Source organism: Marmota monax, unplaced genomic scaffold (genome assembly GCF_021218885.2).
Source record: "Marmota monax isolate L192 unplaced genomic scaffold, Marmota_monax_Labrador192_F-V1.1 WCK01_AAM20220418_F8-fsc00001, whole genome shotgun sequence".
Classification (NCBI taxonomy): domain Eukaryota; kingdom Metazoa; phylum Chordata; class Mammalia; order Rodentia; family Sciuridae; genus Marmota; species Marmota monax.
Window position 1 is genome coordinate 58,236,847 of NW_026693777.1, and position 72,089 is coordinate 58,308,935.

A 72,089-nucleotide genomic window follows, 5' to 3' on the forward strand; every position below is an offset into this window, starting at 1 on the left:
TTTGTGAGAACAAACCATATCCAAACCATAGAAGGGAGAAAATGTGCTTGGATACATAGGAGGTTAAACGAAGTTTAATGGGAATTTGATAATAACCCATGGGACTTTGTCAATGAAGGAAAGACCTAAAGGGAGACCAGAAATATGTTTCTAGAAAGAGACCAGAGGCAAAGAAAAAAGAAGGAGACGGCTTCTAGTTTGGAGTGATTTGTTAGGCAGGAATAACATATTTTTCTTTCTTTTTTATATGGTTATCAGATTGATTTTAGCATCATTTGTTGAAAAATACTGCTCATTTTCCATCGAATTGCCCATGCACAATTGTTGGAACAAAGTCACTTCAGAACATGAGTTTTGGAACTCTCCATTCTGTTAGATTGATCCAGCTGCTGTTGACTAGGGTAAAACAGCATCTTGACTGCAGCAGCTTTATACAGGCTACAGAGTCAGGTAGTTAGGTCTCCAACTTGTTCTTCTTTTTCAAAATCATTTTGGCTCTTTGTCCACTGCATTTTCATGTGAATTTTACAGTCTTGTCAGTTTCTACAAAAAGGTTGCTGGGATTCTGATTGGGTTTGTATTACATGGACAGATCACCAAGGAAAATACATATACCTCGCTGTGAGTGTGGGGTCAGCTCAAAGAAGCCACTGTGGTCTACCTGGGAATGCCAGGTTAGTTCCTGGATGTCAGACAGCTTTTCTCTTCCTTGGTTGGGAAAGTACTAGGTCAAAACTTCCACAGTGTATTTTGATAACAGTATAGTATAATCTTTGTGGAATTCCGAACAAAACATTATAAGAAACATTCATTTGTGCCCAAGGGCCATGAAACTGATGTAATTTGAATGCAATAAAATATAAACAAATGGCAAACAGTTCTTGAGGGTTTTCTCTTAATTTTTCAACACATACTTTAGGGCTTTAATATAGGGCGTTTACAGCATTCACCTTCCTGAATTAGGGGTGGGAGGGGGTTTGAGAAATAATTAGTAGGCAATTTTTTGGCCCTGGGACTTTTCTTGTAAATGTTTTCTTTGGCAGCCATACTCTTGAGAACAGGAAGTTACTCTCTTGTTACAGATTTAAGACTTTTGTGAGCCAAATAAGAGAAAGCTGGATTAGGTCTCAAATGAAAGGGGGAAAAAACAACTCTAGGCTCTTGCTGGAGATTAATAACATCTTGCAAATATTTTAATTCTCCCCTTTCCTCTTAACTTACCACCTCCTAAACAAAACACACTCAGACAGAAAACAACTTAACTGGTCACTTTGTAGCCCAACCCTAAAATAAAATATCTTTATGGTACCCACAAAATTACGTAAACATTTTTGGGAAGAAAGGAAATTAGGACTGTCTCAAGATGACCTTTTTTTGTTACAAAATCTCCAATATGAATTTTTAAGTATAAAATGCAGTTGTAAAGATACTAATGTTTCCAAGGTGATCATAAAGATTCTTAATTTTCTTTGACCTTTTTAAAATGGCTTTTTTTTTTAACAGATAAGAGTGTTTAATGAAACTTTGTAAATAATACCTATAATTAGGTATCATTCTTAAAGAAGTATTTGAGCTATTTGAGCTTGTTGCAAATACTTCTTTAAGAATTATTCAAAATGACAGGATTGACCCAGGGCACTTAAGTATGATTTATAAAACAAAAAAATGGCCCCAGCCCCAAAGTAGACTGAATCCTTATCTATAGGGGGGCCTGATAGAGAAGGAGTGAATTAAAATTCAATTTTTATATTTTTATCCATAAAAAAAAGATTATCATCTTGACAAAGTTTATAACCTGGAAGAACATTAATTCCATGAATTGTCTGAGAACCATTTGTGAGGGTTCCTAGAACAGCCTTACAAAACTAATATTTAGAGGTGAAGACCACCTCTAAATATATAAATCTTGTACTGGTGATCTAGAAGTTTCCATGATATTAATTGTAAGAATTGGGCTAAATTTTTCATTTACACCTGCCTTTCACACCCAGACTCAAATGCCCTGGAATCCAGGAGGTTTGCATAAAGGTGGAAAGGAGGGACTATGGGAGTGAGTGGCTGGGGATAAAAGACTGGCAGAAGCAGGGAGAGTGCTCCCTTGGACTGTAAGTATATGCCCATCCTAAATCACTCAAATTTGTAATTTTGAAAAACACTCTGTTGCCAAACAAATCCATGAAGAGGTTGGATGTGGCCAAAGACTCACAATTCGCACCCGTTGGCTTACATTATCGAATGTTTTTCTTTCTGCGTGTTATCAAGAAATATTTATTTCTTCATACTACCTTTTTCTTGAGGCTGCTTGAAGTGGTGTCCCTCCCACATCATTTATTATAGTTTGCATGTCTTCTGCTATTTTGACAAATTCAGGGTACTTTTTAACCTTATAAACAATCTTAAAGTACTCAGAACTGTCATCTCCTAGATACAAAAATTAAATTAAGCTTGAGAATCCTAGGTGCTGGAAAACATCATCCAGTCCTGTATGACATGGCCAGCTACAGCAGCCTGGGAAGGTTGATAACCTGAAACTTCATCAAGGTTGGATGAGTATTTACTTAAAGGGAGCTACCTGCTTCCTGGTTTTACTGCATACCAAATATTTCTTCTCAACATTTATGAGCTTAAATAGATGCAGATGTGGCCAAGAATGTATTATAACATTAATCATCTTAGAATCATGTAACTTAAGTGTTAAAAGGCCTCTTGGAGTTGGTCTGGTTGAATACCCTCATTTTAAACTGGAGGAAACTGAGGCCCAGAGAAGTTTACTGACTTGACACAAAGTTAATGGTTCACAAACCCTCTGGGAACATAGTTGGACATAAACAAATTTTACCACCATTGCCTTCGTTCTCTCACTTGCATTACCTTTACTGTCCTATATACCAGGCTTGACGGGTCTCTCCTACAAATTTTTGTGAAGAAAATCAAGGAGGATGTTTTTCCCCCTGAGTAATTCTTCTGACTAGGCATTTCATCCATCTCCCTTACTGCTCTCTTCTTTCTCTCTACTGGATGACAATGTTGACAGTTGTGTTCTTTTTTATCAAGACAGAAAATGAAAGGTGACCAGATACTAGACTCTGGCCAGGTCCACTGAGAGGACAGGGGTAGTCAGTTTTCTTCTAGTGACTGTTTTGGATTGCCAGTTTCTTTATTCCGTGGCTTCTGATGTATTTCAGACTGCAAGAGAGATAGCGTCCTGTAAATCTGCTTTTTCTTTTTTTTCCCCTAAAGAGACAACTCCCTTCCCAGTGAAATTTGAAGGGAACGGGTATTGTGAAATCTCATCCTAACGGTGTCTTTGCAATTACCTCCCTCCTTCCTTCTCTTTTTCTCATAAATGTATGTGCAAGCTTTCCTTAGGCACAGAAGAGGTGTAAGCACAGCTTATCTGATCATATTTTACTCTTTAAATAATTTTCATAGCCTGACTTAGGATATTCAATGTATTAGGTATCTTCCGGGGGGAAAAAAAAAATCTGATGGCCCTTTAATATAGGACACCTTGCCTTCCAGGGTGGAATTTGAATCAATTCTAATAATATACTCCTACTTCCCTTTTTTGCCTACCTTACATAGTTTCTGAATCTGGAGTTGACATCAAGAGTTAACTATGGAATATTCCTGCTACCCTAAACTCACTGGTTTGTCCTCAGATTTCTCAAAATTATCTCCATTTTTTCCCATTCCCTCCTATTAAAGCCCACTCTTTTTTAAGTGTACATCATTATCTTAGCTGGGATTTTTATGGGAAAACCATTTGGAATGAATTTATTCTTATATGTAAATGACTGATAGACCAAAACCCTTCTAGAAGTATCTATGGTCTCAAAGGAAAATCTTTGTTAGCCAAATGATCTTTTTATTGATGGAATTTCAGTCAGTATGTCAAGGGGAAGTAAAATAAGTCAAGTGGAGGGGAAGGCACCTTAAATCTTGTTTAAGACCATATCCTCAACTGATAGGAGAGGCTTTAGCTATGAAGTCTATACAGTTTGTACCAAAGATCCATACATGAGTTCTTCAAAGGACTTTTTAATTTCTGATTTATGAGCTTATTCATACAAAGAATCTTACAAAGTTTTATTATTCAGTCACGATTAATCATTTAACCAAGCGTCTTCATTAAATTTGCTAATTAAAAAGTAAAATTACATGACATTTTGGAGAACCATACATTTGGCATTTTTTTCCAAGTTCTCTCTCCTTCTACACCATCAAGATCAGAAAACACAGTGGTAGTCTGAAATAGGAGATTTGTCATTAACAACACTCTAACATGTGAGGGTCTGAAAAGAAAAGGAGGTTTTTTTTTTTTTCCCCTCCAACTCGAAGCTTATTTGGCTGGGATTTTCTCACCAGAGTCTTTGTATTTTTTTTTCATGGGCAACTGCCCCCTTGATTAATCCCATTTCCCTTAGTCCTAGTTTTTCCAAGCAGCTGAGCAAACAATGCAGGCGGCCATTTTAACGTGCTTCCTCTGGCGGCCCCTCTGGGATGGGCCGTCTGTTCATCCTGTTCATAAACCAAGGGCCTGAATGGACTTGGAGAAAGCAGCAAGGATCTTCTGTCAGGATTAATTTTAATAGGCCACAGTCTGTCAGCCGGGACCCATAGCCCTGGCAAATGGCTTTAAATTACTATTTGCTGATAAAAAGGGAGATAGGAGCTGAAAATTTGGTTCCTCATTTCAAACAATTTGGATAACTAATGCAAGAATTTACTTTTAGTGCGGAGTGCATGCACTTTACAACCTAAGCCCTTGGGTAGCTGAGGAAAACCTTTTGCTGCTATGGGATCACAGTGAAATATAAAGGGGAAATGTGACATTTTATAGAAGTATAGGATTTTAGAGCTGGAAGGGAAATGAAGAATCGATCTGTGAATTCCTAAGGACTTATGAAGCTTTGTGTTTCTGATTTCTGTGCAGAGAAACAGTATTCCTCTTACTGCTGCTCCCACAGTTTTCTCTTTCCATGTTTCTCTACCAGTTCTTTTTCTGTTTTTCGCTGTTTTTCTCATACCCCAACTCCAGCTCCCTATTCCTTCCCTGCTTTCCCTTCTCTAACTGGCCCAGGCTCCTGTCTTTTACTTGTGAAGCTCTGTGCTGAGGGGTACACTGGCCAAGGGGTAAGATTGGCCCACAGACAAGGTTGTCAAGAGGTCCTAGCACTTGAGGCCTCTCCCCCTATATACTTGGAGAGAGTGGTTTGGGGGATTCACTGAAAGGGGAGGTTTGCAAAAAGGCTATGCACATGTCAGTCATTATGGTTCATTAATGCCTTAGGTGTACTCTTGTTAATTAATTTTGTGGATTAGATATGGATGTGTTTTGGTGTTTTTGAAAGTTTAGCATGTTCCCTTCCTAAATTGATCCTTTAAAAACAAACAAACAAACATGAAAGAAAGTGGAATTTGCTCCAAATTTGTTTATGACCTTTGGGTACTTTGGTCTCATCCTTTTCCTTCCTGCCCATTTCCCTCTCCACCATCCTGGATCATATCACTTGTTCTCTACCCAGCTTTGCAACAGTTGATACTATAAAAAAAAAATGTTTGGTGCAAGTTCTGTCATTTTTCTTAAATGTCCAAGTCAGGGTACTTGGGCAAGAAGATTGGTGGCTAAATTTTTAAAATAAAACCAAACAAAAACTAAGTGATAATGAGGACATGTAACAATTGGAACTCTCAGACATTGCCTATGGAAAGAAAAAAGGGTGCAGACACTTTGTATGAAATTTGGCAGTTACTTACAAAATTAAACATTCATTTACTGTAGGGCCAAATAACCTCACTCCCAAGACAAATGAAAGCTTATGTTCATACAAAAACCTATACATGAATGTTTATAGGACATGATTTATAATCACTGATAACAGAAAAAAAACTCAAATATCCTTCAGCCACTCAATGCATAGACAAAGCCATGCAATGGAATACTACTTAGCAATAAAAAGGAACAAGATACTGACTGTTGGGGGCTGCCACCAAGTCAAGATGGCGCCTGGCAGTTTGCCAGGAGGAGTGGTTTGTGAGGCAACGCCATGGAGCCATTAAGATGGTGAGGATTCCTTATTGGCTGACTGCTGTATCTAGATGATGCTAATTGAGTCAAGCTGTGTGTAATCAGTTAGGTATATATACCTCTGCTGTTCCGCAATAAAGCAGCTCCTGCTACCTTGGGTGCCCGCTACCTTGGGTTCCTGCTCAGTTCCCGCTGAGTTCTCCCGCAATAAAGCAGTTCCCGCTTCAACCTTCAAGTTGCTTGTCACCTCCCAATTATTTTGCCCAGCCGGACTTCGGCAACTGACACATGCAGTGGCACAGAATCTCAAAACCATTATGCTGAGCATGAACAAAGTCAGACCCAAAGGCTTCTATATGGTTCCATTTACATGGCATTCTGGAAAGGGAAAAATTCTAGAGACAGAAGGCAGACTGGCCATTGCCCAGGGGTTGGGATTGAGTGAAGACATTGACTACTTTTGGAGTCCTGTGTGCCACCACTGTGCAGCAAAGCCATTTGACTGCATTTGGGAGGACAATGGAACTGCCTTGACTAGGTTGGTCATTTCAGGACTATAAATAATTTGTCAAAACCTTGACCTTTAACCTAAAATGTGTGAGTTTTGCTACATGTAAATAACATCTCAATAATATATATCTTTAAAAAGGCAGTAATATAGTATTGTTTTGCATGCTATTCATTTTAAAATAAATGGTGTTAATCTGCAACTTTCTTTTTTCACTGAGTCTTAAGCTTTGAAGAGTCAACCTATAGATCTGTTTCCTTCATTTATAATTAATGCAGTTTTCCATTTTTACTAATGCTATAAACAATGAAGAAATGGCTTTTCTGACACATATCTTTCGTACATTACAGAGGATCTTCAGAAGGCTGCTTACAGAAGGACTGTGTGTTGGGGTAAGGTGGGCCCCTCTTCAAATTTACTAGATTTGGCCAGATTCTTTTCCAGTGTTTTTGCCAATTTGATCTTCCATCTGCAATATATAAGTTCTCATTTCTCCAATGAGAAATATATCAAAAATTTTAAGATACATACACATTACATATAGTATATATAACATATAATGCAAATACATATTATATAATGCAAAGTAAATAAATATATGTATTTATTTATTTCCTGGTTTTTCATTTCCTCTGACCTTTGTGTATTCCTTGCCTTTCTCCTATTAACCGGACTTGCTTATTGATTTGTTAAAAGAATTTTTTTTTTATATTCAGGATACTGTTTTCTACTATGAAATTTTTGCCTTAATGGAGCTGATTATATAAGCTATTTCCCATGGAGCTTATAATGCATGTTTTTAAAAATCTTTCCTCAACTTGTGATCATTAAAATATTTTTCTGTGAATATTTTCCCCCAGTTTCTAACAGTAGTTTGCTACCCAAAATTAATTCTCAAATGTGTTGGAAGTAGGAAACTATTTTTTTCCACATAGATGACTGATTTCTCTAGTATTATTTATTAAAATTCATTCTTTCCTCACTAATTTTAAACCTCATTTTTGATGAATATCAAGTTTTCACATACACATGGGTCTATTTTGGTATTCTCTATTATGTTCCATGATTGTATTTGTTGTAAAAACTATATGAAACTAATAAAACATAATTAAAAGGTCCAGCACCAGAGGGGCAAAGCAAAAGCTAGCTCCCCTCTTCCTCAACCAGCTCTCCAACCCTTAAGTCCAGTCATCAACGAAGTCATGGTTTTCCTAACAGAATGATGCTTTGGGGCTCCCTTGTTGGTGATCATTATCCTCAGTGTCCTCATTGGTCCAAACCTCTGGGAATCCTCTCCTTTCAATTCTCTCATCATACGCATCCCCACTTCAGTATCCCAAGTCATCATTCTGTGGCCCAAGATTCTGCCACTTGTTCCACTGTCGCTAGGGACAAATCTGGGCCCAGGAACTAGGTGTGTTTCTGCATATCCTCCACAGTACCATCACCTCCCTCTGATTCTCCAGTCATCCCTGCATAGGGTCAAGGTCATCCTATGTACAGAGATATGAAATGCTTTCAGTGTTTGCCACATTGACAATTGGTGTTTCCGCATCAATAATTCAAATGAAGGAAGCAAAATTATATTTCTTAAAGAAAAAAAAACAAAACCCACTTGTTAGCAGTCTAGAGGCAAAAAGCAGCTTAGGTAAGAAGACCATTTAGGGGGTTGTTATGATAGCTCACTTAAGGGCTTGGACAAACTGACAGCAATGATGGATATCTGGGGAGATTCTAAAAAGGGTGGAATGAGAAGAAGGAAAAGATTAGGGAGGTATATGAGTTATAGAATTTCATGACCAGCTTCAGTGAGGGTAAAATAATGCTTAGTTTCTGGCTTTGGAAACTAGGTAAATGACTGGCAAAGTCAGAATCTAAGCATTTAAAAACTGGGAATTTTTTTAAAAAGAGAGTAATGCAGAAAAAGCATTTGACAAAACACAGTACTCCTTCATGCTTAAAACACTAGAAAAAAAATGCCGTTGGGATTTTGATTGGCATTGCATTAAACCTATAGAGAACTTTTGGTAATATCGCCATTTTGATGATGTTAGTTCTGCCTATCCATGAACAGGGTATATTTTTCCATCTTCTAAGATCTTCTTCTATTTCTCTCTTTAGGGTTCTGTAGTTTTCATTGTATAAGTCTTTCACCTCTTTCGTTAGGTTGATTCCCAAGTATTTTATTTTTTTTGAGGATATTGTGAATGGAGTGGTTGTCCTCATTTCCATTTCAGAGGATTTGTTGCTGATATACAGGAATGCCTTTGATTTATGCGTGTTGATTTTATATCCTGCCACTTTGCTGAATTCATTTATTAGCTCTAATAGTTTCTTTGTAGAGCCTTTTGGGTCTGCTAGGTATAGAATCATATCATCTGCAACTAGTGATAATTTAAGTACTTCTTTTCCTATTTTTATGCCTTTAATTTCTTTCGTCTGTCTAATTGCTCTGGCCAGTGTTTCGAGAACTATGCTGAAGAGAAGTGGAGAGAGAGGGCATCCCTGTCTTGTTCCAGATTTTAGAGGGAATGCCTTCAGTTTTTCTCCATTCAGAATGATGCTAGCCTGAGGCTTAGCATAGATTGCTTTTACAATATTGAGGTATGTTCCTGTTATCCCTAGTTTTTCTAGAGTTTTGAACATAAAGGGATGCTGTACTTTGTCGAATGCTTTTTCCGCATCTATCGAGATGATCATATGGTTCTTATTTTTAAGTCTATTGATGTGGTGAATAACATTTATTGATTTCCGTATATTGAACCAGCCTTGCATCCCAGGGATGAATCCTACTTGATCATGGTGTACAATTTTTTTGATATGTTTTTGTATCCGATTCGCCAGAATTTTATTGAGGATTTTTGCATCTAGGTTCATTAGAGATATTGGTCTGTAGTTTTCTTTCTTTGAAGTGTCTTTGTCTGGTTTAGGTATCAGGGTGATGTTGGCCTCATAGAATGAATTTGGAAGTTCTCCCTCCTTTTCTATTTCCTGAAGTAGCTTGAAAAGTATTGGTATTAGTTCTTCTTTAAAGGTTTTGTAAAATTCTGCTGTATACCCATCCGGACCTGGGCTTTTCTTAGTTGGTAGTCTTTTTATGGTTTCTTCTATTTCCTCAATTGATATTGGTCTGTTTAGGTTTTCTATATCCTCCTGACTCAATCTGGGCAGATCATATGACTTAAGAAATTTATCTATGCCTTCACTATCTTCTAATTTATTGGAGTATAAGGATTCAAAATAGTTTTTGATTATCTTCTGTATTTCTGAAGTGTCTGTTGTGATATTGCCTTTTTCATCCCGTATGCTAGTAATTTGAGTTCTCTCTCTTCTTCTCTTCGCTAGCATGGCTAAGGGTCTGTCGATTTTGTTTATTTTTTCAAAGAACCAACTTTTAGTTTTGTCAATTTTTTCAATTGTTTCTTTTGTTTCGATTTCATTAATTTCAGCTCTGATTTTAATTATTTCTTGCCTTCTACTTCTTTTGCTGTTGTTTTGCTCTTCTTTTTCAAGGATTTTGAGATGAAGTATGAGATCATTTATTTGTATGGAAAAATAAAAGACCCAGAATAGCAAAAACAATGCTAAGCAAGAAGTGTGAATCAGGCGGTATAGCGATACCAGACTTCAAACTATACTACAGAGCAATAGTAACAAAAACAGCATGGTACTGGTACCAAAACAGGCGGGTGGACCAATGGTACAGAATAGAGGACACAGAAACCAATCCACAAAACTACAACTATCTTATATTAGACAAAGGTGCTAAAAGCATGCAATGGAGGAAGGATAGCATCTTCAACAAATGGTGCTGGGAAAACTGGAAATCCATATGCAACAAAATGAAACTGAATCCCTTTCTCTCGCCATGCACAAAAGTGAATTCAAAATGGATCAAGGAGCTTGATATCAAATCAGAGACACGCCATCTGATAGAAGAAAAAGTTGGCTACGATCTACATTCGGTGGGGTCGGGCTCCAAATTCCTCAATAGGACACCCATAGCACAAAAGTTAATAACTAGAATCAACAAATGGGACTTACTCAAACTAAAAAGTTTTTTCTCAGCAAAAGAAACAATAAGAGAGGTAAATAGGGAGCCTACACCCTGGGAACAAATCTTTACTCCTCACACTTCAGATAGAGCCCTAATATCCAGAGTATACAAAGAACTCAAAAAAATTAGACAATAAGAGAACAAACAACCCAATCAACAAATGGGCCAAGGACCTGAACAGACACTTCTCAGAGGAGGACATACAGTCAATCAACAAGTACATGAAAAAATGCTCAACATCTCTAGCTGTCAGAGAAATGCAAATCAAAACCACTCTAAGATACCATCTCACTCCAGTAAGATTGGCAGCCATTATGAAGTCAAACAACAACAAGTGCTGGCGAGGATGTGGGGAAAAGGGTACACTTGTACATTGCTGGTGGGACTGCAGATTGGTGCAGCCAATTTGGAAAGCAGTATGGAGATTTCTTGGAAAGCTGGGAATGGAGCCACCATTTGACCCAGCTATTCCCCTTCTTGGTCTATTCCCTAAAGACCTAAAAAGAGCATGCTACAGGGACACTGCTACATCGATGTTCATAGCAGCACAGTTCACAATAGCAAGACTGTGGAACCAACCTAGATGCCCTTCAATAGACGAATGGATAAAAAAAATGTGGCATTTATACACAATGGAGTATTACTCTGCATTAAAAAATGACAAAATCATAGAATTTACAGGGAAATGGATGGCATTAGAGCAGATTATGCTAAGTGAAGCTAGCCAATCCCTAAAAAACAAATGCCAAATGTCTTCTTTGATATAAGGAGAGTAACTAAGAACAGAGTAGGGACGAAGAGCAGGAGAAGAAGATTAACATTTAACAGGGATGAGAGGTGGGAGGGAAAGGGAGAGAGAAGGGAAATTGCATGGTAATGGAAGGAGACCCTCAGGGTTATACAGTGGAGGAGGTAGAGAGAGAGGAGGGGAGGGGAGGGGAGAGGTGGGGAGGGGGGAGGGTGGAGGATGGGAAAGGCAGTGGAGCACAACAGACACTAGTATGGCAATTTGTAAATCAATGGATGTGTAACTGATGTGATTCTGCAATCTGTGTATGGGGTGAAGGTGGGAGTTCATAACCCACTTGAATCAAAGTGTGGAATATGATATGTCAAGAAATTTGTAGTGTTTTGAACAACCCACAATAAAAAATTAAAAAAAAAACACTAGAAAAACTAGAGAAAGTAGGAACATACCTCAATATCGTAAAAGCTATATTTGCTAAACCCAAGGCCAACATCATTCTAAAATGGAGAAAAATCAAAAGAATTCCCTCTAAGAACTAGAATAAGACAAGGATATCCCTTTTACCACTTCTATTCAACATAGTCCTTGAAACTCTAGCCAGAGCAAGGAAATTAAAGGGATACAAATAGGAAAAGAAGAACTCCAACTATCACAATTTGCAGATGACATGATTTTGTATCTAGAATATCCAAAAAATTCCACCAGAAAACTTCTAATAAATGTAATAAATGAATTCAGCAAGATATATATATATATATATATATATATATATATATATATATATATATATATATTGTTGGGGATTGAATCCAGGGCCTTGTGCATGTGAGGCAAGCACTTTACCAACTGAGTTATATCCCCAGCCCCAAGGATATAAAATTAACACCCATAAATCAAAGGAATTTCTATATATCAGTAATGAATCACTGAAAGAGAAATTAGGAAAACTAGCCCATTCACAAAAGCCTCAAAAAATAAAATATTTGGGACTCAATCTAACAAAAGAGGTGAAAGACTTCCACAATGAAAACCACAGAACATTAAAGAAAGAAATTGAAGAAGACCTTAGAAGATAAAAAGATATCCCATGCTCTTGGATAGGCAGATTTAATATTGTCAAAATGCCATACTATCAAGAGCATTACACAGATTCAATGAAAATCCTATTAAAATCCCAATGACATTCTTCATAGAAATAGAAAAAGCAGTCATAAAGTTCATTTGGGAAAATAAGAGGCACAGAATAGCCAAAGCAATCTTTACAAGAAAAGTGAAGCAGGAGACATCACAATACCAGACCTTAAATTATACTACGAAGCTACAGTAACAAAAATGGCATGGTATTGGCACCAAAACAGACATATAGACCAATGGTACAGAATATAAGACACAGAGACAAACCTACATAAATACAGTTATCTCATACTAGACAAAGGTACCAAAAACATTCATTGGAGAAAAGATAGCCTCTTCAACAAATGGTGCTGGGAAAACTGGAAATCCATATGTAGCAAAATGATATTAAACCCCTATCTTTCAACCTGCACAAAACTCAACTCAAAGTGGATCAAGGACGTAGGCACTAGAACAGTGATTCCATGCCTAATAGAAGAAAAAGTAGGCCCAAATCTCCCAGCATGTCGGCTTAGGAACTGACTTCCTTAACAAGACTCCTAAAGTGCAAGAAGTAAAATCAAGAATAAATAAGTGGGAATTTACAAACTAAAAAGCTTTTTCATAGCAAAAGAAACAACAATCTGAAGAGAGAGCCTACAGAATGGGAGAAAATCTTTGCCACCTGCACCTCAGATAGAGCATTAATCTCCAAGATATATAAAGAACTCAAAAAACTTAACACCAAACAAAACAAAACAAACAAATTTAAAAACACCAAATAACCCAATCAATAAATGGGCTAAGGAACTGGACAGACACTTGACTGAAGAAGAAATACAATCGATTAACAAATATATTAAAAAATGCTCGACATCTCTAGCAATTAGAGAAATGCAAATTACTACACTGACATTTCATCTCACTTCAGTCAAAATTCCATCTCACTCCAGTCCAGTAAATTATCAAGAATACAAGCGTAAGTGTTGGTGAGGATGTGGAGGAAAAGGTACAGTCATACATTGCTGGTGGGGCTGCAAATTGGTACAATCACTATGGAAAGCAATATGGAGATTCCTCCTAAAACTTGGAATGGAACCACCATTTGACCCAGTTATCCCACTCCTCAGTTTATACCCAAAGGACTTAAAAGCAGCATACTACAGGGACACAGCCACATCAATGTTTATAGCAGCTCAATTCACAATAGCTAAACTATGGAACCAACCTAGATGGTTTTCAATAGAAAATTTAATAAAGAAAATGTGGTATATATACACAATGGAATATTGTTGAGCCTTAAAGAAGAATGAAATTATGGCATTTGCCAGTAAATGGATGGATCTGTAGAATATCATGCTAAGTGAAATAAGTCAATCCCAAAGAACCAAAGGCCAAATGTTTTCTCTGATATATGAATGTTAATTGACAAAAGGCAAGGGGCTAGGGAAGAATAGGGGTACTTTGGATTAGACAGATTAGAGTGAAGGGAAGGGAGAGGGCATGGAAGTGGGAAGGATTAGACATCATTACCCTATGTGTATATATTACATGACTGGTGTAATTCCACATCGTGTACCACCCCAAAAATGAGAAGTTATACTCCATTTATGTATGATATGTCAAAATGCATTCTAGAGTCATTAATACCTAATTAAAAGAAATTAAAATAAAAGGAGAGTGAATTGTGAGAGGGAAATATAAGTTCTGTTTGTGACAGGTTGGACTAGAGAAACTGTTTAGAAATTCAGATGGTGAGGTCTTTACCCTGTCTCTAGTTCTAGCCCCAGAGTAAAAACCCAAAAGACTCAGACTGAAAATCCTGGAGAGATTGTACCTTGAAATTTACAGTAGGAGAGACTTCTACAAAGGAGGAAGTGATCAGTAGGGTCAGATGCAGTCAGAAGGAAGAGACTAGAATGTGCTCCTTGAATTTCATAGCCAAGAGGGGGTTTAAAGCACTGTCAAGAATGGTGAAAAAATGAAGTCAGAAAGTAGAAAAAAATTCTTTTAGGAAACTTATGGATGAAAGAAGGGAGGAGAAAGATAGAGGTAAATTTTATCAGCTTTATTCAGGGTGTAAGTGATGTGTTATACACTGAATGTGTTTAAAATGTTGGGACTGGGGATATAGCTCAGTTGGTAGAGTGCCTGCCTCATATACACAAACCCTGGATTCAATCCCCAGAACCACCAAAAACCAAAACAAAAAAAAACCCCACATAAAGTGGAAAATGTTAAAAAAATAAGTTAAAAAATAATTTTTAAGTTATCAAGGAATACACCCAAATAACATCACCACAATCAGGGTAATAAGGACATATCTATGACTCAATGTGTTTCATCCTGCTTCTTCATCATCCTTCCTCCCAGCCTCTTCTGGTCACCTATATTATCAGGTAATCACTGATCTACTTTCTTCACTATATGTTAGTTTTTTTACAATTTTATTTCACTTTTTGAGGATTGAACTCAACAGTGCTTTACCACTGAACTTTTTTTTTAATTTTGAAATAGGGTCTCAATAAGTTGCTTAAGGCCTCATTAAGTTGCTGAGGTTGGCCTCACACTTGCAATCCTCCTGCCTCCTGAGTTAGTGGAACTACAGGCATATATCACTGTACCTGGCAATTTTTATAATTTTATATAAATGAATCATATATTATATACTGTTTCTCTGGCTTCCTTCTCAATATAAGGGAAATTCACAGAGATGGTACATGGGGCATGTACCATGGTATTCAACTCTAGAGATATCACAATTTGTTAATCCATTCACCCTTTTATGGTCATAGCATTGTTCCCAGTTTGGGGCTATTTCAAATTTATACACACACACACACACACACACTTTGATTTCTATTGGGCAAATACATAGCAAAGGAATTGCTGGGTTATATGGGAGATTTTAGGAAATTGCAATTTTTTTCCAAAGTGTTTTACTATTTTTGCATCCCTATTAGCAGTTCAAATTGCTCCTCTCACACTTTTTAACACTTCACATGGTCAATCTTTTTAGTTTCAGACATTTTGATAGGTATGTAATCGTATCTCATTGTTTTCAGTGTGCATTTTTTCATGACTAATAACATTAGTCACTCTTAATGTGCTTATTTTTCATCTATATATCTTTTGTGAAATGTCTGTTCAAATATTTTATAACCTAATATAAGAATTCCAACACTTTTGTCAGATTCTGTTTATTAGAAGTGAGTCAGAATGTCCAGTCCACATTCAACCGGAGGGGCCTGCACTGGGGGCCATCCTACAGGCTGCCCATCATGAATGACTTCTCATTCCTTTCAGAATAAAATGTGAACTCCATTTCCTGATCTTCAAAGCCCTGTAAGATTTACTTAATATTCTACACTGGACTTTTTGTTATCTGAACCTGCTGATCTCCTTTTTTTAGGGTCTTATTATTTTTCTATTCCTTCCAGTGAGATGTTTTTCCATCAGATTGTACAATAGTTGATTGCTTCTTGTCACTTAGGTCTCAGCTTGTAAATTATCTCCTGAGAAAAACCAGCCTCAATCACCAATCAATCAAATACATATCACCCTGTATTAATTCTCTGTATGGTAGGTACTTAGAACAGTCTGACAGGATATAAGTTTAAACATGGAAGGAAACTTGTTTGTCTCATTCATTGCTATATCTTCTAAAGCCTGTAATACTGTTTTGCATGTGATAGACACTCAGTAAATATTTACTGAATGAATGAATAAAATGAGATCTCCAAAAAGGCAAGAACATATTGGACCCAGAGCATGGCTGGGCAGATTAACACTGGACAATGTTCCTGTTACAGCTGTTTAATAAACCACCTCAAACCTAAACATATAAGACAAAAAAATTATATTATGCCTCAAATTCTGTAGGTCAGGAATTCAGTAAAGGCATAGTGAAGATGTCTTTGCAACATAATATCTGGGGCCTCACTTGGAAATCTTGAAGGCTGGAAGTGACACTGGGGTTGGAGACTGGAATTATTCAAAGGGCTGCTTACTCCAATGTCTGGTGGTGAATGTTTGTTCAGCTTGGGCTGATAGTCAAAATACCTACACAAAGTTAAGCTTCTTTGTGGCTTAATGGCTAGATTAAGCACATGTTCCCCTTAAAAATTCAGCAGAAGTTCTATCACCATTTATCATCTAGACTGGAGAAATCATTTTTTCTCTAATCATAAGTATGCCCAGATAGAAGAACTACTCTATTTCTTGGTAGGAGGAGTGCTAAACTCAAATAATAGGAAGATGTATTGGTCCATTTTCTGTTACTTTAACAAAATGCCTGTGTCTGTACAATAATGAGAAAAGAAAAGAGATTCATTTAGCTCATCGTTATGGAGATTCAAGGGCATGGTGCTGGCATCAGCTGGACTCTAGTGAAGATGGCATCATAATGTTGTGAGTGCATGTGAGAAAGAGAAGTCATATAGTGAGACAGGAAGCCAGAGAGAGATTCAGGAGACAGGCTCCATCTTTGACAGCAACCACTGATGAAAACTAACCATAGTCCCACAAGATCTACATCAATTCCTTCTAAGGGCAGTGCCCTCAGTGACCTATTTACTTCTCCTTAGGTTCTATACTGCTTAAAGGTTCTATACTGCTCACAACACTAGCATACTGGGGATCAAGCTCCCAACACATGACCCTGGGGGTATATTCAATTCATATCTTAACTATAGCAGATGGGAAACATGGCTGCCGTTTTTTGCTGCCTCCACATGTATCATGGCCAGTCTTGTGGCCATTCATGCCCAATTCTGACAACCAATGTGAGAAAACAGAAGAAACCTGGAAAGAATTCTAAATATTCATGTTTATCAATTTCAGGATTGATTTCCAACTTTTATCTTCAACTTTGTAGGGACAAATAATCCCAGCTTATTTATTTATTTATATTGATTTTAAAAAATAAATGACAGCAGAATGCATAATAATTCTTATTACACATATATACTACAATTTTTCATATCTCTGTTGGTATATAAAGTATTTTGACACCCAATTCATGAATTCATACATGTACTTTGGATAATGATATCTATCACATTCCACCATCCTTGCTAATCCCCTGTCTCCACCCTTTCCCTCCCACTCCACTCCCTATCTAGAGTTCATCTATTCCTCCCATGTTCCCCCTCCCTACCCCACTATGAGTCAGCCTCCTTATATCAGAGAAAACATTAGGCATTGTTCTTTTGGGATTGGCTAATTTCACTTAGCATTATCTTCTCCAATGCCATCCATTTTACCTGCAAATGCCATGATTTTATTCTCTTTTATTGCTGAGTAAAATTCCATTGTGTATATATGCCACATTTTTTTTATCCATTCCTCCACTGAAGGGCATCTAGGTTGGCTCCACTGTTATGAAGACAAACAGCAATAAGTGTTGGCGAGGATGTGGGGAAAAAGGCACACTCATACACTGCTGGTGGGACTGCAAATTGGTGCAGCCAATATGGAAAGCAGTATGGAGATTCCTTGGAAATCTGGGAATGGAACCACCATTTGACCCAGCTATCCCTCTCCTCTGACTATACCCAAAGGACTTAAAAACAGCATACTACAGGGACACAGTCACATCAATGCTTATAGTAGTACAATTCACAATAGCTAAACTGTAGAGCCAACCTTGTTTTTATTTTTAATAATGTTCAAACAATGTTCTTGCACAGTTTGGTGGCAATGGGATGGCCACCAAATACTATCATCCTGATAGTATTTCACATGACTGATGAGATCCATCCTTCCCTTCCTTTCCCTCTCGCTTTCCCTTTCTTTCTTTCCCTGGGAATGAGCTCAGGGGAACTTAACAGCTAAGCCACATCCCAGCCCCTTTTAAAAAATATTTTATTTAATGACAGGGTCTTTCCAAGTTGCTTAGGGCCTTGCTAAATTGCTGAGGCTGGCTTTGAATTTGTGATCCTTCTGCCTTAGCCTCTGGAGCTGCTGGGATTACAGGCATGTGCCACCATGCTTGACAAATTCTTCCTTCCTGTAAATTTTTGTTTAGAACTTTTTCTTACTTTATAATACAGTTAAGTTCATTAGTTTACACTGAAGGTAACACTCAGGATATTATCCAAGTACTATTGAAAATGGGATTTATATTTCTATTTTTTTGAAATGGTGTCCTGTGGCCCAGGCAGGTCTCTACAATATGAGCTCAAGCGATCCTCCCACTTGTGCATCCCAAGTAGCTGGGACTACAGGCATGCCAGAATGCCCAGCCTAGATTATTTTTAAAATGAGCATTATAGAGCAAGAACAAACAAACCCCAAAACACTTGCCCAGATTCATTTTTATAACAAATGTGTTAATATGCACTAGAATTCTTTAGCAGAGATCAGCTGCCTGTGGTTTGTGGGCTTTACTTCTTTTCAAGGGGTTGCTGGTTCAGCTGCAAGTGGAAAAACCCGTGGCCTTCATTGTTTCTTGCTTTGCTCTTTCTCCATTTCTAATTTTCTCTATTTTATAAAATTTTCCATAGAAATTGCTGTGAAAATTTTTGTTCCACATCTGATCTTCTGTTTGATAGGTTATTAGTGAAAACTTTGCCTACTTTCATTTTGAATTGCAAGCGCTTCAGATAAATTTTATTGCAGATAGATTTTTCTCTTCTCAAACCTCTTGGTTACTGACTAAGGAACTAAATGTTTGCACATGGGTATTCGTAAGAGCTCAGATTTGTATTATGACATTTCAAATACCTGAGCTATGTTGTATAAAGCACTCTAGCCTACACCACTGAAAATATTTTCACAGTAATTATAGTTACTATTACTGCAAAAGCTTAGGATTTGTATATACAAAAGAAATGTTTTATTTATAGATAGAAAACTGGGGGACCAGTGAAGAGAAAAATTATGAAAGGAGATTCTACCAGTTAGTACTTGCTATATGTGTTTGGGGAGACAGAAAAGCATAATCATAGCTCTTTGACGGAAAAGACTTTACAATTTTATTACAAAATATATATATATATATATATATATATATATATATATATATATATATATATATATATCACTATATTTAACACAATTAGATAAGTTTTGTCTTGAGGACTGTGTGCCCAGGATCAAAAGATGGAAGTTCACTACTGAGGAGGAAACAAAAGCCGCCAGCTGAGGCCCAAGGGCAAGATGAGGGAGTCTTAGGGTGGAGGTTGCTAAGGACAACCACTTGTCTTAAGGGTCTTATTTCTTATTCAGTTAGGGTTGGTAAAGTCATTTGCAAAGCTCATACTGAACACATTTATTTTGATATATTAACCTGATTAGAATGAACTAGATTGGGGGTATGTGTAAAGAAATGGCTGCCATTTCACTCTCTGGAGTAGCTTTGGATTTCATCTTTAGTTTCTGTTCCTTGGGAGGAGCATGTTTGCATTTATATAGGATATTACTCAGGATTGAGAAAAACTTCAATTTTCTAAACCAAGAATCTTAGGTGGGAGTTAGAAGTTATGGGCGCAATATATGCTGACTTAGCATGTTTCCTATTCTTTCCTTCAGAGAACAGCTTTCTTAGCTGACCTAAAAGTTGAGTGTTTTACTTACTATAGTCTTCCTCTTTGGGGCCAGAAAATCTTTCTGATTTTGTATATTTGGAAATAGATCTAAAGTGAAGAAGGATTTTCTAATTGGTGCGGTGGCATTATGGTTTGAAATCTGCTGCTTTCATTTTTATTTGTTTTGCTTTGGCAATATTTACTTTAGTTTTTGTGCCAGTTTGTCTACAGATAAAAAGAAATTATGAAAGGTTCTCTGCTGTTTGTACAGCACCTCCCATCCCTTATCATCTCTCTGTGGGCCTTTGGAAAAGGGGGAGACGGAGTGTTTTGGATTTTTAAAATGATTTGGGATTGTCATAGCAACTGGTGGGCAGAAACCAGAGATACTGAAAGTCTTGCCATGCCCCAGGCAGTGCTGCAAAGTCAAGTCCTCTTCCAACAGCTAATGAGCCCCATTAAAGTATGCGGATGATCTCTAAGAAATCTTCCAACTTTTAACATTTCAGGGCTTCACTAAACTGGGCTAGGAGGCACCTGTCACGAGCAGCTTCTCAGCCTTGTCTGGTTACCAGGAGTTCCCTTCCGGATATCTGCACTGGACCCCGGACCGCGACGTACGCGAACACCAAGCACGAACTCGATTGCCTTTTGAAATGCTGGTTTATTCGCACACCACACAAAGCAATACATGAGGTGGCTGGCTCACACTGCACGATCTTACTCTCAGGCGATGAGAGTTGATTGTGAGCAAATACATGGAGTTTCCCTCGCGCTTATATACTCTATATGTTTACAACAAACTTGTTTGTGTCTAACTTATCTAACATAAGCACACTACCTAGTTACATCATCAACTTATCTAACATGGGCATACTATCTAGTCATCCTATAGCCAAAAACATGTTTACAACTAAAAAGTCACTTAGTCACTGCAAAGTCCAAAACAAGTCCAAAACAAGTCCTTTTGCTGATTCATGTTGTTTGTTCATCCTTGATGTTTACTCCTGTCAGCACCACATCGTAGGCTGCGGTCTCCCAAATCCTGTTCTCTCCCCTATCTCACTAAACGCTAGCTCATCATTGGGGTCTCTCTTCTAATCTAATTTCTCATAGATATCTTAACAAGCGCCTATTTCAACTTTACCATTTTATGTTGTTCTCTCTCTACCACTCTAAATTTCATAGCAATGGGGGCCGTGGCTCTTTATTCACTTCCATATACTGCTTAGTAAGGTCACGAAGGTGCTCAATACTTTTTCAATAAACAAATATATAGATGATGAGCAGAGGAAGACACACTGAAGCCCGCCAACCTAGGTGCCTGAGTCGTCTTACGTAACTTCCGCCCCTTCGCGCTCCTCCGGACGCCCCCTTTTCCCGGTCCCTGTTTGTTTCCGGCGTTTCAATAAAGCTCGATTCGGCTCGAAGAAGACCCGTTCTTCCGGGAAAATGGCGACTCCCGCTCGTGCCCCGGAGTCGCCGCCGGCCGCGGACCCAGCGCCAGCTGAGGGGCCCGCTGAGGAAGCCGACTGCCCCGCGCCGCGCCAGCCTCAGCCCCCGCAGAATGTTCTCGTTGCCCCGCGGCTTCGAGCCCCAAGCTCCAGAGGACTTGGGGCAGCGGAGTTCGGCGGAGCTGGGGGAGATGTTGAAGCGCCAGGAGAGACTTTTGCGCAACGAGTAAGCTGGGGTCTCGCGGCGGCACCGCCGTGCTCCTAGGGCTCGGGCTCCTTGGGACGCCCCCATTTTCTTCCCGCGTTCTCTTCGGGGAAAGGTGACCTTGTCTCAGGTCCATTTCAGTTCCAAGGATGAGTGGGTAGCCTGCGGCCGCAAGGCCACGCCATGACTCTTCCTGGCCAAGCACGTACCGCCTGCGAGGATGGCCCGTGTACAGACCGGCTGCTTGGCGTTTCAGCCAGCCAGCAGCTGTGCCTTGGTTTAATGTGCTCAACTACTGTTTTGGCTCCATGAAAGGAGTTCTGTATCCCAAATCCCTTTGCCCTCCTCCCCACACCGTGATCCAAACGTGTTATCAGTTTCATCTCTAGATCTTACTCTTGCAGGATGGGAAGAGAAGGATAAAAGTGGTTTATTAGGGCCGCGAAAGTTGTACTCATTCAGCTGGCAGACGGCGCATTTTAGCAGGGGAGCGATGTGATGGGCTGACTTTTTACAGGCAGCTTTATTTAGTAGCTTGGTGCATGATGGTTTGAAGGATTAAGAGGCAGGGGACATCAGGAGAGTCTTTTCAAAAAGAGGTTTTCAACAAGGGGGTTGTAAGAAAGTGAATGAGGAAGATAGTTAAGCAGGATTGGGAAAACCTCAAGTGTGGAATAATTTAAATATGTAATTGACAGAGATAAATGAAGTTTCTTGTCTGCGTAGGGAGCCACTAGCAAAAACATGAAAATTGAGGGAAAGGAATGGATTCAAGCAAGGTTCATTTTACTCAGGGTGTGCTGAGTTGAGGGGAGAGCATAACAAACATTTGATTAATTAAAAGGTGGAGAAGTGGTTATAACACTTAGGAGAAGGCTGGGAAAGCAGGACTCTCAGTTGCACAAAGGTGTTAATGTATACAGTTGAAATTGTGGGAATGTCATATCAGAGAAGGAGCAGTGAAAGTGTTAAAGATATAACCTTCTGACCACACGACTAAAGACAGAATCAGAAGAGGAATTCAGCAAAAAGGACAAATAATCATTTGGGTTGAGGGCTTACCAGTAGAGACAGATATTTTGCCTTTTTGAGAAGGAGTTTTTAATATATAGCAATGAATTAGCTTTTTGATCCCTTTTGAACTCTTGAAAAAGTTATTTGGCATCATAAAGAGCTCTTGTTTATGTGTATTATATCTACTGATACTTACTGATTTATCAGAAATAATGGGGAACTCCTTATGATGCGTATACATAAAAACAAGTTCAATTAACACCATATAGCCTCTGGAAAACTGCACTGTACTTGTGTGAGAAAGTTAGAGAAAATATTATGAAAATAGTTTTGACCTTCCAGAGCCATTCCCCTGCCCTTTGTTTTGGAAATCACACTTTAAGAACAGCTGATTTTTGGAATATCTTAAATGATTTTTGCACAGGTAGCGAGCGGATCCATTATCCTAAATGGGTGGGACCAGAAGTGTTTTGAATTTCAGATTCAGGTTTTGGAATATTTATATATAAATAATGAGATATCTTTGGAATGGGACCAAGTCTGAACATGAAATCCATGTTTCATACATTGTTTGTACAAATAACCTGAAGGTAATTTTATATAATATTTTTTATGCACCTGTGTTTTCACATGTGCATGAAAACCCATCATAACCCATCACATGTGATCAGGTTTTAGAATTTTCTACTGGTGGCATCATGTTACCAGTGCTCAGAAAGTTTCAGATTTTGGAGCATTTTGGATTTTCAGAATAGGAATGCGTAATGTATATTCTTAAAATGCTTTTGTTGAAATTCTAATGAGATGAGACAAATGAGTCATTTTTATTCTGCCTGCATATCCTTGTTTTTGGGGTTAGTTGTCTTATTTGTTTAATTCCCATTTGGGGCCAGTTAGAAATCAGATTTTTACATAAAAATTCATTTTTTTCCCTTCGAGGTTAATGTTTTGCCTTTTAAATGAAAAATCACAAGTTTAAAAACAATACTCTAACATATACTTTTTTTTTATTTGACAGAAAATTCATTTGCAGATTGCCCGACAAAGGTAAAAAGATCTTAGACACTGTTGCCAAACTGAAAGCTGCCATTGCAGAGCGTGAAGAGGTTAGAGGAAAACGTGAACTGTTTCATTCTGCTAGTTTAGACTGTAAGCTAAGGCAAAAAGTAATTGCAGGAGTTGATGTGGATATAGAAAAGGCCCAGAGTTCTGACCGAATACTTGATACTTCATCACCAGTTCATGCCTGTTCCTTTGTAGATAACATCAAATCATCTAACACAACCTCAGAAAAACAGGGACTTGTACATCCTACTCAAAAAGGTGATGAAGAGATTCCAGAGGCTGAGTACACAGTGAACAAGTGTCCAGCTTCCCATAACAGATTCAGGGGATCTTCCTCACTTGAAGCGAGAGAGCATCTCCCTCAGCATTGTGTTTCAAGTCAAGCAGAAGATACTTCCAGCAGTTTTGACAACCAGTTTATTGATAAGTTCCAAAGGATCACAGTTGCAGACCAAGGTATACATCACTCAGAAGAAAACACAAGTGCTGAAAACTTGATGGGCCTTCGTGATAGGACTCCTAAGAAGCCCCATTACATGGAAGTGTTAGAAATGCGAGCCAAAAATCCAGTGCCCCCACCACATAAATTTAAAACTAATGTGTAAGTATCATTGGAAATAGACCTATCATGGGAATACTGTAATATGTGTGAAATTCAAAAAGTTGGAAGAATGCTTTTAAGTTCAGTGGGCTTTGTGTGAGTGCTCCTTTTAGGTAGGAATGAATATATTTGTGGAAACAGTGAGACCAGCCTGGCTGGAGTGGAGGATTCCTGTTGAACCATACTTTAGTTTTGAAGCCAAATAATTGAAAGGGTTTTAAATAGCAGATGGGGACTATTATGTTTCAGAATTCTTAGCCAATATTTCATAGTAAACAGAATTGAAGAGAGTATTTAGTATGGCTTTTTATTTTCGGTACCATTTTTTAGTGTACAGCTTCCCCTTCAATTGGTCTATAACCTAAGAGAAAAATAGTTGTAGGAGTTGATGGACTTTTTCAGTTATTTATTTGTGTGCTCACGATGCTCCTCAGAGCATTTAGGTTCTAGATGAGGACCTTAGGTTTATACACTTATAAAGAAAATTAAATTATAACACAGTTTCTAGGGAAAGGGAGGCAAGAGGAGTTAAAAATAAAAAATACTTTAAAAAGTTGGGGAGGATGGTTACAAATTCTGCTTCTGAATTCTTTGTTGTAGTTTTGTTTCTGAGAGCTGCAGGAAAATAAAAGCTCTTTGAAGAGAAAAGAATTGTTCTTAAAGCAAATATAATACTTAAATCTCAGTAGTAATTGATACCAACCTAAATTTATGAGGATATAATTTCAGATGCAAAGTCAAGCTACTGTTTGCTACCTTGCATTGAAAAACTGAAAACACCTAGTTGAAAATACCTAAAACATTTTGGTGGTTGTTAAAAAGAGACTTTAAAGGTTAATTCTATCATGTAATTCTTTTTAATTTAACCTCAAAACAGTTTTTTTTTTTTTATGTTGTGTAGAAAACCACAATCATACTGCATTAATTCATACTTACCTTGTATGCAGTGAGGTATCTTTCTTCACTTTTAGGAGGATGTTTGGGAAAACTAGAAGCATAATTAGTCAACAATAAAAAAGAGTAAGTGGGCCTTGTCATTTGAGAACAAGAGGGAGGTAAGGGAATAGCAGTGAGGGCTGCCCAGGATTAGGGAAGTTTAAGAGAGAAGGAGCTTTCTCTGCAATTAGAAGGACTGACATGGAGGGGTTGTTAAGCTCTAGACAGGTGGGCATCAGGCTTCCCTTGAGCAGAGGCTTAGAGGGTAGGCAGTAAGACGAGATCATATTCCTTGGCTTTTCTGCTCTTCTTTTGATTTCTTTAGGTTCTTCTGGATTTGCATATTGCCTGGGGAGGCTGCCACATCTATCTCTAGCCTTACTTCAGATTTGCATGGCCAGTTAGCTATAAAACATGACTACTTTGGTGTTTCATGGCACTTCAAGTTCATGTACAAAGTAGAGCTTGTCTCTCTTCCCAAATTTACTTACTCCCATATCTCTCATGTTAATAATGCCACTGCCACCTTTTCTTCCCAAGGCATCTTTTCCCTCATCACCACTGTCTGCTAATCTTGAAGACCTAAGAGATGTATTTCCTTGTTCTTCATCTCTGATTATTCTTACTTCATCATATCTTCCATCAAAGTGAAGGTTCTCATCTCTCTCTTGGTCTGTAAATGTGGACTGTTCTTCCCTCTAGTCTTATTGACCAGCCCTTCCTCTCCACTGCTGCCAGAGTGAAATTTGTAAAAATACAAATCAGAACCTGTTAAATAGACTGGAACTTTGTTTAGTCTGGACTCAGCTTTCTTCCCATCTATCTCTGCTACCCTTTCTTAAATGTCTGTTTTCTGTGTTTCCTGGATGGTGCACCTCTGTTGCCCCTCATTCACTGTCCTGGGATGCCCTTCTCCCCTTCTTAACATAGTAAGCACTTATTCCAAGACTTTAGATTTCACCTTGAAGCTTTCCTGACAACTTCCCTTTCTCCTCCTGGAACTGGTTGTGTCTTACTGTACCTGTGGTACTATATTTCACTAAAACTATTTGTATGCTTATTCCTCCCTACTGGATAGTAAGCCCCTTTGCAAACGTTCTTATAGGGAATAAATGAAAAAAATAGCTTCAGTTCAATCATGAAATGTGAAGAGGGGAAGGAAAAGGCAAAGAGCCTAGGTCTGTGAGTATACACATACCCTCGCTGGAGCAACGAATATGGGTAAACGTCTTACTGTTACCTTTGTTCAAGAATTGATTATTAGGGTTAAAGACCATTTTGTGTGTGTGTGTGTGTGTTTGATTGATTGAGTTCACAAAAAGGAAATAGTCTGATCATATAACATAAATTCTTCCTTCAGTTTGCCATCACATCAGAATGACTCACCTAGTCATTCTCAGAGGGGAGAGTCTCCTGTTTCCTTGGCAGAGCGGCGGCGCAGGGACAAGCAGCATCTTGATGACATCACAGCAGCGCGGCTCCTGCCACTTCACCATCTGCCTGCACAGCTGCTTTCCATAGAAGACTCTTTGGCACTTCAGAAACAGCAGAAACAGAATTATGAGGTATTTAGGGCATTAGGATTTTTCCCCCCTGCTTACATATGTCAGGATTTACTCTAGGTAGTTCAAGGAGGAAAGAATTTAATAGAAGGGATTAAGTGCTAAAGAAATGGTCAGCTGAGGAGACCATTAGTTCTTAGACATGTGCCATTAGTTTTTAGTTACAAACTTAATAAAACTGCAGGAAACAGCTGGAGATGATCATAACTACCTGCAACCTCAAAGTGATGATTTAACAGGAATTATGGAGAGACTACTGCAAAATTTCACATCCAGCCCATGCTTCTGCCTGTTCCCATTAGGATAGCAGTACTATCAACTCGCTCTTCTGCCTTATAAAATCCATGTGATAGCTTCTCAGTGGTGGAATTTAATCCAGGGAAATATAGCTCCCAGACTTCCATCTCCATCAATACAGAGGCAGCACAGAGTGGGTGGAGGATAGTGTTATATTGCCAAAGTAGGGCACTGAACCATAATCTGAGAAAAGAATTTCCTACTTTGGGCATCTTAAATCAATTTTATATAGCACTTTCTCCAAAGATCTGTGTGTTTTGCATGAAATTTAAGCATGTACCTTTAGAGTTTGTGAATGGGAGTTAATAGAATGGGGGCAAATAGTGTGAGGATCATGGGGTTATAGAAAGGATTTGACATTCTTGGATAATAATTTGAGCCTCCAGGAAGACAGCATCCTTTCCTACTTCCTAGATAACTACTTATCTAGATTTCAGTTAAGTACCATGCACCAATTAATATCTAACTATCTTATTAATCTGTTTTGGCTTTTCATAAAAGCTCACTTGGTTTGGATTAGCATTTTTAAGACATTCCTTTTTACTCTTCCTCTCAGTGTATGAAAATGATTGCTAGTTATAGCAATTGAAGAATTGTTTTATAAATTGTCTCTGGGATCTTGAATGCCTGTCCTAAGACATTTTTATGTTGAGTTAAACCCTTCAGCTTGAAATTGGTTTCTTTGGCAGAAACCTACTCATAATATTCATGGCCCGAGGGGAAGGACATAAAGACATTTAAGGGATCTTGGAGAAAAGGAAGAGCCAAATGAGGAATGAGCATTGTTCCCTTTATCAGTTGGTAGTGAAGTCCTTTGGTGTGTAAGCATTACCAGACTGAAACTTGCTTGGACTTTTGGTTAGGTACTAATTTCTGAAGGACTTATTTAGAAAGGGGTAATAAGCTTTTTAGTATTAATATCTTGGTTTTGCCTATGCCATTGAAATGTAACTCGTGGGCCTCTGTCTGGGGAAGAGGGTTCTGTCAGAGTAATCAACACAGTATTAGTAATTTGTAACATTTGATAAGTCTAATTGTTTCTTGTATCAGTGTGTGTAATCACATACTTAATGTGTCTGTATTTATAACTGTTGGGTGCTGAAGTGATTACTCAGTTCTTATAGAGGTGGGCATTTCAATGCAATGTTTATTTATTTATTTATTTTTAAATTTTTTTGTGTGTTTGAGATTAACCGTGCGATTGGGGTGGGGGTGCTTTACAACTGAGCTGTATCCCCAGCCCTTTTTATTTTTCTGAGACTTGGTCTCACTAAGTTGCTGAGGCTGGTCTTGAAATTGCAATCCTTCTGCCTCAGCCTCCCAAGTCACTGGGATTAAAGGCATGTACCACCAGGCCCTGCTTCAATCCAGTGTTGTTTATTAATGGAAGTTGATAACTACAACTATAGCAGGCTGGTAGTTTTTGCATGCATTGTCCTTTTGTATCTGTAATAGGACACACAGAGTTAGGTTCCTTGTTTTTAGAGAGTATACTAAGTGACTGTTATAACTTCCTAATGAAAAATTGTAAGGAAAAGAACATGAATGTGTGACTTTTTGCTTTGCTCTTTGTTTTAAAGGAGATGCAAGCAAAGCTCGCAGCACAAAAATTAGCTGAAAGACTGAATATTAAAATGCAGAGTTATAATCCAGAAGGGGAGTCTTCAGGGAAGTACCGAGAAGTAAGAGATGAAGATGATGATCAGTCCTCTGATGATGAATTATGAAGATGGGCATTGGAATTATCTCCTAAATCTTCTACTCTTGAGAAGTCATTATCTTCCATCAGACTTTATAACAAGTATCAAGATTGGTGTCAGACACTGTTGAGGGAGAAAACTTTATAAAGTTACAAAAACGTTGCTACAAAAAAAAGCTCAGTTTGTCTTTCAGAAGATGATCTTCATGTGATTGAAAAGTTTAATATTTCAATATTGTGTTTAACCATATTGTATTAAAATTTTGCGGTATGTTGTGCATTGGTCTGATATTTTAGTATGTAGTGGAATATGTTTTTTTCCTCTCAAATGGAAGTAGATAGCTTCACTTTTTTTCTTATTCTTACCTCTATAAAATAGCATTTATTATGTCTTTCAGTGAAACACTTAAGTTGTCCCAGGTACCTAAAATAAATTAGTAAGACTTAGTTCCCTCTTTTTTTGAGCAGTGAAGGGAGTACAGTCCAAAGCATTGGGTGTATGCTTACTTGAAGTAATTGAGATCTGGGATGTGAATTACCTTGAAAGACACTCATAGAAAAATGCTTCACAAATGTTTGTTTTATTCTCTTGTCTTCCCCTAGGAAGATTGTTCTTACTTCTGATTAGGAATAAGGAATATTTTGAGGAGATGCTAGAGGGGCAGAGGGTTTTTCTAGATGACCAGATTTGCCTGGAGTAAGTTGTGGTATAGGAAATGCAAACTGAGAGCTAAGTGAAAGGAGTAGTTGTTCTCATGCTTTACCTGACTGGAGTTCTTTGCTCTCACAGTTGAGGTTCATGTGTAGTACATTCATGTTTTGGTATGAGAACCGGTTATTTTTTCAAAGTTATAACTGAATTGTCAGTTGTCAGTACATTGCTTCCTCCTTCCCATACCCCTCCCCACCGCCAAAAGAGGCATATATAGGCTGCAGAAACCTCAATCTCCTATATATACATGTTCCTGTCATTTTAAATGATTATATGGTTGTCTCCAGAGAAATTATGTTATTAAAAAAAAATTCCTTGTTTAATGTGGAGCCTTTAAAAGTATTGAAAGGAAAAATAAAATATTAATTAGAACAACTCCAAATACTATTGGTGTTATTTTACTGGTATTTAGTTAAATTTAACTTCTTTGAGAGAGACTGTCCAAATTTAAAGTTTTGACAAAACACATTTAAGTCATATGCATGTGTGATAGGAAGGGCTTAGTTCTATGTCATGTGCTATCCATTTTCCCTCTCCTTGACAAAAAGCAAATGTAAAAAGTATTCTGAATTAGCAGTCTCATTAGTTTTTAAAACTAATAGTAAATGACTTCAGAACACAAAATTATTTAATGTTCTTCTTCTATAGAATGAAATGACATTTTATTTCTGGAAAGCTGGTGGTGCAGAAGGCTCATGTACATGTGGTGTGCATGCAGTCCCTTTCAAGCCTACCAGCCAGAGACAATCTCCACTAACATTTGAGTGTTTGTACTTGTACTTATTTTTTTTTATATAAGCAATACATTTATATTTTAAAAAATGTAATAATGCTATACATTGTTTTATAGCCTATGTAGTATAAACATTTTCCCACATTAAATATTTTACATTTAAGACAGCTGCAGAATATTTTTCGTGAGTATACCGTAACTTTTAAAACAATTTTCTAGTTGAAAAATTTGATTGTTACTTATAATGTAGTCTGTAAACAGTGAAATGATTAGTATCTTAAAAGATAGTCACATCTATACACAATGACATTTCCAGAAGATATTTCTGTAGACATGAAATTGCTAGCTGCAAGGGGATGTAAATTTTTGAGACTCTTGATAATTCATCACTTATTACATACAGATTTTGTCCATTTATGTTCCCACTAGCAATATATCAAACATCCAGAATTAAAATTGGGTACTTAAAATTGTTGCAAATTGAACAAGTACAGAAAAAAGCTACATTTTAAATGTGTATTTTTTTTTTGAGAGAGGAGAGAGAGAGAGAGAGAATTTTTTAATATTTATTTCTTTTTTTTTTTAGTTATTGGCGGACACAACATCTTTGTTTGTATGTGGTGCTGAGGATCGAACCCGGGCAGCACGCATGCCAGGCGAGCGCGCTACCGCTTGAGCCACATCCCCAGCCCCTTAAATGTGTATTTCTTTAACTACATAGAAAACGTTATTTTCCCATATTTATTGGCCTTTTCTATTTATTCTTTTGAAACTTGCTTATTCATATTGTTATTCTCTGGGAGAACTGGCCCCTTTTTTGGCTTACAAGTTCTTTATGAATTAAGGATGTCCATCCTTTGTCATATAATTATTCTTAGTGCACCATTTGCCTTTTAATACAACTAATGTATTACTTGTTTTCTTTAGGAGTTTATCTTTGCATGTGTGCTTGAATATACTTTTCTTAACCCATGTATATTAACCCCTATTTTCTCAGTATTTTGAAATTTTTATAGTTATTTTTTAGCTTAAAAAGAAGAATTTTATCTTGTTTATATAACCTGAACTCATTTTCTGCATAACTTTGGGGTGAAAAGGAAATTTTTAATCTATCTCAAGTTTATTTAGGGATATGTATGAGATAGAGATTCCATTGTTAATTCTTGTGAAGAGTTTACTGATTGGACAGATTGGTTCAGTATCATCAGCCACCATTTTCCTTCTGATTTGTAATGATATTTTTATAGAATATTAAATACTTGTATGTCTTTTATACATTGGGCTTGTTGCTGGGCCTTCTGATATTTTTTTTCCATGCAATCATTATGGCTTTCATTGGTGTTAATATTCTGTAGAATAAGTTCTCCCTTTTTTGAAATTTGTGAAATACAGCTACAGAAAAGTATATAAAATGTGTGCAGTTTACTGGATAAAGCAACAGCTGTGTAATCACAAAGCTGATGCGGAGGAACTGCTGCCAGCCCTCCAGATAACTCGCTGTGTGTTCCCTCTTAGTACCTCCTCTGTCCCTCAGAGGTCATACCATCCTGATTGTGGTAACCCCCAGCCCCCGCATCTTTTTAAAAGGTATTTTACCAGTTATGTGTTTAACAATAATTAGTCTGTCTTGCTCACTGTTGACTTGTGTAAAGATGGAATCATATCTTGTATCTGGTGTCTTTCACTAAAAATTCTTAGAAAATTCATGTCACATGTAGGGGTGTGTGTGTGTGTGTTTCCATTGCTGTGTAATATGTGCTATTTCATTAATATCACTATTTCTTTATTCTGCTCTGATGGACACTTTGGTGATATTTCCAGGATTTGACCGTAATAAACATGCTGCGATGAGCATCTTTGTGCCCATAAACATGTTTCTATAGGATGTATACCTAGGGGTAGAATTGCTGGGCTATGAGATATGCATATCTTTAATATTTTATATTCTTGCCATCCCTTCCACAACATAGAATTCCAGTTTACCAACATTTGGTATTGCCAAACTTTAATTTTAGCCAGTGTGATGCTTCCATAGTAAACTCATTCTAGTTTTATTTTACATTTCCCAAAGTTGAGGGGACATTGAGCATCATCATATATTTATTGGCCACTGTATTTCTTTTGCAGAATGACCATTTGAATCTTGTCCATTTTTCTATTGTGTTGATTGTCCTTTTTTTTTTTCATTGATTTGTAGGATATATTCTAGATACTATTCAATCAAATAATTTGGTATTTGGTCAAATTTGTTGTAAATAACCTCTCTTTCTGAGGATCAATTTTCAACTTCCTCATGGTGTATTGTAACAAATTCTTAGTTTTAGTGGCAAACATCAATTTTTTTATGTTTAGTGGTTTTTGTGTCTTATTTTAAGGAATCTTTTTCTATCCTGAAGCCACGAAGATAGATTCTTATTTTTTTTAAGATTTTTCTAGTTAGAGAATGCTTTATAATTTGATTCCACCTGGAATATAGTCATCAGGGGAGAGGTCTTTTTGGGTCACCACTATAGTAGTGTGGAGTGTGAAGATGGGCCTTCTCAGCTACTCGCTCATGCACTTCTACTGCATATTAAGCATATATCATATTTATGTTACTTTCTGGGTTCTCTCTTCCATTCTGTTAACCTATTTGTGCTAATACTATACTGCCTTACTTATGATAGTTTTACAGTTAGGCTGGAGGAAGCCTAGCATCTTATTCTTCAAAATGACTTGGATATTTTTGGCTCTTTGCATTTTCATAGAAATGCAGAATTTTAGAATCAGCTTGTCCAGTTCCACAAAAATTCCTTAGTAGGTCAAATTCCTCCTTGCTCATTTTTGGGAAAAAAATATTTTATCAATTAATTTTGTATTACCATCAATATGTTTTGAAACAGTAGAAGATTTGAAACAGTGCCATTTACTAAAGTACATACTTACTGTTTCTAAAAGGGTGAATATTTTTAGTTTCTATCAGTTAAATGGAACATTTAGAATGCTGTTTTATTGTGAATAATTAAAGTATAGTTTTGACTGAGAAGAATTAGTGAGGAAGAGAAAGAATTTTAGAAGGTCAGATTTAGGCTTTAAACAGGAAAATGTTGTAAATTTGTAGAAGTTGTCATCTTACCTTGAATTTTCAGGTGATTACATCAACAAAAGCAAGTGAGAGCTGAAGCTCTGGGGGCTTAGCCTGAACTGTGAGAAACAAGTATTAATCTCATTCTATAGTAATCATCAATACGAGTAATAATTTTTCATGTTCATAAGACTGTCTCTAATCCATATTACATTTCTGGGGATCCCGGACTACTGTGAGCTCAGGTAGAAGGTAGATAGCTTGTGTGATTATCTCTTTTTCTTATAACTGGGATGTTGAAGTGATTTGCTCAAGATTACTCAGAAGCAGCCAAGAAAAGAACCCAGCACTCAAGATTTAATCAGGTTTTAGGAAGTGCAAATTCTAGGTCAGTGTGGGTAGCATTTGTCATTTCTCTATGACTTAAACACAAAAGAGCTTTTTTCTTTCGAAGAGTTTGTATTTGTAATGTTTTCGTCATTTTAGGACTTAGCCACTGCTGGCGTCTTCACTCTTCCCTCTTTTTTGGTAGTTGGCTGCATAAAACTTTTAGAAAAGAGATTTCAGGAAAAGTGATATCAGTATCATAGGCCTCATTTAGAAGACCAGGTGACTCTGACAGTTTTCCCTTTATAATCTTAATGGCATACTTTGTACTACTAAAAAAAAAGTAAAGTTGTTAGGAAAAAAGATTTTTTGTCCTTGTGCTAGAAAATTGAGAGTGCCTGTGCTAAATAAATAAAAGGATTATATATCCAGCTTTTATGGGGAACATATATAGTCATTTTAGAAATATGGCAAGTCACATTATCGACTAGCTGCTTGACAGCAGGGAGAAACTTAAAGCTATTATTTTAATTTCTGGCTAAAGTGAGGAAGCTTTGATACTTGGCTGATGAAATAAACCTAGTGTTGGATAATACTGAACCAGAGCCAGACCACAAATCAGACATGATTCTGAAAGCACAGCATAAAAGCCTGAACAATTAAATATGATCTATTACTTCCCAGATGATTTTAGAAAACTTGAAATAAAAAAAGGCAAAAAAGAAGGTAAGCCACTGGAATAGCATTACATTATTAGATTTAGGATTTAAATGCCACCATTTCCTTTGAATCCAGTGGGAAGTTATGTACTCTCATGATGATTAAGTCTCTTAAGATGAGGTCAGTGACCCCTTATCTAATGTATGGGGTATGTTTTGAGAGAACAAAATTTCAAAGTGTGGTCCTTATAGAGCACTTTGAGGGTAAAAGATTTTATATGAAAACCTCATTGTAACGATGGTAACAATTACGACTGAAGCAGTTTAGGAGGCACCTTTTGCCATATGAAGTAAAATGTTTCAAAATCACCACCATATGAAACTTTTAATTTAGTGTTAAAATTAACTGAGAACAATAGAGACTTCCTATAAAGCTATTTTGACAAGGGGAAATTAGGACATTGAGCTAAGGAGAACCCCAGCTTTGCATGGAAAAATTTCACATTATTAAGGCAAAAGAATGAGAGTTGTAAATCAAGTCCTTATTTAGAGCATACAGAAATGTTCCTTAAAAGATGGAGACTCTGCTCTGCGCATATAAATTTTGTCTGAAAATACAGCTAGTAAATACATCAATTCTCTTAATCAGTACCACATACAGTGTATTGAATTAAATAGCATTTCTAGTGTTTGCATTGTTAAAATGAAAGCATATCTTCTATTGATCAAATTTTTAATTAAAACTTTTCTTCTCCACTTTAGCTACTTTTAAAAGAGTCCAAATGAAGCATTATTAGGAAAAATAAAACTGGCACTGTAGAAGGCAAATCTTGTCTTGAATTAACATCTTTAGTTCTTCAGGAAAAGAGAAGTCTAGATATCATTTGTTCCACACACTATAAGTGGGGAAACCGAGGCACAGAGAAAAATGGAGGCTTTCCTCTGGTTGTACAGCTGGTCCCGACAAAGCCAACTCTTCCTGCCCCAGCCCTGTGTTCTTGTTTAGCGTGGAGGAGTTGTCTTATAATCAATTCTAACAAACACACATTTTGTACAATAACAGAAAAAGTGCAGTGCCAGAAATCTGTTCTTAAGTTTAAACTACACAAATGTTTAATTTTTTGAGAATTTGGAATATTGCAACTATGTTCAGCTATTGTAATCTAAAGACTGGATAGCACGCTGCCCCTTATTATAAACATGACTCAACTTACCCTTTCCACTGCCCGACTTCTGTTTCAGTGCCCACCTGCACAGCACCCCCTCCTTTCAGTTTTCAGCAGTCTGCCTCCATCCACCTTCAGTGGTTCTTACCCATCCTTCTGTGAAGTCTCAGACCTCTCCCACCCTACAAGGTAACAGGGGTCTTGGGGCCTGAAGAGTATTGCTGGCTAATTAGTATCAATAAGATCTTATTAATATCTTAGTGAGTATGGGTTCGTTAGATAACTTTTTCCTGAAGGAAAATGGGGCTTAAAGGAATGGGAAATGGAACTGGCAAGTTTTATGGAGAGAAGGGAAATGGAAAGTGGGGGAAGGGAAGGACAAGGATATGAAACAGTCATGGATGGGCCTGTGTACTCCTGAGGAAGTGAGGAGGCCTGACTGAAGAGTTGTCAGTGCACCATTTTCCTCTCCTCTCTACCCTTCGTCTTTTGAATCCACTTATTTAAAGTGCTTGCTCCCAACATTCTCCAGAAAGAGCATCTCTCAAGGTCGTCAGTGATCATGCTGCTGAATTCAGTAGTCAGTGCCCATTCCTAATTTTTTCCTTGATCTCTTGGCAATGTTTGTCATAGCTGATCATTCTCTTTCTTGAGACACTTTCCCTGGTTTCTGGAAGACTCTAGAAGGCACTCAATGCCTCTTCCTCTTAGTCTCCTTTGCAGATTCTTTATCATCTTTTCAATCACTAAGCACTGAAATGTTCAGGGTTCTCTTCCATCTATGCTCACTCCCTTGGGAACTTCACCAGCCTCATGCTTTTTAATATTTAACTGCCGTTTTTTACTGAATCTTTTCCTTTATTTTTTCATTTTATTTATTTATTTGCAATCCTGGGGTTGAACCCAGGACCTTGCATATACTAGGCAAGTATTCTACCTCTGAGGTGTATATCCGTTTTCTCACCTTTAAGTACCATTTATACATGATGACTTCTAGGCCTATATCTCCAGCTCAGACCTCACTTCTGAACTCAGTTGCAACAACAGTGCTCTGAGGAGAATTGGGGCTCTTGGGCTAGGGATCAGGATGCATTGGTGGAGAAAGTGGCAGAGTTCTTGCTTTGCTATTAACACACAGGATATCCTTGGTCAAGTCACTAAATCTATTGGGATTTAAGTATACCATTTGCTAAAATGAGGAATTAAATCCAGTCACTATCTCCTAAAATATGTGTCTTAAAACAGAATCCCTGAGAAAAAAATGGAATTTGATGGTCAGGTTATGCTTTTGTTGCCTGGATTATAAAAGAGGCCTCCTCCTGGCCTCTCTGCTGCCCTTGCCCACACTACAGTAGAGTCTCATCACAGTAACCAGTATGATTTTTAAAAATATAACTTAGGTCAGGTTATGTCTCCACTCAAAGTCCTGTAGTAACTCCCCTCTGACCCAGAGTAAAAGCTACCATCCTTAGGATGACTTACAAGACTCCATATGACACCTCTCACTCTCAGTGTCCCTGACAGTGTCACTCTGCTCCAGCCACAGGGGGCTCCTTGATGTTGCTGTAATGTGTCAAGAATGGTCCCACCTAAGGACTTGTGCACAGCTGTTTTGTCTTGAATGTTCCTTCCCCAGATGTAGTTGGGCTGGTTCCCTCATTTCCTGCAAGTATCTATTCAAATGTCATCTTATAAGGGTTGCCAGTGAATATAAAAGCCCCTTAGTTTCTTTATTTTTCTCTATAGAATTGTGTATTTTCCTGTTTGATCATTGTCTGACATCCCCCACTAGAATATCAGTGCAGGGATTTTTATTTGTTTTTAATACATTCTCCAGCCTTGAATTGTGCTAGACACATAGTGGGCACTAAATATTTTGATAACTGTACACACAAGTAGAGGAGAAAGTAAGCAGATGGAGAAGAGGAAGTGGGGCTCTGGAGCCACCCTCTGCATGTGTCTGAGCCTCTTCTCGGATCTACTACTGCCTTCTTTTACATAGCAGCTTGTTGATTTGGTATTCACACTGGTATCTCCAGCTCCAACCTCACTTCCAAATTCCTCAGGGTCTTATTATTCCAGCAATCTCCAGAGAAGGAAGCTGAGGTTCAGTGAGGTAGTGATTTTCTCAAGGTTGTACATTATTAAGACCTGCACCCGTTTTTCTGTAAGTTAAGTGCCCTTTTGAATTTCCCACGCCACCTTTCCTCTGTACTCTGCTCTTGTTTGAATCCTAGTCAGGGCTGGCAAGGATGGAGTGGGAGAGAGCCCCTGATCATGTCATCCAGGCACCTGCATGGGGTCCAAGGCTAAACCTGTCCAAGGCTGGACCTTCCCCTTTGGTCCTGACAGCAGTGCTGTGACAGTCTGTAGCTTTCATAGGTCATTTCAATAATGACAAGGGAAAACAGAGGAAGCAGGATAGGGAGCTTGAAAATAGCCTAGGGTATAGTTCTTCTCGAGTTCACCTCCTGCCATGTCTTGACAGAGAGTACCTCACCACTAGAGGATTACCTAGCCCTTAGGTACCCACCCAAGCCAGTGGCTAAGGGAGTTACTTAATCCCTGTAAATTGCCTCAATCTGAAATGTGTGAATAACAATGATGACATGGCTGTCACAGGCTTCTGATGATGAGGTAGTCCTTAAGTATGCAACTGTTAGCTTTATTCTTCCTGCTTTCAGCCTATTTCCCTGAGCAGGGCTTCTTGTTACCACCTTCCTGTCCCCAATCTTGAGTCACTGACAGAAGAGTCAGGCTACCCACCCATAGCCCTTTCATGAGGTAGGACTCTGCCCTGTGGTCCTCAGGAGTGAACCCAATTTCATATTTCACAGAAGCAGCAGCATTGGAAGCATAAGACCTAGACATTCTTTAGCCGTGGGGTTGTTCTAGCACACTGTGGTCCCTAAGTTTGAGAACCAGGATAGAAGGAACTGAGTTCATAGGAAAAGAATAGTCTTGAGGGATGACAACAGATGCATTGACTTGTCCCTTGCAGACAGGTCTGGGAGCAGGGCATTGAAAGTCAAGTCTGACCTCGGGAGAATGGTCATGACAAGGTCAAGGATGAGGCCTTTCCATCCATTACACAACCAGGAAGAGCAAGGAACAAAGAAGAGAGATGGACCTGGGGCTGAACTTGAAAAGAGCAATTGCAGGCCTGCGGGCGGGGTGGGTGGGTGGGGAGGCCGGGAGCTCTGACACGCAGCGGATTCATGCTAGACTCATATCCTGCTCTCTTGGACCTCATTGAGCTGCCTCATGCATGCGTCGTTCTTATCTAATGCAAACAGGGCCAAGTGACCAAGAGAGGACTGAAAGACTCACATCCAGCCATGGGGACCAGGAAGACTCCACGAAGGAGGGTGTTTGAAGTAGGCTTTGAACCCCAGGGCATGTGGCCTTGTGGGGCAGGGATGGTTAGATGCAGCATTAATGAATACAAGGAAACAGGGTCATTTGGATGACTGAAAAGCTTAGAAGTTGGTTATATCTGGTCAGAGGTACTCATAGAGTAATGCAGACTTGGATTAGAATTCAAAAGCACTTAAAAAAATATACATATGGATCACATATTTAAGTTTTGGGGGACTTTAAAATCTATGCTATGGTTGCTGATACTGAGGTGAAGATAAGTGTACAGGATGTCTTTTAGGGGGAGCTCCTGAAAAGGAACACCAGTGGAAGGGACTGGGAGAAGCAGGCTTTAGTGGAAAGGAATGGAAGGGTGTGGGAATCCTGGTCTGTGATATTTCTCCTTGGAGGCCTCCAATGACCTTGCGGCTACTCTGGAGCTTCAGTAGCCCTTCAGTGAGGGTTCCCTGTGGGAGGCACAAAGCATTGAACAGTGCCCCCCTACCCCCAAATATGACTTAGTCCTAATCCTTGGTACCTATAAATGCCACCTTATTTGGAAATAGGGTCTTTGTAGAAGTAATTAAATGAGGGATTTCAAAATAAGATTACACAGCATTTAGAGTAACCCTAAACCCAATGATTGTGGTCCTTATTGGAAAATGGAAAAGGAGGTTTAATACTTAGATATGCAGGGAGGAGGCCAGGTGAGGACAGAAGCAGAGACCAGAGGCTGCATCTATGAGCCAAGGAACTCCAAGGTCTGCCTGCAGACACTGGGAGCAAGTGGAGAGGCCTGGAACTCACTCTCCCTCAGAGCCTCCAGAAGAAGCCAACCTGCTGACACCTTGATTTCAGGCTTCCCGCCACCACAACTGCATGGGAATAAATTTCTGTAGTTTTAAGCCAACCAAAGTATCGTAATTTGTTATGGCAGTCCAAGGAAACTAATGCAGGAAGCCAGGCCTTTCTTTCTTTTTTTTTTTTTTTAAGCCATGTCTGATCAATCACTGGATGTGGACTGCCCCTGGAAGGAAGCATGACCTTGGTGAGCCAGTTTTTTTAGCTGAAGCAATCCGCAAGAGAGCTGACAGTTGAGGGCCCTTATCTGGCAGCATTCCAGCCACTGGGAGAACACAGTCTTCATTCCCTAAGAGGCCTGGGCAGGTGAGCAAGCAGCCACTCTCTGTCCCTCAGTTTTCCCAACTACATAATGGGAATAATAGTAAGGCCTATCTCATATACTTATTAGGATATTCAATTAGATGACCATATTAATAGCTAACATTTGTTGAGCACTTTCTGTATGTATGCAAGGTGTGCTAGTGCATGAGTTCCTTCATATTCCACTCTCGCCAAGCATACAGTGGTCCTCAGTAAATAGTAGTTATTATTTGAGGGGATATATTCCAGGCCACTCAGCTGCCAGAGCCAGGGCAGAACCCAGATTTCCTGACTCAGGTGGATGTCTCTTCTACATAGGTCCCCTCCCTGAGTGTGCCTAATCATGCCTTCTTTTCATGACACTGACACTAGTTTTATGCATTGAAACGTATTTGTGATTCTCAAAAGAAAATTTAATTTTGCCTCATCATCTAAAGGGAAGAGTTTAAGTTGTCTGATATTCATTCACACTCTTTCCAGCAGACTTTGTGAGACCAAAGACATTAATTTGTGAGACAGGCTGGGGCAGGAGGGCAGCTGGGGCTGGGCACAGCTCCCTGCTGCCTACAGCTAATTGGCCTTGGAGGCTCCACGTCCCAGCATCTGCTGACATGGCATTCCTGAGAAATAGGGAGAGGCCAGATACTATCGTTTCAAAGAGGACAAAGTGAAGGACAGAGAGATTAGTTGATTTGCCCCCTTAATTATGCGGTGAGCTAGAGATGGAGCCAAGAATTGAATCCAGATTTTTCAAGTCCCAGATGGGTTTTCTCATCAGGAGGTCCTGTCACATTCCTTCCCTTGGAACCACCCCCTCTCTGGATCCCAGGACACACACCTGGGCTGAGTTCAGGGTGGATGTGTATGTTACTGCTCATTTGTATTATACTGATCTTAAAAAGAAAGGAAATTTCTCACCCTTAGAAAACGGTCACTTACAAATTGAGAATAGCATTGCTGATACACAGATTGCTTGAATGCTCTTAGTCACATCTGTTTTTCAAGAATTTTTGGATAGGCAAATCTAGACTCTACACAGAGGAGCTTTCCAGATTTGACTCATGCATTTCTTTCCAGAATAATTTGTATACAGAAGCTTTATGCAAGTTAATAGGAATTTTCTCATCCAGTCAAAAATCTGAGGTAAAATTCACATTGACACTATCTAGGACTAGGAAGGGACAGTGGCCATCCAGAAATTTCCATAAGCAACCCTTTCTACCCAGAAGACACTTCAAGACCATACTGTGGGTTCTCACCACTAGAGGGCTAGACCTGAATTATAGATTTAGTGTTTCTTCCAGGAAAAATCTTTAACCATTTTCAGGGGAAGTTAAACTTCCAACAAAGTAGCATATGGCTTTAGATACATATCCCTGTTAAGTGCCCTGCCCTCAACTAAATTCTATATTTAAAAAATATGGACGACAAAAGAGTTCGTCAACTTGTACCTAACTGGTCACTGACCACATTGTTTCTTTTCAGATAGTCCATGAAACCACCAAGTTAGAAGCCATCCTGTCAGGTATCTTTGGCCCAGCCTTTGTCTCAGCCTGGATTTTGGTTAGATACAGAATCATTTTCTCTTTATGTCTTCTAGAGCTAGTGGACAGAGGGGTGGAGGATAGTCATTCTTTCCTTCGAAGAGCTGAGAAGTTGTTTAAAGAATGACACAGCCTGTTGGTTTGTTGCATAGGTCACTCACCCATTCTGTTGATGTTCACTAACACCTGTCACATACCATGAGGTCAAGACTGTAGGGTTGATTGCTTAACCTCTTAAAATTAACAATCCAGTGCAGAATACTATTAATTGCAGAGGGGAAACATAATGGAGGGTGTTACAGAAACACAAATTCTCCTCCACTCCCACGTTCCCCAGATGTTAGCTGATCTTCACTTACTCCAATATTTAAGAAATCAAATCATGCTAAATTTATTACGACCATCACCAGGTAATGCTGCATTACCTCAAGTGTAGGATTTAAAAGTGTGTTTCCTTTGGGCTCTACTTGAAGTTTTTTAAAAAAGTCGTTAGTAAGAGAGCAGGAAAAGTGCTCCAAGGAAGAGTCCTGGGCTCTTAGGCTAAGAGTCAAGATGAAGTGGTCCTGGAGGGGAGGGCAGCGTGGGGTCGGGAGGTGAAAGGCTGGCAGAGCTCTTGCTTTGCTATTAACAAACTGAGAGCTCAGCCAAACCACTTCACTTCTCGGGATGTGAATGTCCATTTTCTAAATTTGGACCACCTGTCTTAAAATGTGTCTTTTTTAATACAGAAATCCTGAGAAAAAATGGAATTTGGTGGTAAAATGAGTTTTTACACCATATAGCATAATCTCCAGCTTCCTTTACTCTCTCACCTATGGAAATTTAAAGTTGCCTTAACATGATAGACGTTTTGAGAGGTCCTGGGGTAAAGAGCTCATTTAACTTTCCCATATGTATTTGCCTGGAGATCCAATTTTAATATAGAAATGTTGGACTCGAAGGTTCATGGAACAGCCAAGAAGCATTTACTGAGTGACTACTTTGTTCTAGGAAGTTACCTCTTGGACTGTATTGCATAAATTTGGAATCATATCATTTTAATCAAATCAACAGTGTAGCTAATTAATCTGTTCTCAGTTCCCAGTAGTAACTTCCTTCCAGAAGGCACTATATCATTAGTGGTTTCTTCCCATTGGTGCCAAATCTTTTCTCCAGTTCATATTGGAGTTCAAATCAGATTTCATTCTTTTCAGTGAACTTGGTGAACAGCAGAGGATAAATAGTATTTACCTCCAGCTGATCTTAACTTTCTATCTGATCCTACCTTGGAAGACTGGACCAGCTTTCAGGGAGGCACAGGACTCTTTGAATGTTCAGGCAAATTTTATCCACTCATATCCTCTATCTTTGGGTTCTAGGTGTTTTAGCGATTTTGATAAAAATTCAATTAGTTTTAGGAAGGAGGAACTTTTGGCACATATTTCTTTTGTGCAGCTGGTTTGAAAAAAAATCCCCATCTGGTCAGCTCAAAATACACTCATTTTGTCTTTTGCCACTTTCACACAAAGGAAAAGGACATCATATAATACATCTTTAAAATGTTCTCCCAGGTGTCTTTTTCTGCAGAAACTTTAGGAAGTGAGTTTTGACAGAGAGCCTGGTTTCCTTTATTTTAAAGTCACTTTACTTGAGGTTTGCAAAAGAAGACAGGGTATGTGAGAGTGAAGGAGGGGCAAAGAATGCACGTGGGCTCATGGTGAGAAATCCCATGGCCTCCTCTAACTTTGCTTTACGTAACATAAGGAAAAAAGAATAGGCAGGAAGTCAGAATCTGCAAGTTAGGCATTCCAAAATCTGGATTCTGTAATCTTTTTTATTCTCCTAAACCGACTCCGTGCTGCTGATTGTAATGCTTAAGTGATAGCTGCTAATAAATATTATCTTTGTGGAGACGTAGGCCATCGTCGTATGTCAAATCTGCAGACTAATTTTTTATGCAAGTCCAGCAGATTTCTGTGGATGTGGGCCAGGAATTTTAATGAACAAAAACATCAAAGATGCAGCAGAAATAAGAATATTAGTCAAGGAAGATCCACAGCGATGCTCTCTGATAACCCTGGTATTGACATTAGAACTCTGTGGGAGCAACTTAAATAAACATCTGGACACCGAGTTTAGACATTTTCAGTGACAAACCCCAGACAGATCCTTTCGACTTGCAATAATAAATATTTCAGAGGCTATATGAATCAACTGAAAATCCTGTTTTCAATTATTCCAGTTTTATAAATAGAGCATAGTTAATTATTCAAGTATAGAATTTCTTTTGAAGATTAGGTGAATTTTATATTTCCTTTGTCCATGTTATACTTCAGTTTTATTATTCATATCAAATTTATGTCTGTGTGTTCAAAAATAATATAGTTAGCTTGCCAGATACTATTAAATCAGAATCCAGCTGAGCTTGATTTTTTATTATTTTATTTTCAGGAAAGACCCTTTTACAGCCCTCAGCACTATAGTCTCATGAACTGGCTCAGCGTGGCTAGCCCCTGCCAAGGACACCAGCTATAGTAAGAGGGGGAAGAGCTACTGCCCCATTCTGGTTACCAGACTCTGATTGTTTGGAGTAGCGTGGCCGACAGTTTGTCAGAAAGGCACCAGAAGGGTTATGGGTTGGTGATGCTTCAAGTGAGCCAAACTTTATGAAAAACTTGACAGAAGTAAAAATAGCTGTGCAGTAATGACCGCAGCACATTGGATGGTCCTGTTGATTTGTGGTTATAAATTTTATAATATGAACACAGATTTCCTCCCTAAAAGATGAAAATGAAAGAAGAATATATGTTGGATTGCATATATTATCTCCAGAGAGCCTACATGCTCATGCACTAAAAGAAATAGTTACAACCTGCTCTGGCATTGAAAGCCTAAGGTGAGAGGAACATCTTGGACAGGAACTAGACTGATAAATATTGGTACACATTGCTGGCCGGGTGTGGTGGCACACGCCTGTAATCCCAGCAGCTCAGAAGGCTGAGGCAGGAGGATCGCGAGTTCAAAGCCAATCTCAGCAAAAGTGAGGAGCTAAGCTTAAGACCCTGTCTCTAAATAAAATACAAAATAGGGATGTGGTTCAGTGGTTGAGTGCCCCTGAGTTCAATCTCTGTTAACAAACAAACAAACAAAAATGTATTGGGACGCGTTACCTGGCACTGGCTAGGTGCAGTCGATGAGACAGTTATGTATGTACACATTTGCTCTTCCTTGTGGTCCCCACCAGATGGCAAACTCAGACTGGGGCTACCTCATCTCTGAGTTGGATTCAGGTGCCCTTCTAAAATGCTTTGAATGAAGAGGGCCTAGCTCTGCTTCTGACAATCTGGTTAGGCAAGCCACCATGTCATCATTCATTCAGTTTTGAATCTAGGATGTGATACAAGATGACATTCCCTAATTCAAAAAGCCAAAATCTGAAATGTTCCACATCTGAAATTTTTTGAGCACTGTGGGAAATTCCACACCACAAAACTATTTGATACACAAAATTATTTAAAATAGTGTATGAAATACATTCAGCCTATGTGTGTAAGGTGTAGATGAAATACAAATGAATTTAGTATTTAGACTTGGTCCCTATCCCAAGATATTTCAGTATATATATATATATATATATATATATATATATATATATATATATATATGCAAATATTTAAATATCTCTCCAAAAAGTTACAAATTTGAAATACTTCTGATCCCAAATGTTTGGGATAAAGGATTCTCAACCTGTAATAGTAGCCAACTCTCACTGAGCTCTTACTAAACAGCTGTAGAGAAACATTAAAGAAAAATATCATGTGTATAATATTTAAAAAGTCAAATAAAACTAGAAGGTTTCTTTTTTCTTTTCTTTCTTTCTTTCTTTCTTTCTTTTTTTGGATACCAGGGATCGAACCCAGCGGTACTTAATCACTTAACAAGCCACATTCCCAGCCCTTTTTATGTTTTATTTAGAGACGGGGTCTTGCTAATTTGCTTAGGGCCTTGCTAAGTTGCTGAGGCTGTCTTTGAAGTTGCAATCCTCCTGCCTCAGCCTCCTGAGCAGCTGGGATTACAGGTGTTGCCACCATATCTGGTGAAATAGAAGGTTTCTTATGAAAAACAGCTATCTTTTCCCCAACACTCTCCCATCCATAGGGCAAGAGCTTTAGTTGTTTCTCAGTTATTTAGCTCAGATTTCTGAATAATATGCTTGTTGTACTTTGTTTCATTTTAAAAGTAGACATTATCTACTGACTAAAAAATGTGGTTTAGTTTCTAAACCCCATCCACCCCCTCACACTTCTCTCCTCTTATTCATCCAATTTTTGATTAAATATTCGGTGTTTTCATTATAACGACTATAAACAAATTTTCTATTGACAATATTTTCAAAGTATCATAAGATTACATTTCCTTTCTTATATGGCTCGGGTTTGCTTCGGAATCCATAGTTACTTTATTTATTTGCCTAATTTTCTATGTTCCTAGAAAATTAAACCTCAGACTTTCCCACAGAAGCATAAGACTCATCTCCAATATAAGCCAAACAAACCATCACTAGGTTCTCTTTCTTTTGTGGCCATCCCTGCTAGAGTGGCCTGTCTCTTGGTCTGCCACACACTATCACTCTGAGACCTCCTTCACTCTCACCCTGGGACTTCTCTCTACTTCACTCCTGTAGATGATCTGATTTATGGATCCCATGTCTTTGTCTTTCTTGGTTTTCTCTCAAGTGTTGAGGGAACACATCTTCCATCACTTAGGGAAGCAGTCATGAGGCAGCATAGGAGATGATGGGTGGTACCCTTACTCTTGATTTGTTGTTTGGTTGGGTATAGAATTCTAAGTAGGGAAATCATTTCCTTTTGGGATTTGGAAGGCATTAATGATTCCTTATCTTCTAGCCACAAGAGATCGGAATCCTCTGCATATGACTCTCCGACTCTCTCTCCTTTTATCAACACCTCAACATGGAGGGTTGTTAAAGAAATTCCACGATGATGTATTTTGCCCCTTCCCCCAACATTCTGTGGAGGTGTGGGGAATATTGGTACTTATTAGGCTTGCTCCATCTAGAGTAGCATGTGTTGATTTCTGGGAAATGTTTTCTTGTAATGAATTATTTAACAATTTATTGCTTTCCGGTTTCTACCTTCTCATGCTGGACCTTTGTTTCATCAGGTATTGGATCTCCTGGATAATTATTAAAGTGTTTTTATCCATATTCATTAAGTTTTTTTTTGTTGTTGTTGTTGTTTTGAATTACTGCTGCTTAAAGTGCTTTCCCCCTCCTGTTTGCTTTTGGTCTCTCCCACATTAGAGGCTCCCTTCCGTTCCCTGTCCTTGCTGTCTATGCAAAAGTTGAGGAGGTCTTGTGAGTGGGCCTAGAGTGAAGGGGCCCCTTGCCTGTTTTGGGGAGATGCCCGTATGTCAGCCTCTATCCTACTTTCATTTTCATCAGGAAGTCTCCTGCCTTTGGGGTGTGTCCCTGGCTATCAGTACTCAGGAGACAGTGCTGAGACCCCCCACTCACCTGTAGTGTCTCATGCCACCTCATTTCTCATCATTTGCCTTGCCTTTTCTTTCTTGCCTTTTCTGGAGTGTCCTTGAGTGTCTACTGAATGTCCTTGAGTCTTCCCCTCTCAGGTCTCCTTCTCCAGAGGGGCCACCAGCGGATATAGGGTTTGGAAGAAGTGGTCTGCGGGTCTTGCCACTCCCTATGCACACCTTCAGAGAATCCTCAGCTTTTAGCCACTTTCCAGGCTGACTTGGAGAGAGTGCCACTGCCTCTGTTTCTGAACCTTGCAGGCTTCAGTGGAATAAGTGGACTCGCTTGCTTTTGGCTCCTTTCTTCTGCAGACAGTTACATACATACTTTCTCTATTCTAGCATGGCTGGGTACAATATTTATCCTTCTACCATCATTTCCATAGGGTTTCGGGGTAGAATGGATTTAAACATATGCACTCAATCTGCAGAGTTTAACTGGAAATCTTAAGCAATCTGTGCAATGACCTTATATTGTAGGAACAACCAGTATCCCTGTTTTATTTTTTTATTTATTTATTTATTTTTAATTTTTTATTGTGGGTTGTTCAAAACATTACAAATTTAGTATCCCTGTTTTAAAGGTGGTGAAGCAAACACATTTTAGGAAGTAATAGAGTTGGATTTTAAACCAAGATCTGTCTAACCCTTCACCTTGGAGGACTGGACTTTGAGGTCACCCACATAGTGGTTCTTAACTCTGTTTGACATTAGAACCGCCCAGAAAGCTGTTAAAAATGCTAATACTTAAGCCACCCTGAAACCAATCTAATCAGAGTCTCTGAGGTGGGCTCCAGACACTGGTAGGTTTTAACAGCTCCCTGGGGTGCATCTTGGATTGAGAGCCACTGGCTCCAAATTCCCCTGGAACTTGGGGTCCTTTCTATCACTTTCCTTTTGGAGCAGAGGATGATTTTGCAGTGTGACTGTTAGATTGCGAATCTCCTCAGGCTCTTTCTTCAATGTCTCACCAACTGTCTGCCCCTGTTCACTCTTATTGGTTGCATTCATATAAAGTTGCCAGAATTAGCAAATAAAAATACATGACACCCAGTTCAGATAAACAACATTTTTTTAGCATAATGTCCCATGTAATATTTGTGACATACTTCTATTAAAAATAATTTGTTGATTCTTTGAAATTCAGATTTAAGAGAGTGTCCTATATTATCTGGACACCCTGTATCCAGAGTTCCAGTTTGCAGGGTTAGCAGAACCCTCAGCTGGAAGCAGCCTATCTTCAGACTTCTCTGTCCCCAAGCTCCTCTTGCATGAGGGCACTTAGGAAGAGGTTGTGGGGACATTGGGTCCTCATTCATCCTCTTCCCTTAGGCTTCCTGACCATACTTGCTTCAGCAAATCTCTTCTTCCAACAAATCTGGTAGCTCTGAGAAAGACTGCCTCCTTAAATTGTAGGCCCTGGTGTCTGGTCCACCTCACCCTCACCTGGCCTGCCTCTTGGAATTCAGCACCTGCTGCTTGGCTTAAAGAAAACAGGACTGATTCACCTGAGTTTGAGGGTGTGTCATACAAGCTTGGATAGCTTGGTTTTTGTCACCCTTTCCTCATCTGCAGCATGTGGATGTAGGAACCTGTTCCCTTGGTCTCTGGGGCCACCAGCACTTTGCCAATACATGACAGCAGGTAGTGAAAGACATATCCTAGGTACACCTGGGATCTCCTAGAGTCTCCAAAACTTTCTGAATGGAAAAGGTAGTAACAATGAGAATGATTTCCTCTCCTCTAGGAGTTTATGGTGTGTAATGTATTCTAAGTTAAAATTATAAGCCTCTCTGTTGATAAAAATATTTTCTTTCCAAAAAAAACCTCACAAAACCTTTCTGCATTATTGTTGGTGGAAAGAGGGTCACTGATGCTATTGACAGACAGTGGTGGTTGCAGAAGTCCTGAACCTTGTGGTTCCTGTGTTTGTAAGATGGTGGGGGAATAGCTGACACCAGTTCTAGGACCCCTCTGTATGTTAAGACTTCCATAATTTCTCTAGCTTAGTATTCAACTTCGTGTTAAACTGGCAATTAACTCATATGAGGCAACAAAAATATTTCTATTTTGGATCTCTTTTTTGGTTTATCACTTATTCTAATTTAGTTCCATATCTTGCCATAATGCTTTGTCTAAAAGCCGTATTTTAATTTTTTTAAATGTAATTTATCCATTGTAACTCTTTTTAATGTCCCATAAAAATGATGGATAAGGGAAGGTAGATAAAACTACAGATCAATCTTAGATTCTGATAATCTAATAAATGCTTGGAGTACCAATCTTGCAGTTTACGACCTTTTGCCAATTGATTTATGGCGTTGTAGTAAATTTTCTCTCCCACTTATCCAATATTTATTGGAACATCTTGTTCTTAACAGACAAAGTACTGTATAAAACATCTGTCAAAACAAAAGCCAATTCAATTAAATATCTTTTACTTCCAAATCTACTTTTCTGGTTCTCCTCAGCATCCAGACCATAAGACAACAAGCCACGTTATGCACAACGTTTGGGAAAAGTTTAGGAACATAATGTATATTTGAAACATCATTGAAAAAAAGTTAATCTGAAAGGAGTGGAAATCCCCACTTACTCCACACAGAGGGCCAGGCCTGTTCGGGTTGGTGCAGGCCCACTGGGTGCTTCACCAGGATTGGCTCCGTTACTCATCTCCCCCTCAAAGACCCCACACATTTAAAAGATTTTCTTTAGTAACGAACTTCATTTACTTGGTAGCAATCAGTCTAGTTATTATCCCCCAAATGTATTAAGCACTAGTTCCCCTCATTAGCCTGTGATAATTCAGGTTCACTCAGGATTGATATAATTTCAGTTCAAAGGAAATAAATTTGTGTATAATTTCTTCAGGCATTTTGAAATATTACGACAATCTAAGAATCTTTCCACTACTGTCTTTAAAGGAACCACTAAGCAAGTGGAAGTTGAAAACGTTTTCCCTTTCATTTATACCCTGTTTTCCCTATCATCAAGTCCCATGGGGAGAAAATAGTTCAATTCTATAAGAATCGCCATGGTTTGGGGGTGGGGGGGGAGCTCTGGCATTTTGTAGCAGGGAGTCCCATGTCTGTAATTCTTCTGCCTTTTCCTTTGTGTAAGAGTGAGAAATGCTCAAATTACTGTCCTCCACCCCTGTTTTGGACCTGCAAACCTCCGAGCTCTGCTCTGAAGGTCAGTTTATGGATGATTGCTGAGTGTGGCTTAGTGAGCCCTGACTGGCCACGTTTCTATAGTTTAATTTTTTCCGGAATTCAAGGTTCCAATTTTGTTGTTGTTGTTGCTAAATGCTCCCCAAATGTAACACGGATTGATGACATATTGAAAGCATATGTATGTTGACCTCCACATTGATGTCATTTCCGATAACACCAGGAATTGTAAGTGCGGGGAGGCGGGGCGCAAGGGGGATCTGACCAGCAGAAGCAAATGCCAAATGCATCCCAGGAGCTGGCTGGGTGGGTGTTTGATGGTAAAGTTGAAAACGAAAATATACACTTGACTGAAGGGGAAAAAAATGCGTTTTGTTGAGTGCAGCATCAGAGCTATCTTCTTTTTTGTATGTGGACATTTCTTTTCCATAAGAAGTTTTGGAAATAGTCTTAACTGGACACTCGCATTAATTGTCACAGTGGTGGCTGATTTTTTTCCCCCTGGATTTAGCATTTAAATCAGGATATTTCCATAATCATAGGGAGTAGGGATGCAATGGATAATTTTAGCCAACAGAATCTCACACTGGTTTCCTTCTAGGTCTCTTACATAAGTTCCCTTCCTGACAACTGAAGGGAAAAGAAGGAAACCCAGGTTAGACTAATATAGGAGTGGAGTTCGCAAACAGGGGACTTTTGTCTTTTTCTCTGGCCTGGTTGCTCCCAGTTCCTCCTTGGAGGGAATATATTTTAAGTTTCATTTTTAAAGTTCAGCCCCTGAAGGCCAAAAATTATTATTTTTTTGAACCTTGAAAATTGTCCTTGGGTATTTAGCATTGCAAATGTAAGCCCTAGTGTCTTCAATGCTAAAAAACAAAACAAAACAACAAAAAGACAAACAGCTGGAAGTAGGTGGACTTGCAAGATCCTGCATCTGATGTCCATAGTTCCCCCTCCCCCAGCCCTGCACCTCCTCTTAGCGCAGAGGGCAACCTCCAGAGCAGGTGTAGAGCAAAGTCTGTGGAGTAGTTGAGTACGGAGTTCCTGAAGTCATGGTTCCCTGTGCCCCCCATTTCCCTAGCCTTCTTCTTGCATAGAGTGTAGCCGCACTGAAGGCTACCACCCAGGCCCTGCCTGTCTACACAGCAGTCCCTCGCTGACCTGCTTCCCAATGCCCAGGGTTCCCTCCCCATGTAGAATACACGTGACATCAGCAGGCCCCCATTTGGTATTTACTGGATAAAAGATGTCGGGCAAGTTACTCAGCCTTTTCTGTACCTCCATGTCCTTACCTTTAAAATTGGTTTTGTGCAGATCAAATAACATGATGCACACGAAACACTTATTACAGTGCTCAGTACCTGTTGGGGTACAGGGCTGGTTCTTCCTATTAGTGTGACTAATGACATCAGAGAATGTGAGCATGTGCAGAAATGCCTCCACATTTCCCTCTGCATTTCCCTTGGGATCTTGACCTGATGCCATGGTAGGAGGCCTCCTGAGGCTAGACACTGTGAAAATGAAGGTGTTGTTTGGCCACCCTTGGCATCAAAAGCTTAAAGGCCACCAGATGGCGGTGAGATACACTAAAGAATTCTCACATAGTTGCTGCAGCTTTCGCTGGGTGCAGAGCCTGGGGATACAATGGGGAGCAGGACAGAGATGGCTCTTGCCCTCCCAGAGCTTCAGTTTGGCAAATCATTGCCTGTCAATTCTTCAGCTGATTTTTTTTTTTTTTTTTTTTTTTTTTTTTTAATTTTCATGTTTTTCTATTTTGTTGGCTGCATGTACTGTCTCTTATATTGCTCTCCCCAGCATAAGTCTGACCTGAAATTTGGGCAATTTATCCTGGTTCTCTCCTGACACCTCTCTGTCATAGGACTCTATCTAGCTAGCTCTTGAGCTCACTGACCCACAGTTCCTGCAGCTGTGGTATAAAGAGCAGATATATAGGGATAGAGAGATATAGATCAGTATAGATATATATCAGATATATATCATATATATGTATATATGGTAATATATGTGAATATATAAAATTTCTCTTTCTCTCTCTATATATATAGAGAGAGCTGGAATCTGAATTGTTTTGTATTTTCTCTCCTGCTCCATGCAGCACAGGCACTTCTTTCCTGGCTTAAAGCAGGACATTTCAGGTGTTCAACTTCTAGACCTTCCCAAGCCTTAGCTCTTTGTCTAACACTCAAGGCCTTTCTCAGCCAAAAACCAGCCAGTCCTGTGCAACCAGCCACCTGCCTCCTGTTGCCTTCCCAGACCTCCCAGACTCTGTTCCCACTGTTGTCCCTGGCAGGAGATGCTTGTCCCACTTCTGCCAAAGATCTCTGCACTTTCCAAGGGGTAGCTCAAATGGCTCCTCCACTTGTCTCTGCAGGACCTTGTCTCCTTGTCCCCTGGGCTCCTGCAACACTCAGACTGATCTATGCAGGTGTCACCTTCCATCTGAAGGGTCAGCTGTGCCAGCTCTTGTCCAGTTCTCCTTCCTCCTGTCATTCCTAGCACTGAACATTGCACATGATCAAGACACAATCCTGCCATGGCCTGGAGCCTGCATTATCACTCAAGGGACACAGAGAAAAGCTTAGCTGCATGGAAGCTGTTGATCTGGCACAGAAGTTACTACAGCTCACTCCCTTGAGTTTCCTTGGTGGTGGTTGACCTGACAATCCATGGCATGATTCCTCCTTTGGCAAGATAACACAATGTGCAATATTTGTTGCTCATCCTACCTCTTTCCATAGTGCCTTCACAAGCCCTGGTGACCTGAACAAAGCCTATGTGCAGAGACTTTGTTTACCTGCAGGTGTAACCAACTGATGATGGCCTTCTTGGCGATGTGAGCTGTTCTAACTGGAACCAAAACACAAGTTAAAGGAAAGAAGCTTTGGTAGAGGTGCTGTAGGCATCCTTAGGCAAGGGGGACTTTGCTTAGCCCCCTGAAAGTACACCTAGGCTTCCCGAGTTCATCTTTACCTTGACATTTTGTTATTTCATAAGGGATAATTTTCTGCAGAAAGATCCCAGGGTGAGAGGCTGAGGCCCTGCTGGCTATGAGAGTTCCTGTACCAGCTGATAAGTGTGTCTGTCAGCTCCTGAAGAAGGGCCTCCTCATGCTCTGCCCTCGCTCTTCTCCTCTTACCTCCTGAGCCGCACACTCCTGCACAGGCTCCCCTCCTTTCTCGTGCTCTCCAACAATGGGCTTCTTTTAGCCCCTGCCCCTTCTCTCTGCCATTTCCCTCCCTATGAGCTCATCTATTCTCATGGTTTCATTAGCACCTCTTTGCCGATGACCTCCTCAGCCATGACCCTTTCCTGTGCCCCAGACTGCAGTTCCAACTGCTGACAGGACATCTCCACTCATGTATCCTGAAGGCCTCTGGGCCTGGGGGTGCTCCAGCCCTTCACTTCCTCAAGATGGCTTCCTCCTCCTGATGTCCTTTCAATCAGGGCTCCTGCCAGTCTGTCCAGAGTTCCTGGCTTGAATTTTTGGAGTTTGTTATCAAGTCTATTGAACACCTGCTGTGTGTTGGGCAGCAGGTTGGGCTTAGGTAGAAAGATGAATGAAAATCTCAGAGAGACTGTGAGGCACTCACTCTGAAGAAGGGAAGAGATATAGAAACAGTGCAAGGCCAACACAAGATTAAGAGAGGTATGTAGGGTGCCACGCCTGGCAGCATTTAGTCCTGTTTCCTGGTGAGCTCTCCCTTTCGGCTGGTCTGGACTTTCCTCTATCCCTATTGCCGCCATCTTGCTTCAGCCCCCATCACTCATAACTGGACAGAGGCAACTCTCCTCTGTCTGCTTAGGTGATTACCAGCTACTTTCCCCCCAATATTACTCCCACCAGCTCACTCCAAATCTCCAGAAGAGTGCACACAGCACCCCATCTTGTCTCTGCAGCTCCCTTTTAGCACACTGGCTAGCACATGGTCTACGGTATCAGGCTCACTGTGCGGCAAGCTCAGCTCTGATACTTAACTGCTGTGTAATCTTTGGGAAGATACTTAATCTCTTTGGGTTTCATTTTATTCATCAGCAAAATGGTGATAATAATAACCCCCACCTTATAGCGCTGTAAGGACAGAATGAGTCAATGCAGGCAAAACTATAACAAGCACTGAGTACGTGGCGCTATTGTCATGGCATCTTTCTGCTGCTTCCAAGTAGTAGAGGCTCTCTGTTCCTCTGGGGCCTCCTGACAGACCAAGGTGAATTTTTTCTCTTTCCCAGGATGACACTCTTGCCTGAAACACCTGGGCTTTTCTGGTTCTGCTGCTTTTGTTCATCTTTCATACTCATTTCCCTTAACCTGCTTTGAGAAGAGTGTCCCCCTGATGACCTCTACCTCTCATCTGGGCTTGGAGCACAGATAGCATAGAGTTCCTCAAATATATTTCTCTATGGCCTTTCTCTCTAAATATACTACTCTTTCTTCAAGCCAGGAAAGACCCGTCTGGAAGTTTAAAACCGGCAGCATTTAACTTGAAGTCACAAACTTAGATTCTGAGAACAATCCCCTAAATGCCACTTGTACTCTCTCTGACCAAGAGTCAGCAAAAATTTTCTGCAAAGGGCCAAATAGTAGGCATTTGGGGTGTCAGAGGCTGTATGCCTATGACTTAGTGCTCAGTCACCTGGCTCTGCCCTTGTGAATGCAGAAGTAGCCACAGCCAACACAGGGACAGATTCCAATCAATAAAATGTCCTTTCTAAAAGCACAGGGCAGGAAGATTCACTTAGGGGCTGTGGTTTGCTTGAGAGCTGGTGTCCTGGACCAAACCCACTTATCAGCAGGCCTCCCAGAATTTTTCACCCAGGACCACATGACCTCAATGTTGGGACTTCAGTCAGCCTCTACATATGTGAAGTGGCCTGGGGCACTCAGGTGAGCCCCTGACAGCTTTGCTCATGATATCAGCCAGAGCAAGGGAGAAGGGGACCCAGGGGGCTGAAGACGTTCAAGCAAAAGAAAACCAGAAGTTCTCATCCCTTCCTTCTTCCCTAACCCACAGTCCATTCCCGCTGCCCTCAGCTCTAGTCCCAGAGGTAAATAAATACACATTTTGTAACTACTTCAGGCAGATTTTTATTATTAAGAAAGGAAATTAAAAGTCTCTTAAGTGTAGATAATGTGGAGTTTGCTGAACAAATTGACAATAGCCAGGAAATTTGAAACATAGGGCTCCTCCATGGAAGAGTCTGCTTTATGATCTCTGGGCTGGCCTGGCTTCGCGGTGTGGTGGAGCAGCCTGGAAAGTTCCGTCAGTGCGTGTGGAGCTTTTCTGTGGAAAACATGGCTGTGGGCTGCTCTGCACCACCCAGCATTTACCTGGCATTTGTGAAGATCCTTCCTTCTCAAGTCCCTTTGCTTCTTGAGGGTTAGTGGGGAAGGTAATCAACTCCCCTAAGAGAGGCTCAGTCACTAAGCCCTGGGTCACCCTCTTTTAATGGAATCTCCCTCAAAGGGAGGCAGGAACATTTCTGTCTGGGGACTGTCCTTCTTGCTGGTCTTCATAACCCCTTGGACTGTCACCAGGGAAGTAATTATAATTTAAATCAATTGGTACTTGAGAGAAGGTGAACTACTTGCCCTTCTCTAGCACTTGAGGACAATGAAAGGTGACTTTGTTTATTTATTGAGCTATTATGGCTCAGTGTTAAAAGGCTTCCTGCCAAGAACTAAAAGAAACCTCCATTTTTGGATTATATCTTTAAGCACAAATTGCTTTATTACTGGTCAATATTTGTGGAAAAAAATCCAGTGAAAATTGCATTGGTTTGATATTGCACACATTTCCTATATCTTACTGGGTACGTAGAAAGGAAATGCTTCCTCTAATATTTCTAACATCTGGTCTTAATATCAGAAAGTCTTTGTTTCATATACTTTTGATAGACAACATTTTTTTGTAGAGCATTTTGTTATTAGACTCTATGAAATGTTGATATTAATCTGAGCTGTACAGGTCTTCATGGAACACAAAGCCAGTCTAAAACTATACTTGAGAGCATCTTTGGGAGAGTATTTTGGGGATCAAGAAATGTGTTTTGACATCCTTCCAGGAGCACTTGACTTTGCATCGTGGGGACACTGCATACGTCTAAGTCAGGGCCCCTACGCAGGGGGGCTGTTCACTGCTACTGTGACTGCATCAGGGACTTTGGCAGATAAAAGGGCAGAATTTACCTTCTCCACTCAGTGTCTCTGGACCCAAAGGAATAAAGGGCTCTGTGGGTGAAGGGCTGAACTGTATTCCCAAGGGGCCCCCAATCCTTTCTGGATCTGAGTGGATTTAAAAGCCTGTGTTCCTAGAATATTCTTTCTTATACAAGCTGGCCCATGCTAACCTTAAAGAGCAAGCTGCTCTACAAACTTCGCCCAGGCATGATTGCAAATAAGCAAAGTGATTTTAGGGTGGTGGTAGAGAATTTGGGAAGAAGAAATGTAGTCAAACTGAGGCAAGGGGATAACAACATTTTAGTCCTGGAAATTCCAGGGCCTCCCTAAAGTCACAGAGCAAGTTACTATTAACTAGACTAGATCGTGGGTCCTGAATGGAGTGTCTCCTTTAGAAATTAGCTGGGAAATCACTTCCTGATGATGAGTGTTGATTGCCATTTACACAGACTTCACATATTTTTCTTTTTCATAGAAATTAATGAAATGTCAATAAAATTTTCTAATATAGGTTCCATAGATGATTAGGGAAGAATTAAGACCAAGACAATGAGAACCCAGGGAACTAGTCATGTGTTGGTTTTTGCATTATGAGCCCCCAAAACTGCTCTCTTCCTGATCTTCTTTCCTTAGATCCTGCTCTACCCCAAGAGAGCACCCCATGAAATTCTACTCTTTACTCAACTCCATAACTGAGTTCTCAAATCAAGTTGCTTTTCTCTTATTCATGAAAGAAAATTGAACATGAATGCGTGAAACAGGAGAAACTTGTCATCCAATCTAACAAATTAAGATAGAAACTATGGATAAGACAAATCACAGAGCATTCCTGGACATAGGTTGGTGGTGCCTCAAAAAAAAAAGATATTTTAACTCCTGGAATGAGTGTTCACTTTAGCAACCATTTCTGAAGGCTTATAATGTTATGGGGTGCTCCTGGAGTCATGGTGGGTTTGCCAAACTTTCTTGAATTCTACGGATTGACAGGGGCATCTCCAAGATGGAACATCCAGATAAATGAGCAAGTGCAGAGCTGGCTGAAGAGTTTGCTACTCTGGTTTAAAATTGAAAAAGAATGACTGTGTGTGTATAGAATATATCTGAAGGACAGACAAAAGCTGGCAAGGCTGTGTCAGGGAAGATGAGCCAGATGGCCAAGGTCCAAAATAGCAGAGGGATTCCTTTTTACTGTAAGTCTTTAATATCTTCTGGAATTATACCACGTGTGTGTGCACTATCAGTTCAAAATAATTAACCAAAAAACAATAATTGAAAAAAAATAACTACTTGTCAGACCCTCTGTCCTCTCTCTAATTTGCGAATGTAGTCTTTTGGGGCCCAACTTTCTAAAAGAAAACAAAACTTACCAATTTGTAGATGTAAGTATTCTCATCCCAAGCTCCTCCCCATTGCATGGGCTGACCAACCAACAGAATCCCTCCAATACCATGATTTTTAATAAAGAAGTAAAGTCTTTCAAACCTCTACTCAACCCCCTTTTTATTTTAACAGTCATGGCACAGAAAAATGGCCCGCACAGTGACAGACCTCAAAGACAGTTTTGCATTTAGGCTGATGCTTACTTATATTTGCAAACAGGTGCCTCTAAGTGTGGGAAAGAGATGTGCTCCATTATTTGAGGTCCACCTGCAGAGTGATGAGCTTATTTGCAGATGATTTTACCCAGAGGCAGTCTCTATACTGAAGGCCAGGGTTAACGCACATGGGTAATGATAAAATAAATGAACGTGACTTTCTAAAAACGTCATGGGGGAGAAGGAAATGAGGGTGAAGGGAAACTGGCCTCTGTAATCCCTTCATATTCCAAGTGTAATTGCCATCTGAGTCAGATCTTCTCAGAGGTTAGAGTGCATAGGCCACTTTTTTAGTGGCCATATCTTTGTCATTAAATAAATAATGATTTGGAGGAAATGATTTCACTTCAAAGTTTAAATTCCTTGGTTACTGTCTCATTTTCTTCCATAGATCCATAGGGATCTCTTGGGAATGAAGAGCAACTTTTTTTGTGGGGGGGGGGGGGACTTGGTTTGGATCTACGGCATTGCTCTCTTAGTGACAATGAGTATAGACAGGGACAGGGGCTCAGGCACAGAGCCAGACTATTAGGCATCCCATTCCCATTCTGCCATTTACTGGCTCATTTACTGACTATATAGCACAGCACAAGCCACAGGACATTTGTGAATTTTAGTTTTCACACCTGTACAACAGGATTATAAATACTATCCTGGAATGGCTGCTATTAAATGTGAAAATTGGTATCCAGCATCTGCCCACAGGCTGTACCAAGAAAGTCCCCCAACCTTTGCAGAGAGCTCTGTGACTGGGAGCCACTGTCGCCCCACTGGCTACAGTTCCATTTCTTTTTACAGGCTGCCTGGGTGAGTATTCCAGGACCCTGACCTCCCATGGAAACTGACAAGTACTTGCTCAAATGCCCTGATGTGCTGCAGAAGGCATTAACTGTCAGAGACAGCTAGCTATCTCAGAGGAACTTGAATTTCCTTTGCTTTGAGAAATGCTATTTCATAGTCCCTCAGTAGATGTCAGCAGCACAGCAAACATCTCTGTGCCCATCCTGCAAGCAAATCAGTTTGAAAACAACTTTTCCAATTTAAAAAGAAAGAAAGAAAATCATTTCTTTGTAATTCCCTTCAAAGTCCCAGATTCAAAATGGTGTGCTCTACTCGCCTCAAACTATCTGTTGATGCTTGAGAGGGTTTCCAAGGGTGCATCCGCACATTTAAAGACAAACTTTTATTTTCTGTAATGGAAACATCATCCCTGCCATGGTTCAGGATTACAGTGGCTTTTTTAGAGTTTTCTGCAATTTACCCTCCAGGCAAGAGTGAAATAATAGAAGATGTCCAATATTTTGCTTCTTCCTGTGAAGTAAATCAAAACCGTGGGAATGTTTCTTCCTAATTTAATTTACTGCTGTCTCTTCAAGTACATCTTTTATTGTATTTAATTAACCCTCTGATTGCTACCACAGACAACTGGAATGAGGTCAAAGAATAAGACAGAATTTTTTTGTTAAAATAAAAGGGATGATGTGAGTGTGTGGCCCAGCAGTATTCTAATGTGGATATCGACCTTATGTGCATGACATTTAATATCTAAGCCTGCTCTCCTTCCCACCCTCTTTCCCATTCTTGTCTGACCACCCCTAGGTGTTATGGGAGCTATCATTGCTTTTCTAAGACCAGGGGATGTCTCTGTTTACTTACATACCCCCTTTTCCCCAGTCCTACATAATTTTGCTGCAAAACTTTACTTCACACCAGGTTGGTTCTTGGAGTTTATATTCACCTTGCTTCTTCTCTTCCTTTTCTACTAAATCTTCAGTCTACAGGGCCTTCCTGCCATTCCTGTCTTAGCCTAGGTTTTGATTGGAGGGAAATAGCTTGTGTCCAAGTCCTGGGAATTTATAGCCGATTTCTTTTAGTGACAGTTTCTCTGTCACTAAAAGTATTTATTCATCAGCGGTTCTCAGTCATGCCTGCACATAGGGAAACCCAAGACAGCTAGGGTGACCAACCATCCCAATTTGCCCAGGACTCAGTTTTAACAGTGAAAGTTCCTTGTGCTGGGGAATTTTTTTGTTCTGGCAAATTGAGATGTTTCATCATCACTTTAGGATGCAAAGTTCCATTCTGGTTTGAGTGAGCAGTGGGATGCCTAGAAGTCTTCCTGAAGGCTTCCAATGTACAGCCAAGGTTTAGACCCCCTGGTGTTGAGCCTATTTGATCATGTGCGAAATGCTGTTTATAGAAGGGGCTCTGCCTTGGGTATGCTGGAGGTGGTTGCATTGTAGGTTTTCTACAATTGTCAGAGGCTTCACTTGGGGACATGGCCTTGTGTGGGAAGGATTGGGGCTAATACAAGTGTGGGGCAAAGGGAAGATTTGCATCTTCCACTAAACTTCAGGGAGCCCTGAAAACCTCCATGATCAGAATAGATATTTTGATACAATATTTTAAAAAATCAAAATCAATGCAGAAAAATCCACACTGAACTAAAGATCAAACTTTTAAATAAAGATAAGATCATGGCTCTTTATTATGTCTCCTCCTGCCCTGAGAAACTCAGAATTTGGCCGGTTTGGCAAGTTTATGTTAAGCCCCTCTTCTGTTCCAGGCACTGTGCCGGAGCTCAGGATCCAAGTGTGAACAAGATTCAGATCCTGTCCCCAAGTCTAATGGGAGAAAGAAATGGGGATTAGGGATTGTAGTACATTGTGGTAGCTGCTACCATGGAGTAGGGAGCATGTGACTGGTCCCTCACAGGGACTTGGGGATGCAGGAAGAGGGTCCAGAAGGATTGGGGTGGAAGAGATGACTTGAGATGGGAATTTGGGAATAAACCGGAGAGATACTGAGCCCCAAAGGAAATGTCCATGAACCACTGAAACCCAGAAAATACCCATGAACCATGGAAAAGCAGAAAGTGCCCATGAACCCTTGACCCATGCCCTTATAACATGAGGGCAAGGCGTAAATGCAGGGAAAACTGGCTTGAAATCCTGTAATTCTGTCCTGACTCTGCTTCTAGTCTACCTAGCAACTGTCCCTTTACAAATATTGACAGCCACACCAGCAGGTTGCAGTCTCTCCCTCTGGAGATGCCCCCCTGCCCTTTTCTCCTTGAATATGTATCTACTTTCCTAAATAAACATGTAAGCCTTTGATTGGTGAATGCTGAAATTCTTTTCTGTCACTATGCCAAGAACCTCACTAGTTCTGAGTAAGGTCAAGTTCTGCCTTCTCTCAGGGAACTCTTGGGACCCTTCTTGGGGACATCTCTTCTCTTGCGTCGGACTGAGCTGACAGCTGGAAGTCGAGTGGCAGTAACCAGGGAAGTTGATATCAGAGCATGCCCCCCAGCCACCCTGGGTAGAGTTGACAGCTCTTCTACTGTGCAGAATATCACCCACCTTAGCCTTGCTCTACTCTGCAAAACGTCCCAGCATCCAATGTGCCTGAGAAATGCTGCACATTAGCTATCTCCCTGTTGGCGATTCACAATCTGTGTGAATGCTACTACAACATCTGAAGACACCCTCTCAGCTTAATTTAACACAGTGTCTCCCAGATTTATTATCTATAGCATATGCACTTTTAATCACATCAAGCTTAGCATTCCTCTGGGGAAGTGGAGTCCAGAACCTCTTCCCCTCAATAGTCTTCAGATGATCCAAATGTGCAGATGATGTTGAGGCCCTGCTACTAATTAATGGGCTAGCAGCATTAGTGTGATCGAGGAGCTCCTTAGAAATGCAGAATTACAAGCTCCACTTCAGACCTATGGCATCAAAATCTATCAAATTCTTCAGCTGATTCATATGATCATTTGAGTTTGAGGAATCCCATCTTTAAATTACCTGCTCTCAGACTTGGCTGGACAATTGACTCAATTAGGAAACTTTCAAAAATGCAGATACTGGGGTGCTTGACCAGTGATTCTGGAGTTAAAGACCTGGGCAATGGAGTTATTTTTATTTATTGTGATATGGTAAAGTAAAATTATCATTCACCATTTTAAGTGTACAGTTCAGCACTAAGTCTGTCCACAGTGTTGTACAATTATCACCACTATCCATTTCCAAAACTTTTCCATTATTCCAAATAAAATTCTATACTCATTAAATAATATGGGTAATGAAGTGTAAAAAAAAAAGCGGGCCAGCAGATTCTAGAAATAGGAATTTGAAAACCACTCATTGAGACCACTTGCTAGCTGCATTTAGAAGGTTTCACCGAAGGTAGTGAACCCTTCAGAGGGAACCCTGGTCTTCACACCCTGAAAGCTCTTCATTCAAATGGAGACTTGTGACTTGACGAGCCGACCTCTCTCAAGTGTGTTCCATTTGCAAGAGTGGGCAATATATCATGCCTTCTAGTGTGGTGGTAATAATCAACACAGAGCCTGAGCAAAGCATGTGGTTCAGTGCCTGGCCAGAACTCTCAGTTAAGAATTACAGTTATGCTATGCATTCCAAATAACAAGTAGTGTAGAGTACAGTTAGAGAAACCTGAAAAATCCTCACTTCATTACTTATTAATTATGTCACAAGGACAGGTTAATTTACCACTTTGAACCTCTGTTTTCTTATCCATAAAACAGGGATAATGCTATCTACTCCACCTCTAGGATTATTATGAGAAGTAAATGGGAAAACATATGTACGATATCTGACACATAGTAGGTGCTCAATGCATGGCAATAATTATTTATATATGTGAGATGTTTCATAACTTATTACAAATGGACCACTTGAAGCTTTTCTGTTTCACTAGTCACCCAAGGATGAGGGTATCATAGACATTTAATACCAAAATATTTTTTTTTAATGAAAGAAGAAATGAATAAACTATTGAAACTTTGCAATGTTTTATTGTAGTGCTGTAGGGGCAATGACTGTGCAATAGTCATCAAAGTCAAATACTTAGACTCCGGTTAGCTATGTGTTCTCCAGAAAGTAAAATACTCAAGGAATTAGTTTCTTCATCTGAGAAAGGGAGAACTGCAAAGTGGTACATCACTGCAGAAGCAAATTTGAATAGAGGAAGTTTTTCCCAGCTTTATCATTTTGCCAAGGTGCCAGGATATGACCTCCTCCTCCTTTTCCTCCTTCCCTTCCCCTTTCCTCCTCTCCTCATTCGGTGGGTGTTCCATGGCCTGAAGGAATCTGACATGTGCATTAACCTTGTTAGTAATCATCTTCTTGTTCCCACAGATATCCACTAAATGAAAAATTCTTTTCAGAACCCTCTCCATTTACTCTGAACTCTCAACCAAGTAAAGATCTTTCCTAAACTGGGATCAATTTTGTTTGGGCTAAGATGATTCTGGTAATATATACACAGTCTGAAGCTCCAGGAGGAAATGTCAGCATGTTACTAATACTATTCAAAAGTGTATACTGTCGTATATTTTTCAATTAGTAATAGCCTGTGTCAATTTATTGAAATGCTGTGTGGCACGTGGGATTATATTTGTACTCATCATGCTTTTTTTTTTTTTTAACAGTATTGTAGTCAGGATGAATTATGCTTGAAGGTTTGTAGACATTTTTGTTTTTGATGATAAATCAAAGCTAAGCCATGGAGATGACTTTGGTTACATGATTAAACCAAATGTTACCTTCTTTTTTGTGTGGCTATTTGGAATGTATAATGTTGATAATGCTAGTGATTTAAGACTAAAATTTCTCTTTTATAGGTAGATTTTCTATTTATAAGACATTATGAAAAATAAAAGACATGAAGTCATGTTACCAAAAATAGCTCAAAATTGCTGAATATGAGGGGCAGGTAGTGAGAAGTGAATTTAAGAAAGTCCACAGGGATGAGGTCCTGCAGGGCCTGAATCCTAGGTCAAATATTTGTGCTTTGTTTTGTGGAGCAGGAGTTATGAACACGAGTGTCTATGACCAGCAGAATGAAGGAGGCAACAGCGAAGAAGGAATTCAGTAGGAGAAATAGCATCTTTGATTGCACTTTCTGAAATCGGACATAATTTTCTCATAAAATGTAAAGGACAAAAGTATCATGTATACAAAGAACTACACGTTCTCCTGTTTCTTTAAACGTGGCCCTTGTAAACTCTATATTTGTTTCACTCTTGACTGAGGCAAAGAGAAATATTTCTCTACTATAAGAAAAGTAACAGCATACATGGGATCATATGTGACAGTACACTCTCACTTTAACATTAGGGAGACTATAGAGAGGGGTGGAGACTGTGGCTGGTTGGCCCATTCAGGTCCTGTCCCCAAAGACATCTATTTAGCTCCAGTTATGGTTGTTGTTCCGGGAGAACATGATCCCCTTGTGGGATCATAAATTTATTATTTTAAATATATTTAACAATCTTTAGAAACATCAGAAATTAACTTTTTATAAAATTTCTCATTTTAAATGCTGGCCCACAACGAATGAAAAAAAAACACACACGCAAAACACACATGCATATGACCCACGTTTATAAGCCAGATTCCATTCAAGGATTGCCAACTACTAAAGAACTTTAAGGGTGTAAGTAATGTGATCAATTTGCATTTTAGGAAGACTTATATCCAATACAAATGGTGCTAATTGTTTAAAGTAGTCTCATTGGCATCTTTATTATTTTAAATATATTTAAAAAACAGCAATATGATGTTCTAGGAACTGTTGTAAATACTTTGCTAACACTCCTTTCAGCGATTTGTATGGTCAGCTCTGTTATTATCTTCTATTGAGAACGGAATCATGGGCTTACCCAGCTTGGAAGGGACAGTTCTGGGATTTGAACTCAACAACGTGGTTCTAGGATGTGGGATTTCACTACTACGTTATGTTGCCTGTTAACAACAACTAAAGCATATTTATAATGTGTCCAGATGTCCATATGATGAGTATAACTTTGACATATGACATATGATTTGACATATGATTGTTTTGATGGTGGCTGAAGAACTCACAGAAAAATTGGTTAAATGTCATTGCTAACGGACTAGAATATTGGTTCATCAAGAGCAATGAGAATTAGACTGTTTGACCAGGGAAGGTAGAAAACTAAATTTGAATTACATGTTAACTTTTATTCTAGACCTGTAGCTATCTATAAAATTCTTTTTATTCTATTCACTTTAAAAGAACCTGAATTTCCATTTTGGTTCTAGCACTAAATACCTGTAGGACCTATGCTCAGTCACTACTCTTCTGCATTAATTTCATACTGCTGCTATATGGCAATTTACCACAACCTTAGTGGCTGAAAATGACACAGATTTATTATCAGTTCTGGAGGGTAAAGTCCAAAATGGGTCCCAGGGCTGAAATCAAAGTGTTGATTAAAACCAAGAGCTGCCTTCCTCCTGGAGGCTCTGGAAGAATTTGTTTCTACCTTTTCCAGGATGAAGGGGCCACTGGCACCCCTTGTCTTGTGGCTCCTTCTTTGTCTTCAAAGCCAGCTGGGTAGCATTTACAAATCTCCCTCCCACTCAGACCCACCTGTCCCCCTCTGCGCAGATAAGATGAGATAAGCTCCTGTCTTCCTCTGCTAGGGCTGTCAGAACAAAACTACACAGAACAGGTGGCTCAAACCATAGAAACTTATTTAAGTTTTCGGTTCTGGAGGTTCAAGAACAAGGTGCTGGCAGGGTTTGTTTCTCCTCAACTTGAAAATAGCCAACTTCTTGCTACGGCCTCTAATGGACTTTTCTCTGTAGACACACGTGCCCTTGGTGACTCTCCCTCTTCTTACAAAGACACTAATCCTATTGAACTAGGATTCCACCCTCATGACCCCATTTAACTTTCATTACTCCCTCAAAGGTGTCTCCAAATATAGTCATCTTGGGGGTTTGAGCTTCAACTTATAGATTTTGTGAGGATACAATTCAGTCCAAATATCTCCGCATCGCTCAACCCTTAATTTAATCACATCTGCAAAGTTCTCTTTGCCATATAAGGTAACATACTCAGGTTAGGATATGAACTTCTTAAGAGGGCCATTACTTTGTTGATCACGTCTTCTGAGCTTCAGGTTCCTAAAGAGTGAGATATCCTTTAAAATATCATCAAACTTCAATGCAACTCTAAAATCAAGTTGAGAAAACACCAGATGAAGAGCCCTTAAGGCCTTTTCTTCTCCGTGGAAAATCTAACTTATATGACAAAATGAATATATAATAAGAGCCTGCAAGAATTCTGAAAAAAAAGGAAAAGGGATATCCTCATTTCTCTTAAAATCTGGTACACTCCATGGAGCCCCTTGATTGGCGGGTTATTGCCCATGTGAAGAGACCTTGGAGAGTGGGGAGGTGAAAGCAAGCTTCACTTTTGCTTCTGCAAGGAATAGTGTCCTCAATATTCTTTGGCTATTGAGTTCTCTTCCCCTGCCTGGCACTGAGAACAGAACTCTGGCTGCTGTTGACCCTGAAGCAGAATGTTTATGTTCCTTGGGGCCACAGAACATGTAACCAAGAAGACTTAAGTAATACCTGACCCAGAATTGGATCCTGGATCAGAAGAAGACCATTAGTCAGGTGAATGATGAAGCTTGAATGTCTAAGGTTAACATGTTAATATTCTGATTTTGAACATGGCACTGTGGTTATAAAAGATGTTAACATTTGGGAATCTGCATGAGAATTCTTTGTACTATTTTTGCAACTCTTTTTGTAGTTCTAAATTGTTTCAAACATAAAAGTTAAACAAAACAAAACAAAAACAAATTTAAAGTACGAGACTCCTATGTGGGTGGTTGGAATTGTGTGCTCCTCTCCAGATCAGGGTGAACCCAGGTATGTATGCAGGTAATACGGCTCCTTCAAGGGCTTGGAGAAGCTGGGCCATGAACCCCACTTGGAGAACCCCACATGCCCTTACTCTGATTTTTTTCCCAAGGACTTTGATTTATATTAAAATAGTCCATAGGAGTGTTTTTGCTTTAATTGAATTTACATGTTGATGAAGGATGTCAGAGGACCCACTGTTGGATCTTGTCATAGGGACAGGGGAAGACAGGCCCAGGGTGAACTCCAGAGATGGACATGAGAGCTCTGGTGCTCGAGGTCAAAATCAAAGTGTTTCTGGATTGATTGGCTAATGGAGCACACATTCTAGTAATAACCAAGTCACCACAGACACACCACAAGTTTACAAAGAATTCAAATACCAGGAAATGCACTTACCACGGAACACATAGACTAGACACTATCTAAGTCTTCTTTGGTGATTCAGAAGGCCTTGGAGACTTTGCAGAATCAACATAATAGGCATCAGTGGATATTGATGATACACAGAAGTCTTGGCTTTCATCCTCTTGAGGAAGAACGGAACGTCTCCGTTCCTTCGGATCATCTTGTCGTTCTTGTTCAGGCAGAAACATCTCATGGAGCAAAAATTCCAGTAGAGGACTTTTAGTATACTTCTGTTAAAGAGCATAATTACCATTACTAAGGAACAAAAATGGTCAAAAGCTGTAGTAGCCATCCAGTCTTATATTTATTTATTGCTTTTTATAATTTAGAAGAATTCATACACTTGAACTCTTAATAAGTTATTAGGCACATGGATTGGAGATCAAAAGGGTGGACGTGCTCCAAACATAGCAGAGAAAGATGGAACTGACAGCCTCTCCCCGAGCTCTGAGAGGGCTGATGAACTCCACCTGGGGACAGAGGAGAAGAGTTCTTTTTTAGGAACTCACTAAAATTCATTTCAGTTCATTGTATTTGTATTTTTATTGTGGTTAAACATAGGTAAAATTTATCATTGTGACCATTTTAAGTGTACAGCTCAGTGGCATTAAGGACGTTGACATTTACATCACCACCATTCATCTGCAGAACTTTTTTCATCTTTCCAAACGGTCACATAAATGGAAGACAGCTCCCACTCTCTGGCAACCACCATTCTCCTTTCTGTCTCTATAAATTGGACTGCTCCTTGTGCAAGTGGAATATTCCAGTATTTGGTCTTCTATGAATGGCTTATTTTATTGAGCATAATGTCTTTAAGGTTCATCCACATTGTAGCATGTGCCAGGATATCCTTCCTCTTTAAGGTTCAATAATATTCCATTGTGTGTATATATCATGGTTTGTTGATCCACTCATCTGTCAATGGATATTTGGATTACTGCCATCTTTTGGCTATTGTGAATCATATATTTAACTTAAAAGATTTTTAGTAGGCATGTTAAGGAATAAAAAGATACTGGTAAAATTATTTTAAAATTTGTTATTAACTTTATATATCCAAAATTTGAATATTTTAACATATAGTCCATGCAAGATGTTTATTAATAAAATATTTTAATACGAAGTCTTCATTTTTTCATATGAAATCTTTGCTATCTAGTGTATATTTTATGTCTACATAGCACATCTCCATTTGGGCTAGCCACATTTCACATGGTCAATAGCCACAGTGGCTATTGGTTACCATGTTAGCACAGGTCTAACTCAGCATAGGAGTAGAGTTTGGATATTGTAACAATATCCTGTTTCCATGTCCTTGGATTGTCTCTGTCTGAGAGAGGTAGTGTCTCAAATGGATCTTAGGCAAGGTGTAGATTGCTGTCAGTTCTTAGCTAACTTTTCAGGCAAGTGCCTGGAGTTCCAAATTTCTGGGGCTCCAAATAATTTAGCTCCATGTTCAAACAGTCAAGTTGACATTTAAAAGATGCAGGAGATTGATGTGCATTCCCCCAGGCAGAGGGATAGGTGCCACCACTTATATATTCCAGTACTCAATGCATCCAAGACAACAAATAGATTTTATTTCTCTATATATGACCCAACGTACACATCATTTTTCATGTGGACATGTATATGAATCTTCAAATAACTCTGCACCACATGGATTCGGTGATGATTTATGGAGTGCTTTTATGCACCAGGAACATGCTAGGCACTGGAGGTCCATCCACAAGGAGAAGGATGCAGTTCTGCTCATGGTCCCCGCTGGCAATGACCTTGGCATTGGCTGACTTGGGAAGGGGATGCCTCACTCTTCTCAGCTTAGGCAAACTTCTGCAGTTCTTTTTTCTCCTCTAACCTGAGAGAGAATTCCATTCTCTTGATTGACCACCCCAGTGGAGAAAGAAACATTTACTCTTTGGAACTTCATGGATTATTGTGTCATGTAAATGATGTGGGAATTTGGGAACTTACTTTTATAAATATAAGCGTAAATTGCTGCAAAATTACTACAAAACCAGGGCTCACTAAATGACAGCTGGGGTGGCCAGGGCAGATTTTCTTTACATCCCCAATTCCCAAATGGGGGGGCATGGGTTTCATTTCACTAGTCTTTCCAAAAAATGAAGGCCCAAGGGCATATTCCATGTCACCATAGGAATGGTTCCTACAGAGGTTTTGTAATCTACGTGTGAAGGCTCCAGATGAGTCTGAGCCTGGTTTCTTCTCTTTGTTTATTCAACAAGCGTGATGCCCCAACATACCCGTAGCACTTCCTTTAGTTCCACTGTTCACATTCACCAGAAAATCAAAATGTTGGGAGCTTGTACATGTGGATCATTCCTGAGAATCAGTTCCTCACAATTCAAATGTGTTCTTTGAATTGAGCTATATCTGCATGTCCTTAGGGAAAATTTCTTAATATTAGTGGGTTCTTACTAGTGCCCTCATTGTGATACACGTGCTTCCATTCTACTGATTTTTAGAATTGTAGGTTTGACCATATGGACTTGGATGGAGTAGATTTCCTTCTCACTGGGGCAAGTTTCTGGGACCTTCAGGTAAGAGTTTAGTAGAGGCTTCCACTTCTCTGTCAGTCACTGTTACATTGGGAGGACAGTATATAACTGGTCCTGGAGAGAACTTGGGAAAGTCAAATTCATAGCTGTGTTTGTTTCTTTGCACCACCATTAGCCAACTCAAAAACCCACATGGCCTCTCTTCTTTTTGCCCAACCAAGCAGCATGCCTCCATGCTCACACGCAGAACTAACCACCTCTGAACATTTCTTCTTTTCCTCTTCCTCCTCCTCTCCACTCCTCCCTCCCTTCCTCCTTCTCTTCCTCCTCTCTCTTTTATGGTACTGGGGATTGAACCAGGATCACTTTACATGCCAGCTCTTTTTATTTTTATTTTGAGACAGGGTCTCTCTAAGTTTGTTAGGGGCTTGCTAAGTAGTCGAGGCTGACCTTGAACTTGCAATCTTTCTGCCTCAGCTTCCTGAGTTGTTGAATTATAAGCATGCACCACTGCTCTTGGCTCTGGACATTTTCTTCTACACTTTTCTTTTTGGAGCATATTTTCACATCTTTCCAAAGCCACTCAAGCTTTTCTGCTTTTTTGAAGCCTTCCCTGAGCAACTCTTGTACCTGTACATGCTCTGTTCTTTTCACAACCAGATTCTTCTCTTTGCCTTATGTCTCTGAGCTCTAATCAAATCTCTTGGTCAGTTGGGTATTACTATAACAAGACACCACAGACTGGATTATTTATAAATAGTAGAAGATTTTTTTGGCTCATGACTCTGGAGACTGGGAGATCCAAGAACATGGTGCCTGTATCTGGTGAGGGCCTCCAAGCTGTGCCATTCCATGGTAGAAGGCAGAAGGTCGAGTGAGCTTGTAAGGCCAAAACAAGGAGCAAAACCTTCCCTTCATCAGGATCCCACTCCCCCAATAACAACATTAATTTAAAAAATGAGGGCAGAAGGGTCTTACCTCTCAATTCTGTTGTGTTGGGAATGTTTCCAACCATGAATTTTGGGGGCATTTTAACCATAGCAACAGATACAGGCTATGGATGTGGAGGAGATTCTGGCAACAGGAATACTCACTTCAGATTAACTCCCAGCTCCACTTATTTGTGAAAAATTATCCAATTTCTTGTATCACCCTTATGTTGCAACCCCCTTCTCAGTATTTCAGGCAGCACTTTGTCTTACATGTCAGTAAATGTTGCCACTCACTGTCACTCTGGGTTCTACTCTACAGCCTTGTCTCTGCTGCTCAGAGAGACTAGCATGGCTGCCCTCCCCCTATGCACCAGGCTATGCAAGACTTCCCAGTTGGACTGTAGAGCAGGGTGGACTTGACCTGGCTCAGCACCCTCAGTTCTCCAAGTGCCAGTTCATGAGCCAGGCTTCCCACTTAGCACCAGGACATATGGTCTGCCAGGGGATCTGGGTAGGGTTGGGCTCAAGATATCACTATCCCCCAACAACACACTGTCCCCTAAGATTTATTTGTGACAATTGCCTTGTCATATATATATATATTTTTTTTTTTGCTTCAGTCTTTTTGACATAGCCTTAAAAAAATTAAGGCCAAAAGATGGGGAACAGAGATTGTATTTGATTCTGTGTTGAAAAGTGTAACTTTTTTATATCCTAAAGCAAATCATGTTCTTCTAGGAAAGTTTCCCCCAGCCCTTCCTCTTCTACATATGGAACTAGGGCCTTTCTTTCCTTCCTTCCTTCCTTCCTTTCTCTCCTTTTATTTTGAGACAGGTTTCACCAACTGTCTGAGAGTCTTGGGAACTTGCCCAGGCTGGCCTTAAACTCGAAATCCTCCTGCCTCAGCCTCTTGAGTCGCTGGGATTACAGGCATGTGCCACTGCGTCTGGAGTGCTAGGGCATTTCTAACTTGCAATTCTTAGTCTTTCCCTGGTAGGTGGTTACGATAAGAATAGGGCTCGGCCCTTGAGCATTGAGGCCCCCTTAAAGGATCTTCCATAAAAACAACACCTGTATTGGAACTTAATTCTATGAAGGTATTATTATTATTATTATTATCTGCACTATACAAAGAAGGAGCACAGCTCTGGGGTGAAATGATTTGCTCTTGGTTACCAAGTGCACAGGTGCTAGAACCAGAGCTGAGTGGTAGTCTTGGATCCAGTTCTGCAGTGGGACCAAGACTTGGTGAGTGGAGCCAGGTCCCCAGTTGCTCCTCCAGTTGGGCAGGAGTCCTCAGAATCACATGGGGATGGTTCAGTTCCACCCCAGGTCTTCTGTCTGGTTCCTGTGCCCTTTTCCACAATAACGATGCCTTTTCACTGCATGAGTAATATCACAGGAGGGTGGAAGTGGCAGGAGCTGTTCTTCTACCTGCTCAGGCCTGCCATCTGTGCAGTAGAGCCAGGCTGTTGGTTCTT

The 72,089-nt window shown here is 39.7% G+C and overlaps 1 protein-coding gene across 1 annotated transcript; it reads left to right on the forward strand.

The window, feature by feature from the left end:
• Positions 1-21,413: 21,413 nt before the first annotated feature.
• Positions 21,414-29,913, forward strand: Polr2m (RNA polymerase II subunit M). The gene is made up of 4 exons (XM_046461140.2): positions 21,414-21,666; positions 23,678-24,325; positions 26,622-26,826; positions 28,701-29,913. Exons 1-4 carry the CDS (start codon positions 21,554-21,556, stop codon positions 28,845-28,847), a joined length of 1,113 nt encoding a protein of 370 aa, XP_046317096.1. The 5' UTR covers positions 21,414-21,553; the 3' UTR covers positions 28,848-29,913.
• The last annotated feature ends 42,176 nt before the right edge of the window (positions 29,914-72,089 follow it).

What these genes read in the sequence shown, in the direction of transcription:
- Polr2m (XM_046461140.2), top strand. Translation starts at nt 21,554, where the DNA reads ATGTTCTCGTTGCCCCGCGGCTTCGAGCCCCAAGCTCCAGAGGACTTG. An exon ending in CATAAATTTAAAACTAATGT is followed by an intron (nt 24,326 to 26,621) that starts GTAAGTATCATT and finishes TTCTTCCTTCAG; the next exon opens with TTTGCCATCACATCAGAATG. An exon ending in AGCAGAAACAGAATTATGAG is followed by an intron (nt 26,827 to 28,700) that starts GTATTTAGGGCA and finishes TTTGTTTTAAAG; the next exon opens with GAGATGCAAGCAAAGCTCGC.